Here is a 69856-nt window from a genome sequence, read left to right as displayed (position 1 = left end):
AATCCTCGCCAGATCCCATGAGAGCAATGGTTCTCAACTTGGGTTGATTTCGCCCCCCAGGGAACTTTTGGCAGGGTCTGAAGACAATTTTGTTTGTCACAACTTAGGAAGGGGATTTGCTACTTCATCTCTCAGGTAGAGGCCAGGGATGCCGCTAAAACTCACAATGCACAGGGCAGCCCTCACAGCAAGTGTCCATAGTCCCAGGGCTGGGAAGTGCCCTGGGGAGGACACTCACATCTCTATCTCCGTGTAATGGCTGAGACAGCCTGAGGCTCATGTGGTCTTGGGCAAATTCCTTAACCTCCCTCTGCCTCATTTTCCACATTTATAGCATGGAGACAGCAGCACTAATGTCAAGGATTACGGTGATTAAACGAATTAATGTTTGTAAATCACTTAGAACAGTGCCTAGTACATATCAAGTATTATATGAGTTTTTGCTAAAAAAGAAAAAAAGAAAAAGAAAAAGAAAAGAAAAGAAAAGAAATAAATTGGCCCAGCACACGCAGAAAATAAGTGGAAGAATTGTAATGAAAGCCTAGGGAACACTTAAGGGCATGGGGGCTGGAAGATGGGAGACCTTCCGGGGGTGCGGGGTTTTGTGAGCAGGTGAGGCACGTGCATGGCTGCCCAGGTGACATCTTATATCCTCGTGACCGTGAGGTTTTCCTTCTCAAAACTGCCACCTTAAATGCAACTTCACCTTTTCATGTTAAAATGACATGCACTGTTAAACAGGAATATCTGAGGCAAGTCTGGCATAGTGAGCCACTGCGAGCCATCAGCAGCTGCCCATGATAAACTGGCTGATGGGTTCCTTCTCGGCAAGCTGGGCTGCAGCTCCCCCCAGCAGGCCTGAACCACCAGTCATGCCCCAAACCCACCGGCACCACCTGAATCAGGCCTGCCTTCTGGACCAACCCCGCTCCCTACCCCGGCTTACACCCCACGCGAGGACCTGTGCCTGATCCTCCCACCTTCGGCTCTGATGGCCCTTTTACCCGACCTGGGGCCCAGTCCCCGCTTTTCCACTTTGACCCTCTAATCCTGTCCTCAATCAAGGGACAGATTCCTCCACTGGCTCCTGATACCCGCCAGCTCTCTGCGAGGTGACCATGTCCGGGCCCCAAGGACTACCCGCTCAGCCCAACTCTCTCAGTGAGGGCTGGACTCTGGGACAGCCACTAGGCATCCATGTCTCCCCCCTGTCCGGGATCCACCCTACGGGCCCATTCCTTACATCAACCGTTTACCGAGCATTTTGAGATAAGTGCCTTATGTCCGTGCAATAGTCCTCTCCAGCTGTGCCCCACTCTCCCATCTGCAAATCTCACCAGCCCAAAATCAAAGTGTTGGCAGGTGAGCGTTTCCTTCTGGAGGCTCTAGAAAAGGATATATTTATTTCCTCGCCTTTTCCACTTTCTAGAAACTGCTGACATTCCTTGGTTCATGGTCCCTTCCTCCATTTTCAGAGCCAGCAACGTGACACTTCTCTGGCCCTATTTCCATTGTCATCTCTTTCTCTGCCTCCCTCTTCCACTTTTAAGGACGCTTGTGATTACACTGGACCCAACAAAATAATCCAGGATACCCTTCCTATTTTAAGATCAGCTGATTAGAGGGGGCGCCTGGGTGGCTCAGTCGTTTAAGCATCCGACTTCGGCTCAGGTCATGATCTCGCGGTTTGTGGGCGCGAGCCCCGCGTCTGGCTCTGTGCTGACAGCTCAGAGCCTGGAGCCTGTTTCAGATTCTGTGTCTCCCTCTCCCTCTGCCCCTCCCCCACTCATGCTGTCTCTCTCTCTCTCTCTCTCTCTCTCAAAAATAAACATTAAAAAAAAGATCAGCTGATTGGCGACCTTCTGTAACCTTGACTCCCACGTGTCATGTAATATAATATATGCTCAGATTCCAGGACACAGACATCTTTGGAGAGGCCATTAGTCTGCCAGCCACATTAACCAGCAGGCAGTGGTAGGTAGCACGACAATCCACACCGCAGATACTCCTTACGCAGACAGCTGCCGCTCAGCCCTGGCTGATCTCATCACGCGTGAATACGGGTTCAGTATGGCTACATCTACCAATATTTCAAATGAAGCTGGAAAACTAGAGTCTCAGGTGAAATTTTCCAATCTTGAAATCATTTGGCAAGGCCAAAAAAAAAAAACCATTTTTTTTTCTTTTATGGGCCAGATTTGGCCTGAGGCCACCCAGGTGTGACCTCTGGATCCACCTTCACCCTATCAGCCGTGGGGAGACGATGAGCTGTTCTCTGGCATTTACAGGCTCTGCAGGCTCTGGGGTATGAGGAACAAGCTGAGCCTGGAAGTGGGAGGGAATGTGGTCAGGAGCCTAGCGGGTACTGGTGGGGATTCCTCAGGGGAAAGTTTGGAGGGAGAAGGGACAAACCATTTCCCTAAGGGACCAACCATCACCTGCAGGAAGCAGCCGTGCATCAAAGGGCACAGGAAATCAGGCAGAGACTGACCTGAAGAAATCAGCCAGAGTGAGGTAGGCTTTATGCCTCATGACTTCAGAACAAATTAAGCACACACTTTCTAATTTCAAAAGGTATCAGTTCTTCCCTTCCCCTTGAAAAAAAAAAAAAAGAAAAAAAAAGAAAAAGAAAAAAAAAGAAAAAAAAGAAAAAAGAAAGAAAGAAAAAAAGAGAAAAAAAAGAAAAAAACTAGCAATACTGGCTGGCTGGGAGGAGACTGGCAGGCTGGGGGGATGGCAGGAAGCGGGGTGAGAAGGAGGCTTTCACCTTATGCCTTTTCATGCTTTTTGAATTTTGAGGCAGGTGTGTTACCTATTTAAAACATTAAATTGAAATCCTTTTATAAATTTTAAAATGGTTTGACATATGGTAGTTTATGTTAAAGGTAAAAACATAAATGCAGTTGTCATGGCGACTCGACTGTACTTCCATGAAGATGGTATATGTGACCTCAGGGCAGAAAGATTTAGAAATGGTGAAATGTTAATAAATTTGGCCAGTTACTGTGGACCTGTCATTGTAACTGACTGATGCTTCTCCTGGTCCTCACATACCAGGACTTCGATAAACCAGACTGGAATCAGTCTTTCTGTCTTGAAGGTGTCTTTTTAAGTAATTTCTACACCCAACGTGGGGCTCGAACTCACAACCCTGAGATCAAGAGTTGCATGCTCCACCAACTGAGCCAGCCAGCCAGGTGCCCCCAGACTGGGGTCTTCTTTAGGTCTATTCTATTCCATTCTAAATGGCAAAAGGCAGGGCACCTGGGTGGCTTAGTCAGTAAAGCATGCAACTTTTGATCGCGGGTTGTGAGTTCACAGCCCATGTTGAGCCTAGAGCTCACTTAAAAAAAAAAAAAAAAAAAAAAAAGCCAAGAAGCTAAGGCTTTGAAGTCAGTTGGCTTGCCCTTTCCACATTGGGTGACCTTGAGCAACATGCCAAACTTATCTGAGCCTCGGTTTCTGCATCTGCAAAGTGGGGTAATAATAATACCAGCTTCAAGGGTTGTGATGAACATTAGTGAGTTAATGTATGCAGAGCACCTGAAACAGAACAAAATCAGCATCCATAAATGCTGACTCAAATTATTTAACTACTTTTACTCCCCTCTTTTAACCTTGTTTCTTTTGAGTGGGGAATTGTTAAAACCATAACAACTCAGGCAATAACAATGTAGGCAGTCTAAAATGAAGTGAATTTAACCCCTGGTTCCCCAAATCCTTACAACCACCCAAGGGAGTATCATTGTCTCTATTTCACAGGTGAGAGAACTGAGGGTTGGAGGAGGGGAGCAAGTTGCCCAAGGACACTGAATGTGGAGATGGAGAAGATAGAGGCCTGAACCAGGTTTTCAAGATTCCAGATCCCATGACTTTCCATTCAAGTCTGTTCTATGGTGTGATTATAAAATAACAGGGTTTGTTAGTTTGGTTTGGGGACAGTCCCTCCCCCCCCCATGGCCCCAGATCCAGTAAACTCCAAGGTGGGGGTCAGGTCAGGCCTCTGGCTCACATTCTGGCCTCAGCTTTGGAGCCAAGTTCCTTTCTCCCCTGGGAGGGAGACTGGGCTGGGGAGGGGGTGTCAGAGCATGGGGGCTACCACACATGACCTTGGGCCAGCTGCTGCCGGAGCTTTCTCACGGAGGAGGTTCTCCCAGCATCCCGAATCTGCAGCCTCCCCCTGACCCTTGCCATCTAAGAAGTCGTTGTTGCAGCTCGAAAACATGTCTGGCACCAAACTGGTGAGTTAAATGTCCCCAGAAAGATGGAGGGCACAGCCCAAGCAGCCTTTATCAAGTGTGAGAGCCCAGAGGTCAGCGGCTAAGCTCGCACGTTTCAAGCCTGGCTCCTTCACTTCCTAGCTGAGGCCTCTGCTTCACCTTTCTGAGATTTCCCCAGCTGTAAAATGAGGTAACGGTAGGATCTATCATAAACATTGTTGGGATATTTTTCTTTTTTAAAGGAGCTTTATTGAGGTATAATGCACATACCATAAAACTCACCCACTTTAAGTATAAGTCAATGGTATTTCGCACATTTACAGAGTTGCAAAACCATCACCACATCCATTTTAGAATATTTTCAATCAACTCCCTTCCCCCCCCGCCCCCAAAAAAACCCTGTCCCATTAGAAGTCACTCTCCTTTTGGGGCACCTGGGTGGCTCAGTCGGTTAAGTGTCCGACTTCAGCTCAGGTCAAGATCTCACGGTTTGTGAGTTTGAGCCCCGCGTCGGGCTCTGTGCTGACATCTCAGGGCCTGGAGCCCGTTTCGGATTCTGTGTCTCCCTCTCTCTGCCCCTCCCCTGCTCGAGCTCTTTCTCCCTCGCTCAACAATAAATAAACATTTAAAAAAAAAAGAAAGAAAGAAGTCACTCCCCTTCTTCCTCCCAGCCTTATGCAAACACTAGTCTACTTTCTATCTCTATAAATTTACCTTTTCTGGAAACTGCACATAAGTAAAATCACACTGTGCTCCTCTGTGTCTTGTTCCTTTCATTTAGCATAATATTTTTGAAGTCTACCTATGTGTTGCATATATCATTACTATATTCCTTTATTTATTGCTGAATAAAATTCCATTCTATGGAGGTATATCTGTTTATCCATTCATCAGTTGATGGACATTTGGGTTGTTTCCACTTCTTGGCTACAAGGAACAACGTGGCTATGAATATCTCTATATAAGCCTTTGGGTAGACATATGTTTTCATTTCTCGCCTACAAGAATTGCTGGGTTGGGGCACCTGGGTGGCTCAGTCGTCTAAGCATCTGACTTGGTTTCAGCTCAGGTCATGATCTCATGGTTTCGTGAGTTCAAGCCCTATGTCGGGCTCTGTGCTGGCAGCATGGAGCTTGCTTGGGGTTCTCTCTGCCCCTCCCCCACTCACGCTATCTCTCTCTCTCTCTCTCTCAAAATAAATAAACTTAAAAAAAAAGTCACTGGGTCATATGGTCAATTTATGTTTAACTTTTTAAGAAACTGCCAGTTTCCTAAAGTTTTCCCTTCAGCAATGTCTGAGCGTTTGTTGAGAGAATTAAATGAGGTAATTAACATAACACACTTAGCATAGTGCCTGGTCATAGTGAATCTTCAATAAATGGTAGCTGGTGCTAATCGAGGTCTTCATATGGTCAGCTAAATTACACTACCCACAGTACTGCTGCCTTCTTCCCTGAAAAGAAGGTAGATCTCAAAGAGACAGTCATTCTAAAGTAATAATGCCCACATTCTTGATGCTCTAAGCCTGGCACTCAAGCCTCTGCACACACCCTGCCTCCATCTACTTATCCAATCTTGGCCAGCATCCATCCACCGGTGAGCACTTTTGCTCACACCATTCTCTGCTCGCTCCTTCCTGTCTTCCTTCTGTCTGCCCTTCATGTATTAAAATCCCTCCTGGGGGCGCCTGGGTGGCTCAGTCGGTTGAGCGTCTGACTTCAGTTCAGGTCACGATCTCGCGGTCCGTGAGTTCAAGCCCCGTATCAGGCTCTGGGCTGACGGCTCAGAGCCTGGAGCCTGCTTCCAATTCTGTGTCTCCCTCTCTCTCTGCCCCTCTCCGTTCATGCTCTGTCTCTCTCTGTCTCAAAAATAAATAAAAACGTTAAAAAAAAAAAATTTAAATCCCTCCTGGCCTTCGAGACTCAGCTCCAGTATTCTTTCCCCTCTGAGGTCTATCTCAACTTTCTAACTAATTAGATCAGTACTGTCCAATCAGTAACCACTAGCCGTATGTGGCTACTGAGCACTTGAAATGCAGCTAGTCTGGACTGAGATGTGCTGAATTATAAAACGCACACCAGATTTTGATGTGCATGAAATCACATGTGTATAATTTTGATGGATGTGGATTTTCACCAGTGTGAAAAATAATGCAAAATGAATAGTTCTTTGTATTCATTGTATGTTCAAATGATAATATTCAGGGTTAGGTAAAACACATTATTGAAATTAATTTCACCTGTTCTTGCTTTAAAATGTGACTGCTAGAAACTTAAAAAAAAATTTTAATGTCGATTTTTGAGAAAGCAAGACAGAGTGTGAGTGGGGGAGGGACAAAGAGAGAGATGGAGACACAGAATCTGAAACAGGATCCAGGCTCTGAGCTGTCAGCACAGAGCCCGACATGGGGCTTGAACTCAGGAATGGGGAGATCATGACCTAGGCCGAGGTCAGATGCCCAATGGACTGAGCCACCCAGGTGCCCCAAGAAAATTTTATTTTTTTATTTTTATGTTTTTAAATTTTTAAATGTTCATTTACATTTGAAAGAGAGAGAAAAAGACAGAGCACCAGCGGGGGAGGGGCAGAGAGAGAGAGGGAGACACAGAATCCGAAACGGGCTCCAGGCCCTGAGATGTCAGCACAGAGCCCGACACGGGGCTCGAACCCACAGACCGTGAGATCATGACCTGAGCCGAAGTCGGACGCTTAACTGACTGAGCCACCCAGGCACTCCCCAAGAAAATTTAAAATACATACATGTCTCACTTCTGTGGCTGTGTCATAGTTTTTTTGGACAGCATTGGTGTAGAGCACAACCTCCTAACGGTTGCTATTTATTGAGCACCTATTTCTTAATTTTTCTATGTGTTATCTGATGTAATGCTCAGCACGATCCTGTGGGGTAGATATTATGAATATCTCCTTTTTACAGATAAGGAAGCAGAGGGAGGGTGTGACCTCCCCAAGGTCACACAGCTGGACACTAGCAGATTCAGTATTCAAACCCAAGCTGTCTGACTCCAAAGCGGATAGTCTTCCGCGGGATTTTGCTGCACAGACTACTAAAGCACCAAGGGCTTTGGGGTCTCCCTGGGGTGTCTTCGGCTGGAATTAGAACAGCTCTGCATGGTAATGAATCATGCTAATCAGAAACTCTGAATGCTTGTCTTTCATAAATACAAATTGAGACAGCAGATTAATTAATATAAGCAATGCATTTGGAATAAATTGGATCTGGGGATCTGTGGGCAGAATGAAAGGCTGAGGGCCACTGATCTAAACAAATATCTCCTTTTGCAGGTGGGTAGACTGATGCCCAAGGACGAGAAAGGATCTGCTCAGGGTTGTCAATTAGTGGCAGAGCCAAGTGCAAAAGCTGGGTTTCCAAGATTCTAGGCTGAGCTTCCCTGGATCTACGTCCCCATCTTCGCAAGGACGGTCTCTGCCCCCAGCTACTTGGAAGCCCTTTGTCTTGAATCAGTCTCCTCCTCCTTCCCCTAGGCCCATCCCAAGGACTATAGTGGAGGGGGCCAGGAGACCCAACCCATTTCCCACCAGGGTCCCAAGGCCACCATCCGGTCCTGGGCCAGGAATTCCTTTCAGGGACTGAACTAAACGGGCTAAACGGGGCGGAAAATAATGCTGAACCCCTGGAGGCCTCCAAGAGCCCCTGTTTCTACTGAACCCTGGCCTAGCAGGCCAGGCCTCCCCAAGTCTCCTCTCTGCCGGCTCTCCGGGCTCCCCCAGGCTTCCCCTTGTCAGCTCCCGTCTGCACACTCATATGTGTGCAGGGAGAGGAATGTTTAAACAAACTGCCCACATCCCGGGTTCCCTCTTCCCAGCCCTCTCCAAACAGGCAGGAGACTGTGCTAAACCCAGCACCGTCGTCCCTCTGAGCCAACCCAGGAGAGCTATGGTCAGAGGCACAGACAAGAAGCCACCAAGAAATAGAGACACGGACACAAAGAGACACAGAAAGTGTGTCGGGCGACAAAGAGAGGAGATACAGGATGAATGTTTAAATCAAGATAAAGAAAGACATGGAGTAAGAGGCGAAGAGAATAGAAATGAGAAGAAAGACGTGGAGGAGAAAAGGGGATTCGGGAAAAGAAAAATTAGAAGAAAGGAAAACAGGGAAAAGACCGAGAAATTAGAACTTGAGGAAAGTGACTGAGGGATCCATCTAATGGGCAGAAACGCGAAGGGAGAGAAAAGCTGAGACAGAGAGCGAGGGCTCGTCGCGCTGGGGCGCGGGGGATGCGAGGGTCCCTGGGGGCGCTGGCGGTGCGGGGTGTGGGGGACGCGAGGGTCGCGGAGGTCCGGGGTGGGGGGACAGCCCCTTCTCCGGGAGCCTCGCCCCGCTGCGCCGGTCCCAGCAGCCACATTCCTCCGGGTTTCCCACACGCTCGCCATCAAAGAGTCCCCAAAGCCCAGCTTTTCCCGCGCCCCTCCCCCGCCAGGGCTGGAGAAGCTATTTTTCACCCCCTCCTGGTCTTTAATCTGTTGTGGGGAAAGAAAGCGGCTTTTGTTGGGCGAGGGGCTGCGCGGGGGGTGGGGAGGGGGCGCCGGCGATTGTGTGTCCCGCAGCTGCGCGCCTGGGGCCGCCGGGGGTGGGGGCGCGGGGCGCGGGCGGGAGGGCCGGGGTGGGAGCCGCAGGGCCCCGGGGAGCAGGCGGGGAGGGCCAGGGTGGGGGCCACAGGGGCGCGGGCAGGGAGGGCCCGGAGGGTCAGGCGGGGCCGAGGTGGGGCACCCGGGCGCTGGCGAGGAGGGCCAAGGTCGGGACAGGGCCAGAATGGGGGCAGCCAGGGCTCGGGGTGAAGGCGGAGGGGGGGTCACAGTGGGTGAGGGAGTGGAGGAAAAGGCCACCCGGGCGTGCAGGCTCATTGTCCCCTTGGCCCTGTTTGCACCTGGCCCCAAGATTGAGGGAAGATGGACACATCCTGAGCAGGCACATTAGGGAGAAGGCCGCACGCCCAGAGAAGCTCATATACTAGGCAGGGGACCACGGGCACTCGGGAGACACCCCCACCCTCACTCGCAACCCTCAAGGAGGGTCCCAAAACCCTGAGAAGGGCCAAAGACACACACTTAAGGGAGGAACACATACGTTCAGAGAAGCACCCACTTACTCAGAGACGTACACACATGTAAGCTGCCTGACATCATGAGGGTCTGTTGAGCAAAATGGATTTCAAATGTGAATTTCCTTCCCTTTCCATCTTCAATTCCTCCTTAAGGTAGTCCCCGTTCTCCAGCATTTGCTTCCTTTCTCCCTCCAGTTGATAAGCCTGGCGCATGCTTCAGAGCACAAGCTCTGGACTCCGGCTGCCCTGCTCTGCCTCCCAACAGCTGTGTGACCTTGGGCAAGTCACATCACCTCTCTGAGCTTCAAACGATAGGATTGAGAGAGAGAAAATACATGTAAGATGCCCGGCTCATTGTTGGCACTCATCAAAACCTGTCCTTTAAAAGGCTGCTGGTTGGGGCGCCTGGGTGGCTCAGTTGGTTGGGCAACCAAGTTCAGCTCAGGTCATGATCTCATGGTTTGTGGGTTCAAGCCCCATGTCGGGCTCTGTGCTGACAGCTCAGAGCCTGGAGCCTGCTTCCGATTCTGTGTCTCCCCCTCTCTCTGCCCCTCCCCTGCTCACACTTTGCGTCTCTCTGTCTCTCAATAATAAATAAACGTTAAAAAATTAAAAAAAATAATAAAAAATAAAAATAAAAGGCTGCTGGTGCTTGGGCCCCTGTGATGATTACATTCATGAGTAGCTCCTAACTGTGCTTTCGGACACCCCTGCATTTCCAGCTCACTGCAGAGCTCTGGCCTGGTTGGGGGTAGGGGACCCCCTTCCTCTCTGGCAGAGTCACCTTTATTCCCCTGCCCTCGACCTCAGTACCTGTCCTCGAAACCTTTGAACTGTGGCTGGGACCTAGGCCAACCCAAGACAATATCTGGGCCGGGTGGACATTGCTTTTCAAGGCCTTTCTTTTTTTCTTTTTTCTTTTTGCCATATTTTTTTCTTCCTTTGGACTTCATCTTTCTAAAGCCTTTTCTGACCCCTTGTTAGTGGGAGCCCAAATACAACAGTCAGCATCTGTCTGCAGCAAAGACCTGAGAGTCACAGAATCAGAGTCATCCAGCATAACTTGCATCTAAGTTTTAAATCCCCCCCCCCACCCCCAGATGGTCTCCCCAAAGTGATGACTGAGGTGGAACTTAATTCAGTACATGTTTACTAAGTGCCCACTCTGTGCCAGGCACTCTGAGGTCTACTGAAAACAGAGAGACAGATTCCACTGGCTACAAAGCAGGTGAGCTATATGCCTCCTATGGTGGTTGGGAGTGTTCAATGAAATCCTGAATGAAAGTGCTTTGGAACTAGTAAAACCTCTGCAATATGTTCATTTCCTTTTGTTGTTATTTAAGTCACAGTTGAACTTCCACATAACCTACTGATGCTTTCCAAATTCTAAAAGTTCCAAACTGTCCCTGCTTGATAGGTGATTGCTGGCCATACTCATTAGTCTAGAAATGCTAGGGCAAGGGAGCCAGTCCTTTGTGTCTGCACACTGTGTGAAGTTTGAATGTGTGTCTCCATCCTTGTGTGTATCAATTTTTGAACCACAGGACCGGATTCAAATCTCGATTGGTGGAGTTCTATTTCCTACCAGCTGTGTGACAAATCTCTTTGAACTTCAGTATCTTTGTCATAATAGTACTTATCCCCCAAAGCCTCTAGAAGAGATTGTGTAAGATAGAGTTTATAAAGCACCCAACAAAGGATAGGTGCTCAGAAAATAAACTCCGTACCTGCTTCGCTGTGGGTGTCCACTCTCCACCCCAGATGCCAAGCCAGATCCTGGACATCTCATGGTCACTGCCTACCTGTTGAAACAAGGGGTTAGTTAACTTCTGGGTGGCATGGCTGTACCAAGCCAGGCTGGATTTGGGTTGGAAGAAGGAGAAAGGGAGGAAATTTAATTCCAAATCTGACTCTTTAATTTTTTTTAATGTTTATTTTTATTTTTGAGAGAGAGAGAGACAGAGGCAGAGACAGAGTGCTATTGGGGGAGGAGCAGAGAGAGAGGGAGACACAGAATCTGAAGCAGGCTCCAGGCTCTGGGCTGTCAGCACAGAGTCCGACACAGGGCTCGAATCCACGAACCTCGAGATCATGACCTGAGCGGAAGTCGGATGCTTAACCGACTAAGCCACCCAGGCGCCCCCAAAGCTGATTCTTAAAAACAAGAGTAGTGGGGTGCCTGTGTGCCTGTGCTGACAGCCCAGAGCCTGGAGCCTGCTTCGGATTCTATGTCTTCCTCTCTCTCTGCCCTTCCCCCACTCTCTCTCTCTCTCTCAAAAATAAAAATAAACATTAAAAAAAAAACAGGAGTAGTCATTCTGCACTTTAAGAATAGATGTCTGTTGGGGTGCCTGGGTGACTCAGTCAGCCAAGTGTCTGGTTCTTGATTTCGGTTCAGGTCATGATCTTATGATTTGTGAAACTGAGCCCCACATTAGGCTCTGCGCTGGCAGTATGGAGCCTGCTTGGGATTCTCTCCCTCTCTGCCCCTCCCCCAGCTTAAAATTAGTAAACATGAAAAAAGATTTTTAAAAAAGTATAAACATCCCTTAAAGTATGGACAGGAAAGGGTTTTTTTGGGGGGGAAAGAAAGCTCCAAATTTCCAAGAAATTTCCAGTGCTGAGTCTTTCTGTTAGAAAACAAAGGTTTTCTCTTGGGGCGCCTGGGTGGCTCAGTCAGTCAAGCATCTGACTTCAGCTCAGGTCATAATCTAATGGTTCATGAGTTTGAGCCCTGCATTGGGTTGGCTGCTGTCGGTGCCGAGCCTGCTTTGGATACCCCTCTCTCTGCCCCTCTCCCATGCTTGCTCTCCCTCTCAAAAAATAAACATGAAAACAAAAGTATTTTTTTAAAAAAGAAAACAAAGGCTTTCCCTTAATGTTCCCAATACCTTAGTGTCTGTCTTCCTATCAAATGCACCACTCCCTCTTGCTTTTCTCTATCCTGTAGAATAAAACACTGTCAGGTCCAGCTATGTTCCGAAAAGGTCCCTTGAAGGGACAGAAGGAAAAGCATAGGCACAGAAGGACAGAAGCTTTGACACAGGCAGACATGGGTGCAAATCTTGGATCTGCCACTTACTGGCTATGTGACCTTGGGCAAGTATGTTAACCTCTCTGAGCCTCAGTTTCCTTGGCCATAAAATGTGTCTATGAGATAAGGTATGAGTAGGCACACAGTTAAGATTCAGTGAAGGATGATGATGATGATAGCACCAGTTACTTCTGAACTATCGAGTAGCCTATCTTGGAGGCCCCTGGAATCCTCACCCCTATAAGGACTCATGCCTTAGATCCCCAGGCTTCCCACATTCCCCTTCTCAGTATTACCCACATTCCTGAGAACAGTCTCAGCAGGAGCCATTAAACTCACCTGGCACCACCCATTCCACACACCAGGGGCTATCGTGGCACAGAAAAATAACTAATTGGTTCCCACAGCACTTTCCATCCCTCCTCCCCTTTCATCCTCCCAGCTGTGAGGTAGGTGGATATTATTTTCCTTCCCATTGTACGGAGGTGACAACTGAGGCGGAGTGAGGGGAGGCAGTCCATACAGGAATTTGAGCCTGGTCTTGATTCTGAATTCCCTGTGCTTTCCTTGTATCATAGGAGTTTCAAGCAGCACTTTGAGGTCTAGCCTTGCTAATGGGAGAAGGAGCATGTTTTTGTTTTTGTTTTTGTTTTTTTGGAACATGTTCTATGTGTATGGCTGGAAAGTCCTGAGCACACAGTTACAGGCACTTTAGGAGCAAACAAGTACCTATTAGGAAATGCAACATCTGGGGAGGTTCTGAGACCCCAGCAGGCCACCCTAATGCTAATGAGAAGGGAGAGAGTGGACAGGGAGTCTAGTGAGGGGGAGGCCAGGGTCCTGGCCCCAGGTTCACGGCTGACATCCCCAGTAACCTTGGGCAAGCTTCTGAGGTTCCCTTGATTCCCACTTTAGAACACAACTGGAAAAAATAGATAGGTAGATAAATAGATAGAAACTCAGTTTAGGCAAAAAGACATCTGCGGTTCTCATCATCATTACTTTGGCTTTGAAAGCAACAGCTCAGAGACCCCCCACCATTTTTAAAAATTTTAAAGACAAAACAGTATAACTTAATAGTTCTGCCAACTCTTCAAAAAACAGAGAACACAACACTGAATTTTTTTTTCTTTTCTCCTTCTCCTTCTTCTTCTTCTTCTTCTTTTTTTTCTTTCTTTCAATTTTGGCAAAGGAAGATTCAGTTCCTGGAAATGCTTACAAAATGATTCCTGACACTGGGAGGAGATAGTTTAAAAAGGAAGAAGGAGACGACAAAGAAAAACTATATACTTATATAGATCAAGGAAGAATGTGGAAAGAAAGGATAAACAAAAGGAAGAAAAGAAAGGACTAAAGGAGGGAGGGAAAAAAAGACTTTAAAGGGCCCCAATTCAAGGAACGTTATCAAGTTCCCAGCATCTGCAATTGACAAGCCGCTCGCCTGTCCGGGCGGCGCAGACCCCGCCCCTTTCTCGGGTGTCGGGCGCTCATTGGTGGGGGCGGCAGTCGCCGACCGGTGACTGCCCGAGGAAAGGTTGCCTGGGACACGCATCCCTGTGTGAACGCATGACGTCCCACCCTGGCGCCAGGCTGTCTGGGGCTGAGTCTTAGATCAACACAGCTGTGGGACCGGGACCCACAGCTGGGCAAAGGAGCGGATTCCTCAACAAAAAATAGGATTGTGAGAAAAGTTCTGAAACAAAAACAGCGCAGACAAAAGCCTTAATGACATCCTTTCATAAAAATAAAAAATGCAAGAGGGGGGAAAAAGCTGGTAAAAGGAGCAGAACTGGGAACAGAAAGTTCAGAGGCATTTGGAATAAGAGGCTGAGGCCCCGCCACCACTAAACTAGTTGCAGAAGGCCTGAGCTAGCCCTCCAGTTCGCTGTTGGAAAAAGAAGTCTCTAGGGTTCAAACTTTATTCAGGATTCCCAACGGTACCCTGCTTCTTTCAGAATTAGAATCTTAGATTGGAGAAGACCCTCAGAGGTCGTTTGCTCTCCACCCCGCCCCCCTGGCCGCCCCCCCCCCCCCCCCCGGCATTTTGCAGAAAATTCGGCTCAGAAAGGAAGGAAATTCATCCAAGGCCACATTGCAAGGTGTTGGCATGGCCAAGCCACAATTCTGCTTGCTAATCCCACTGCATCCTTCTCCTGCCTTGTGTCACACAGCCCATGGGTATTTCAGCCTGAAAGCATCTGGGGAAATAATAAACGTGAAGGTGCTTTGCAAACAGCTACACAAGCCTGAGGCATCAGTGGTAGTAACAGAGGAGGGGAAAGGAGTGAAGAGAACCTGTGTGGACCTGTGGACCGAGCACCTACCACACACCTGGCCCCATGCCGTGTCCCCAGGCACCAAGGAGAGTAACAGATCTGGTGGAGGGAGCATGTCAGGTGCCTTGCAGAGCAGAGGCATGCAATAAGTATTTGTTGAATAAATGAGGTAGGTCTAATTAGCCTCATTTTATAAATTGGGGGATCGAGACACAGAGTTGACTTAGTACAACATCATTAGTAAAAGAGAAGAGATTTGAACATAAATCTGCCTGGCCCCAAAGGCCATAATTTTTCCAGAACCCCACCCCCCCCACATACACACCCCGGGTTTGACCATTTTGCACAAACCACGGAAGTCTGCATGATAGAAAAGGAAAAGGTTTTCTATTTGGTCGTTCAGGAGTCGGCATAGCCACCATTTTCCCTTCCCATGACCAAACAGCTGGAATTCTCTTCTTTTGATGTCTGTAGTTATAGACTGACTTGTGTACTCCCAAGTTGTTTTCTTCCTCCTTCTTGTGCTAGAGTATGAGAAACTTAAAACCATTAATATTCTAGAAGAAATCTTTAGAAGACCCCTTTCTCGGAACAGAGCCCTGTGGTATGATGGCAAACAATGGTACTTCAGGGTTAGCTCTGCCATTAGCTATGGCGTGACATTGGACATGTTTTATAGCCCCTCTCTGGGCCTTTTACCATCCCACACCTGCTTGTCCAAATTTCATAAAGCCTTAGATTCCTGGTATTTGGAAGGATTTAAAATAATCATTGACACCACCTCCCCATATTATTCCCAAGGCAACCAAGGCCAGGGTACCTAGGCTTGTTCAGGAGTGTGTGGCAAATTATTGGCAAGGCTGGGATGTTGATTCCAGTGTCCTTTATACTATGACTATTTTGAGACTCTCTTAGCTCTGGGCTCCCATTGTCCTGTTAATCAGTGCCACATACTATAGAACTCTTAATTGTTTCCTGTGTTAATCTTGTCTCCCCAAATTGTGAGATTCTTGAGAGCAGGAGTCACTGTTTTATGTGAGGTGACTCCATAAATATTTACCAACTGATTGATTTAGGAAACAACCATTGGGGGATCCCACCTGGTCAGTTCCAAGATGAAAACCAGCACTTTGAGGCTGCAAATTCCCTAAAGTTCTGGGAAGTTACAAGAAAACAAGCAGAGAATACTTGAGTGCAATGTCCTGTTGCAATACAGAGCTTAGCTCTTTCCTGGGCTCTCAGATAGAGCTGGAGCTATTTCAGCAAGGCTAAGAATAATCAAGTCCAGGTGGCCTACCCATCCATTGCAGAAAGGGACAGACAATAGAGTGATGAAATTATCAAACTATTGTTTTCTGCATAGAGGTGTGTGGAAAGGGCAAAGCAAGAATTAAGAGATTCGCTGACCCAATGTGGGACTCCCAAAAAGACTAATGAAGAAACTATCCTGTCTGTAGGCCCATATTTAAAATCCAGTCCAAAAGTCTAATCAAACTCACTTCCAAAACACAATTGGGCATATATTTGGCTCCTTATGGAGTGCATAGGGCCAGAGGGTGGGACCTCCTTTCTTTCTCCATGCAAAAATCAGGGATTCAGCCTGCTTTCTCTTTTTTTTTTTTCTTTTCCCCTGTTGCCCAAATAAATAGTGTTCTTTGCTCAAACCCCCTTCCCCTCCTCCTTCTGCAATCTCAGCGCCTAGCCCAAATCTGTTTTCTTCATTGTAACCTCAGCTTCACCGCAATTAATTTTTTTCCCCTCTGGTCACAAGATAATTCCTGACGCCAGTGAGTCTGGAGGTCAGACGAACAGCAAATTGGGGAACAAGGCGGCACTAATTCCTTACAAGTTTCCCTTGAAAAATCCTTTGCTTTAAAAAAAAAAAAAAAAAAAAAAAAAGCTTCTTTGCTGTTCAGGGATTTATGACCTCAGAGGAGCTGTGGGTTCGAACCAGTGTTGGGCTGTGGGTGGACTGGCAGGGGGCAGGGAACTCAAAGATCTGGGGCGCTGCCAGGAAAAGGCAAATTCTTAAAGTTAATAGTTTTAAGTGATTTTTAAAATCCTTGCTGGCAAAGAGGCCTGCCTCTCCCCAGTATCAGCGCTTCCTCATTCTTTGAATCCGCGGCTCCGCGGTATTCGGCGTCAGACCAGCCTGAGGAAGCCTGTTTGCAATTTAACCGGGTTGTGAACGCCCAGGGCTGGCGGAGGCGGGGCCGAGGGTCACGTTTTGCATAAGGGGGCGTGCCTTCGAGGCGGGCTCTATAAGTACGGGCCGCTGAGAGCGTGCGCGCGTTGCCAGCTGCCTTAGGGGTCCGTTGGCTCTCTGGGTCCTTTCGGCACCTCCGGTCTCATTCCTCAATATGAAGGCGCTGAGCCCGGTGCGCGGCTGCTACGAAGCGGTGTGCTGCCTGTCTGAACGCAGCCTGGCCATCGCGCGGGGCCGCGGCAAGGGTCCGGCAGCCGAGGAGCCGCTGAGCCTGTTGGACGACATGAATCACTGCTACTCGCGCCTGCGAGAACTAGTACCCGGAGTACCGCGAGGCACTCAGCTTAGCCAGGTGGAAATCCTGCAGCGCGTCATCGACTACATTCTGGACCTGCAGGTGGTTCTGGCCGAGCCCGCCCCGGGACCCCCAGACGGCCCGCATCTTCCCATCCAGGTGTGTGGGGGCGTGCGCGGGAGCCGGGGCGGGGCTGAGCTCCAGAGCCCGGATGCTGCTGAGAACCACCCCCCCCCCCCCGCCCCCGAGCGTTCCCAAATACCATGCATAACTTTCCCCTCTTTTCTTTCTCCCAGACAGCCGAGCTCGCTCCGGAACTTGTGATTTCCAACGACAAGAGGAGCTTCTGCCACTGACCTGGCAGTCCTGGCGCCTCCAGGTGAGTATCCGCCGCCTTCTCCAGGGGCTGGAGGTGGGGCGGTGCTTAAACGACAAATCATGGAATTGGTAGGCCTGCCAAGGGATTGGGGCCTCCTCAGCGTAGGGAAAACGAGGCCAGAGAGGGGCTAGTGACTTACCCGTGGTCACATCAAATGAATGACGGAACCAATTCCCATCCAGTGTGCGTTTCAACCTTCAACGCACTTTGCCCCTGCCCTCCCCCCCGTGGCCAAAGACACGAGAAAGTAGGCGCAGGTAAATAAAATAGCCGTTCTGTTTGGAGTTTGGTAAAGGAAGCTGTGTCTTTCAGCCCTTGTCCAACTAGTGTCAATTCCAAGAGGGCGGGGTGGTTGCGAGCTCCGCCTGTGGTCCTTTGGCGCCAACTGGGTGGGGGCAGCGTGGGGCGCGGAGTTATCAGCTGGAGGTAGAGACCAAGTTTCCTCCCTGGCGCCGGGCAGTCTGCGGACGGCCCCCGCCTCGGCGCGCTCGGCGGAAACTGATGGCTCCCTGGTCTTCTTTCCTCCCCCGCCCAGAACGCAGGTGCTGGCGCCCGTTCCGCCTGGGACCCCAGGAACCTCTACGGCCGGAAGCCCGAAGGCATGGATGGGCCCCAACCTCGCCCTGCCCACTTGACTTCCCCGAACCCCTGCCTCGAGGCTGGACCTGGCGCCCAGGAGCGAAGGACTGTGAACTTGGGTGGCCTAAAGGGCCAGAGCTAGCTCTGGGCACCAGCTGGGCAACGTCACCCAGCCCCCACCCCACCCCCAGGTTTTAAAGACTATCTTTCAGAGGGTGGAGGTGGGGGGTGGGGGGGAGTGGCTGCTCTCCAAAGTCTGCCAAGGCAGCAGTAGAGCTGGTCTTCTGGTCTCCTTGGAGAAAGGCTCTGTTGCCCTGATTATGAACTCTATAATAGAGTATATAGCTTTTGTACCTTTTTTGCAGGAAGGTGACTTTCTGTAACCATGCAATGTATATTATTAAACTTTTTATAAAAGTTAACATTTTGCATAATAAACGGTTTTTAAACACTTGAGTATATAGTTTGGTTCCTTAAGTTGCTAACACTCTGCGAAGACTGAATTTAGGGGAAATACATGTCCTTGGACCTTGGGGAAAAAGCAAACTTGCTTATTTAAGGGGGATGGGAAAATGCCAGCTAAGACTGGAGTGTGTGTGGGGGGGGGGGGTGGGGAGTGGAAAAGGCTCATGATGGGAGCTCCACATCCATTGAGGTTTGGGTGCAGAGAAGATCCTGGCCCTTGTCCCCTCATTTTACAGATGAGGGAAGATGTGAGGGGAAGTGACTAGCACAAGCTCACCCAGCAGGTTGGGAGCTCAGGATAGAAGTTAGGTTTCCTGAGCCCCAGTTCTTAGGTCCCTTGAGCTCTTTGCTGCATTACCAGATGGTCGTCTTCTTCAATGTCATTAATGATTCATGAGGTCTTTCTAGCAGGGGATGTGGAAGAGTAGTCTCACCTGGTGCCCAGACGGGTGGTGGTTGATAGACCCATTTCAGAGATGAATAAGCACATGGGGGCCTGGTTTCATTTCCCTCCTCATGCTCTCTGGTTTGGCTTCCCCTTGGGCTTTCAAATTTGGAAAAAGTAGGAGAGGGGTTTTTTTCGTCCCTCAAATCCCTAGCCACTCTGATCAGAATGATTTGGGTGCTCGTTGGAAATACTAGTTCCAACTAGTTGGTAGTTGAGGGCTCTGAGACTAGACTGGGAATTTGAAGAAGCTGCCCTACAGCCTCCAATGCTTCCGGTATTTCCTTCCTATAACACCTCCATCGGGAGTCTACTCTGTAAAGCATCTTTATCCCTTTTTTAGAAATGGAGAAACCGAGGCTCAGTAGATAATGGGTCTCAGTCAGGTTCTCAGAGCCCCTTGAGAGAAAGCGATGGGATTTTAACCTAACTACAGTGACTATAGCTGTAGGGGACAGGGACAGAGCCTGAGACTGGCCATCCCATAGGTCCAGGTCTGAGAGTAGGGCAGAAGACAAGACCCCCCCCCCAAACCCACACCATCCCCTTTTGCCCCCCACCTGGCAGCTCCCCAGGTGGGCTCCACCAGGCTCCTGGCCTCACTAGATTCCTGTTTATGATATGATCTCATCTGTGTTGGCCCCTGGCATGAGTTACTTCAATATTTCATAACAAACAGGTCACGTCATCACCCTTCATGCCTTAACCTTGGTGAGCTTTCAGGGGTGAACAGGGGCATGTGCAGGGGGGCAAGGGGGGGGGAACTTCTGTCTTTGCTAACCGGCTGACCAGCCGTTCCTGTTTCCTGGTTTCTTCTGACGATCCGATGGCAGGTATGAACACTCTTCAGAAAATACATGCACACACCTTTGGACAGTAATAGCAGACCTCCAGTCCCCTGGGAAGTCCTCAGTCCCCATGCGTGGAACTCTTGCTCAAACCAGGTAGACCCAGGTTGGGTCCACCTCGGTTTGGATTGTTGGGCGTGCTTTGCTGGCTCTGGAGACAGCCACACGGGTGCAGATCCTGACTCTGTCCCATGCTAGCTATACAACTGCAAGCTAGACTGCCTCTCTTTGACCTTCAGGTTCCACATCTAACTAATTGCTGATCCTGAGCATACTATTCGGAGGGCCCCGGCTCTACATTAGACCATGAACTGCAGTAAAGCCAGGCACTGAGCTTCTACCTTTCTGCCATAGCATGCTGCTTCCTGCTCACTCAGAAGCGGTGGGAGACTGGAGAAGGGTGGAAGGAGCCGAATGGCTCATCTGCCAGGTGACCTTGAGCAAGCCGCTTCACCTCTCCAAGCCTCTCTCCTCCTTTGCCCAGCAGCTGGCAGCTCTCGAACTCTCCCTCCCTGGACAGAAGATAAGGGTGGGAAAGTTCTTTGAAATGCATCACACACCTACAAGGTATTATTAAGCTAATTCCAAGGAAATTGCCTGTCAGGTCTGCTGAGACTGAGCTGTTCAGGTGGCCGGGACAAAAGCTGAAACCAGGCTGCCAATTCATTAGTCATTAGAGAGTGAAAGCAATTTGGCCTCAGGTCGGAAAAGTCTGAGAGAGAGGATAGTGTCTTCTGTCATAATCACCTATTGAGTGCCTGCCAGATGCCAGGCTCTATTTTATCTTCTTTTCTTCTAAGCCTCACCACAACCCAGCAAAGTGGGTGTCATTATCCCCATTTTACAGAAGAAACCGATTCAGAGGGGCTGAGGAACTGGATGCCGGTCACACCACAAAGAAGTGGCACAGCAAGGATTAGGAAGCCCAAGTCCGCGGAGCTTCAAAACCCACGTCCTCACGTCGACTCCAGGCCAGTTCTTCTCCCTCTCCATTCCCTGTGCCGGGTACTAGTTCAGTCCCCAGTGGGTGCTTGCTGAAGGAACGACCCAGGGCCACCTCGGGTCTCTCCCTCCTTTGTGAAAGGGGGTGACGGTCCTTCCCTTACAGGTTTGGAATTCAGATGAAAGGGAACATACATGAAGCATATGTCAGGCTCTCTGAAACACAAGGGTCAGTAAGACTCAGCGTCTTACGTCCATTATCGCATCAGCTCTGAAATAGGGCCATTTGGGAGAGATTTGTACTTTGTAAATAAAAAACAAAACGAAACTAACAAAACAGGCTCAGAACACGCGAAGTAACTTGCCCGAGGCCACCCAGCGCCTAAGTAACCAAGCAGGGATTCAAATTCATGCCCGTGACACCGGAGATGATGCCCTTTGGAGGAGGCCAGTGATAGCTCTCCCCGGCTGCGGATGCACCCGACAACCTTCAATTATCTGTTTTCCCGGCCTCATCACCTCTCACGGCCACCACTCTTCATTCCCCAGGCTACACTCTAAAGCCTCCTGTCGCTCTCTTTCCCGCAGAACAGCTTCTCGGCTCCCCTCTGCCCGCGCTCCCCACCCTGCAGCTGGGCAGCCGCTTTCCACCCGCCGCGGCTCGGAGCCCGGGCAGGGGTGGAGCCTCGGCCCACGTGGCCCGGAGCCCAGCAGGGCGGAGGAGAGCCGGCCCCGCCCCTCGCCCCGCCCCCGGCCCGGCGACCCGCGCTCCACCCCCCCCCCCCCCCCCGCGGGCCCTGGGGGCCGCTCGCAGGTGTTCACTGGCGCCCGGATGTCTGAGCTCTGGCTCCGCTCTGGCTCCGGCTCCCTCCGCAGCCTGCGGGCGGGGCTCCCAGCCCATCCGGAGCCTCGCGGCGCCCCCGCCGCTCTGCCAGCAGCGCGGCCTCCCAGTTCCCAGCCTCCCGGCCTGGGGGGGGCCCCCCACCCAGCGGAGTCGCTGACCCGACTGCTCTCCCGCTGCCCCCAGCTGCGCTCGGGCCGCTGCAGCCTCAGCGTGCCCCCACCCCGCTTCCTGCCTAGGCAGTTTTGCCCTGGCCGGGCGGCCGCCCTGGATCGCACCCCGTTCCTTCCTTCCTTCATTCTTTCAGGCTACTCGCATTCCTCGAGCGCCTGCGACGTGCCCCGCACAAGGCCAGTCCGACCTTCCGAGTGTGGCCCCAGGCCCACCGGGGTTCTCCGGGAAGCCTCTGTCCTCCGCCCCAGTCTCCCTCCCCATCCCGCCCCACTCTCCTCTCTGATGTCCTGTTTCACCCACAATTTAGCATTGAATTGTTCTCTGGTTATTTCTCCTGTGAAGGGTCAGTCAGTGACAAGGTCAAGGGGTCTCCTTGTGACCCAAATCAGGGGTGAGTCTGAAAGTAGGGTAAGGAGTCAGAGTGTGGCCAGAGCTGGAATTCTGCCAGACTGCGGCAGGGTTTGCGGATAAACCTGCTGGCGGATAAACCCAGAGCCTGGGTTAACAGACACGGTGGGAAGGTCAGTCTGAGTAGCCATCAGTGGTCGAGGTTAGTGAGTCAGTCTATGGGTCGGGTAGGTGGACAGTCCAGATCAGGGCTGTAGGTTACTTAGGAAAGGATTTGAGGATTGCCTTTGACAAGTCAGATAAAGGGGGTGGGGGGGGGTGGTGCTGTAACGTTTGAACTCAGATTCATATTCCTCCAGAGCTGGGGGCTGACTGTAGGTAGTCTCCCCCCTAAACCACCCAAGCTGTAGAACTGACTTTCCATCTGGGGACCCTCCTTCTCCTCAACACCACCACCCCACTCCACTTGGTGCCAGATGTAGGAGGCAGAGCCCTCACGGGGCCAGACCATGGTCAAAGGGAGCCCAGGGGGGTAGTAACACTGGCCAAGGTAAGGAGGCCATACGCTTCCTGCGAACCCCACCCTGGAGCCACCTTGGTCTGGGGGTAAGTTGATGTTCTTCCCTGCACCTTTTGTCATTTGCTCGTAAATCTAAAGCTTGTCATGGATAGAAGGGCTCTTATGGGTCACAAATGTGGCCCAGAGAGGAGAAGGAACCTGCTCGGCGACACACAGAAAGTTGCTAGTCAAGACAGGACTCAAACCCAAGCCTCCTACCTGCCTATCTAAGGGCTCTTTTTGTGATATCTGCTTACCCTGAGCAGAGACCGTCATTCCCACTTTAGAGATGGGGCAGCTGAGACCCTGAGAGGCTTAGGGCCTCACACGCTTTCTACAGAGAGACTGTCAGGGGCTGGTCCACACCCCTGTCCCTCCGTGCACCCTGAGGATCTGGAAATGTGAAGTCAAGGACGGTGGTTCACTGGAGCATTGCCTCGTTGTCATTGCCACCCAGCCACCTCCCTCCTGCTCTCATTAGGAGCAAATGAAACAAGGGTGGCCAAGCATGAGTTGGAAGCTGGGGAGGGGAGAGAAACACTTTAAGAACTGCTGGGGAAAAGCTTAGCTGGGTTCTTGTGGAAACATATGGAACTCATTACCCTAAGTCGAGGTGGTCCCTGGCCAGCTGGCAGTTGGTTTGGGGCTAAAAGTGTGAGCTGTGTGGCAATAAGGGTACCAAGGCATGGCGGACCCCTTGGAAATACCCCACCTGCTCACTGATCCAGGTTCTTCTTGAACCTGGTTTTGTTTCTAGTCCATGCCATTTTTTAGCATTAAACCAAAAAAAAAAAAAAAAAGTTTAAAAATAAGGGTTTCAAGACATTCCAGGCCACTAGGCCACTGTAGGTCACGCGAGGAGGAGGTGAGGACTCGAGGACCATCAAGACAGATGCTACGGCACCACACACACACCCTGGCTCACACACATCCCTTCCCCAGCAGGGCCCCTGACAGGTCTTACTGTGGGGTCCAGATACACGAAGGATTGATCCCAGCTTCCATTCAGATGGGTCCCAAGGAGCCTAAATGTTGGTCACGCATCTCGTTAATGGCATTTTCCACCGTAGATTTGTCTCCTTCTACAAAGAGAGCAGCAAGAAGGTGTTCAAAAGAGGCCACTCACTCGTGCACAGCATTTTCATCTACATGGTAATAGGAGACTTGAGGGGCTGCCTCTATTTCACTCCTGCGAGGCCCACAGATATTAGGGGACCCACAAAAGGTCACCCTGGAGTAAGTGTCAGAGCCCAGGTCTCCAATACAGCCTCCACATCCAGTGCCGTTGATGTCTGTAGCTCTTTTAGAACTCTGTACAAACCAATGAATCATACAGAATTGGCCTCAGCCAGCCACTCGAGCCCTCCTGCACTTTCTGAGTCTGGGAATCAGACAGATGCTGGTTGAGATCCTGACTTTGCTGCGTATCAGCTGCGCCCTTACAGGTAAGTTACTTATCCTCTCCGAGCCTCACATGACTGCTTTGATGATTCAATCAGATGACATATGTAAAGTGCCTGGCACTGGGTAGGCCCTGGGTGACCCCAACCACAGAGCTAGCTGGGCATGGCTGTCACATTCCTCATATAATTCTTTGCTCATCTTTCCAGGGAGGCAGTGTTGTTGGCATAATCCAATCACGGCATCTCAGCACTGCCTGCCCAGCACAGATGCCCTTCAGAGCCCTTTCACACGCACCCAGGAGCATCTGATCAGCAAGACAGCCAGGTGTCTTGAGGAGTAGAGCTGGGACTAAAAGCAGGACTCCAGCCCCCTAGTACCTCCATTCCCAGGCTGTGCCACATTGGACAAGCTCCTTCACCTCCCTGAGCCTCAGTTCCCCCCCCCCTTTTTTTTTTTAAAGTTTATTTCTTTTGAGAGAGAGCAAGAGAGGGGCATCTGGGTGGCTCAGTCGGTTGAGTGTCCGACTTCAGCTCAGGTCATGATCTCATGGTTCGTGAGTTCAAGCCCCACATCAGGCTCCGTGCTGACAGCTCAGAGCCTGGATCCCGCTTTGGATTCTGTGTCTCCCTCTCTCTGCCCTTTCCCCACTCACACTCCGTCTCTCTCTCAAGAATAAATAAACATTAAAAAAATTAAAAAAAAAAGAGAGCAAGAGAGAGGGAGAGTCAGAGAGAAAGGGAGAGAGAGAATCCCGAACTGACTCCATGCTGTCAACACGGAGCCCAGCGTGGGGCTCGATCCCACAAACCATGGGATCAGGACCTGAGCAGAGATCAAGAGTCGGATGCTTAACCGACCGAGGCAGCCAGGCGCCCTGAGCCTTAGTTTTTCATCTGTAAAACCCCCAACGGCCCCTCTTTCAAAGGGTGGTCGTAGGAATGAAATAAGACAACAGAGGTAGAGTACCTGGTACAGGTGAGGGGCTTGGGGCTGGCAGCCTTCCTGATTTTATCAGGAGAAAGTCAAGCAGCAGCCAACTGTTTCTTCATCATCCTCACCTGCAAGTCCTTTTGCCAGTGTTCAATTGAACTGACAACAGATAATGCGGATGTTCTAATTCTTGGTGTTGAAATGCTTCTGTGTGCCCACATTGCTCCACTTGGCGGCTGCGTGAACTTGATCAGGGGACTTAACTTCTTTCATCCTTAGTTTCCGCATCTTTCTGCACCTATAAAACGGGGGTGATGGTTCCTGCAACCGTAGTGAGGATTAAACTAGTTAACACACAGAACTCTCAGACTGGTGCTTGGTACGTAAAAAGAGCCCCCCGATACTAGTTGTCTTTCGTTATCTTAAAAGACCACGGGAAGTTTACGTTCTCATGCATCCTATAGCCATCTGTGCTTTATGAAGTCATAATGTCTCAATTTTTTAAGTAACGTTGACATTTCAGAGAGATGCGCAGGTTTTCATCACATGCCTTTCTGAGACCCAGCCAACTTCACACGTAGTCACACATGTGCACACGCCCCTGCGCGTGTAGACACACACACTTTGAGAAAGCCATGCTACACTATGCTGCTTCCCAAATGGGCTGAAAGCACCCCTCTTACCTTGGACAACTGCCTGCACTCTCCCTCCCCCTCATCATGCTTTGCGGAGTGAGACGAGAGAGGGTGGTCACCTCTCTGACTTGGGAGCAAGTCCAGGCTCCAGCTCTTAAGCTGAGAGTTAGAGCCCGTGTCCCGGTCCTGGCTCTATCCCTCTCTTGCTGTGCAACCCTGAGCAGGTACCTTCACTTCTCTGAGCCTTGGCATCTCCTCTGTGAAAAGGGGCTGACCGTTCCTACCTTGCAGGATTGTTGTAAGGATTAGGGAAATCCTAGAAAGCCTGGCACACAGTGGCTGCCCCATAAATGAGAGCTGTTAAGAGCTTGGCTGTTTTTTAAATTTAGTAAAAGCTATCTTTTATATATTCCTCAATAAAATGGGGCCATTGTTTCTATGCCTTACATAAGATGTTTTATTGGTTTTATTTATTTTTTTTTAATTTTTTTAACTTTATTTATTTTTGAGACAGAGAGAGAGCATGAACGGGGGAGGGTCAGAGAGAGAGGGAGACACAGAATCTGAGCGGTCAGCACAGAGCCCGACGCGGGGCTCGAACTCACGACCGCGTGATTGTGACCTGAGCCGACGTCGGACGCTTAACCGACTGAGCCACCCAGGCGCCCCTGTTTTATTGGTTTTAAACACATCTGTTAATCCAACAAAGGTTCCCCCCCCCAAACATTACTTTATTTCCCATTTTATTCATATTTTACAATGTCTGGGCAAATCGTTGAAGCCTCCTGAGGCTCAGTTTCCTTATCTCTAAAATGGGGAAAATGCCTTCCTCACCAGGTTGTTTTGAGAATTTAATGAGGTGGTGTATGTAAAAGTGCTTTGTAAAGTCAAACAAGTGGAAGAGATTATTTTCTGCCCTCGTTGCCCTTCCCCTCTCACTAGGCTGAATTCCTCAAAGACAGGAGGGAGTTTTGTTAACCTTTGTATCCCCAGCACTGAATGTGTAGTAATAAACCTAGTAATAATAGTGACAGCGATAAGAACTTTCATTTCTTGAACACCCACTGTGTGCCGTGTCCCAGACTAAGTGCATCATCGTAGGGGAAGGAGGAAGGATAGACATTTAGAAGTTTTTGGTTCCCTCTGCTGATTATTTAAAGGTGAAGGAATTGTTTCACTTTTCCCATGGGCAAGTTCTGTCTTCTATACTGCAGATAAATTAATCTCATTCTCGGGTCTTATACATTGTTTGGCCAACCCAGTCGGGTAACAAGAATAGTAGTTTTTAGTTTCCTTATCCACAAAATGGGCTTGTGAGCAACTTGCCTCATAGAAAAGTGTCCCACAAATGACAGCTTGCCTTCCCTCTTCTTTCCTCCCCACCTCCTCACACCTTTCCTTTGGAGAAGATGGTGATAGGTCAAGATGACTGGGCAGAGGGCTGAGTCCCTTCACCCCTCTGGACTTTTGTTTCTTTTTGGCACAGGAAGATCTTTCTGGAATAATTCCCTGATTCTGAAACCCTCCGAGTCTTGCCTCTTTCAGAAATTCTCCCTTATCGGCTACACTGCCAAATACTCGACTCACCCAAATACCACATGCCCCCCACGAGCATGTTGTGTGTTCCAAGTAGATTTAAATTCTAGGGGCGCCTGGGTGGTTCAGCAGGTTAAGCCTCCGGCTTCAGCTCGGGTCATGATCTCACTGTTAGTGAGTTTGAGCCCTGCATCAGGCTCTGAGCTGTCCTGGAGCCTGCTTCAGATTCTGTGTCTCCCTCTCTCTCTGCTGCCCTCCCCCCAAGTGAAATAAACATTAAAAAAATTTTTTTAAGTCCTAGAAGGCAGAGTTGTGTGTTAGGGGTTTGATTTCTATTTCCCTAAGCATTTCTTCATCATCTCACTTCATCCTTTATAAACCTTTCGAAGTCCCCAGGTCACAGATGAGGCAGCTAAGTCTAAGAGACAAAAAGAGCCTCGGTTAAGACCAGAGAGCCAGTCCTATGACCCAAGACATGCCAGGAGCCTATGTGAGCTCAGGTACTCTCTAGTACCTTCTTTTCTTTTTTCTTTAAAGATTTTATTTGGGGCGCCTGGGTGGCTCAGTCGGTTAAGCATCTGACTTCAGCTTAGGTCATGATCTCACGGTTTGTGGGTTCGAGCCCTGCAGCGGGCTTTGTGCTGACAGCTCGGAGCCTGCTTCAGAGCCTATGTCTCCCTCTCTCTCTGCTCCTCCCCCACTCTCACTCTGTATCTCTGTCAAAATCGACATTAAAAAAAAAGATTTTATTTATTTTTATCAGGTAAACTCAGCACCCAACATGGGGCTTGAACTCATGACCCTGAAATCAAGAGTCACATGCTCTACTGACTAAGCCAGCCAGGCACCCCCTTTGAGTGCCTTCTCGATACCAGGCTCTGTGCTTGGTTCATCCTCCCAGTAATTTAAAAAAGCACAAGTTGTCCCCACTTTCCAGACAAGTAAGCTGGGATTTGGACAGGTAAAGTAACGCGCCCAAGCCAGACAGCAGTAAGAGACAGAATCCTGATTTGATCAGGGCTGCCTCCTGAATGTGTGATTTTTGTTTAATATTTTGAGGCACTTTTGCCATTTGGGGGCCTCGGAAGATGGCCTCTCCAAGTCTCTGCAGTGGTAGTCTTTTACCCCAAAGTAAGGAGTGACTTCCAAGGCTGACCCCATGCCCAGTTTTCTCAGCCTCAGCAGCAGGGTCAGGGGATTCCTAGAGCACAGCACACAGAGCTCCTGCAGCAGCATCTGCATCAAGTGCCCCCATCCCCAAAGCCCATTGTCTCCCCAGGAGACAATACAGATAAAGGACCCAGCCTAGTGGGCTGCCTGCATCAATCTGTAACCATGGAAACCCCTAGGGAGACAATTCCAAAGCTCCCCCAGCCACCCTCCGCCCTGCAGCTGTGGCTCCAGGAACCCAGCCTCCAGCAGAAGGGGCATCGCTGATAATTGCCACCCCCCACCACTACACTACCAAATGGGACACAGCTGGGCTCTCCTCCCCACACATCGTCCCAGCCTCTCAGTCCTAGAACTGGTGTTAGCAAAGGGGCCTTGGATACATTTAAGGCCTAAAGTTTATTTCTGTTGCAGGAAGGTCAGTTCCGTGAGATTCGGGCGCAGGCTGAGATAGATCATTGATCCCAGGGTTGCCCACAGGGGGAAAGGGGACTCTGAATCCTTAACCCTTGAACTGTCAACCGGGCCTCCCAGGAAGGGCTTAGGTCCTCAGCACATGACTCCCCTCTGGTGGCCAGTTGCTGTAATTGTCAGTGGAGGCTCCAGGGAGGAACAAAAATGACTTCTTCCTGGGTAGCTGCTGTGATCCAGACACCTACACATATTAGATCTAATCCTCATAACTACCCTGTGAGGTGGGTATTCTTACCCTACTTACATGTACTGAAGCCAAGGCTTTCTGAGGAAATCCTGAAGAAAGGCTAGATGGCAGAGTGGATGAACCCTGGCTCAAAACCTGCCCCATCATCACCAGCCCTGTGACCCTGGGCAAATTACCTAAACTTTCTGAGCCTCAGTTTCTTCATCTGCAAAGCTGGGGTGATAACAATACATAGTTCATAGGGATGTTATGAGGATTACATGAGTTAAGATTTCTAAGCTGTCAGAATGGTGACTGGCACATAGTAAATAAATACAATTCTGGGCCCTCATACTCAAGCTCTGTGCCTTCAAGGCATATCATTGAACTACTCCTGGCCTCAGTTCTTTCATCCGTAAAGTGGGGCTAATCGTGGCTTCCCCACAGGGCTGTTGTGATCACGTGGATTTGTGGATTTGGGGTATGAATGTGCTTGCTTTGCTACTGTTACCATTGCTGCTTTTAATCTGCCTGTAGGGGGAGGAACAATCATGAGGGTGGGGGGCAAGTGGGATTAGAAAGTAAGGGGACGCCTGCGCGGCTCAGTCAGTTAACTGTCTGACTTGATCTCGGCTCAGGTCATGATCTCACGCGTTGGGCTCTGGGCTGACAGAGTGCAGCCTGCTTGGGATTCTCCCTCTCTCCTCTGTGCCCCTCCTCCCGCTCTCTCTTTTTCAAAATAAATAAATAAACTTAAAAAAAAAAAAAAAAACAAGGAGAGTAAGGCCAGGAGAAGGTGGTGCCTGAGAATACTGGCCCCTGTGACCTCTTTGGCCCCACAAGGTCCCCAGTTCCCCTAATGTAGAGTCACAAAGAGATTCTGACAGTGGCCAGAAGCTTTCCTGGGAAGAGATTGGGAGTGATCCTTCAGCCATTCTAAAAAACTTCCATTGAGTTCAGTTCAGTAAGCAATTCTCGCACTTCTGCTCTGTGATGGACGCTGGGCTGGATACTGGAGTGTAATGATAGACAAGACAAGGAACAGCTTAAATCTGGAGAAGAGGATAGAACAGAAGAACCACTGTAATTACACTGTGAAATGATGACAGCTTGAGATTCTTAATAGGAGGTGGGGAGCAGGCATCAGAGTTCTGATGGGGGGTGGGTGGTAGGAGCTATCACCACCCAGACCCATATGAACGTCACCTGGACTCCAAAGGCTGGTGTCTTACTTATTTCAAGAGGATTCTGAGTCTTCTTTTCTTAGTTTTTTAAAGTTTATTTCTTTATTTTGAGAGAGAGAGAGAGAAAATTCCAAGCAGGCTCCGCACTGCCAGTGCAGAGCCCCACGCGGGGCTCAAACCCACAAACCCATGAGATCATGACCTGAGCTGAAGTCCAGAGTCGGATGCTTAACTGCCTGAGCCACCCAGGCACCCCGAGTCTTATTTTTCAATGTTGGTAATTGATCTGGATCCTTGATTTTGCTGTCCCAGGTTCCAGTTCTGTTAATCTGAAGAGTTCTAGAATACCCACTGTTATTGAATGTTGTTTGAGATCACATATGTATACAAGGTACACAGCATTCTCAATGATTTGTGTATCTGAGAAACTTGTGTCTGAGAGCAGACCTTTTTTTTCCTGGTGGAAGAGACAAGACACATGGGTGGCTCAGTCGGTTAAGCGTCCAACTCTTGGTTTCAGCTCATGTTGTGATCTCGTGAGTTGGAGCCCGCATGGGTGGCTCATGAGTGGAGTGGGTGAGTTGGAGCCCCATATGGGGCTCTGTGCTGACAGCACGGAGCCTGCTTGGGGTTTTTTCTGTCTCTCTGACCCTCCCCCCTCTCTAAATAAATAAACATTAAAAAAAAAAAAAGAGGAGAGAGGACATAGGTAAACAGGGAAAGCAGGGATGTTAGAGGGGAGTCAGAAGTGCATTCGATCAGAGCCTAAGGTCCTTGTGTGAAGGGGGCTGAAAACCAGAGGGGCTGGGGGCAAAGGGGTGGCCAGGCCATGGTGGGGAACTTCTTGCCAGAACTTACTAAGCTAGAGAGTGACAAGGTCAGGTGTGCATTTTAAAGAGTTCCTGCAGGAAGAGGAGAGAATTAATTGGTAATTGCAGGAATTGTGGGTGGCGCTTGCCTACCCTACTAGTCTGGGCATCTCTATTGGGACTTGAATCCGACTGCCCTCCTACAACATGGGACCACCTTCACAGGACCCAACATCTGTGAAAATCATCTCCAGGGTCTGGAGACATCTGGGAAGAATCCGGCCAATTTGGTAGCCCTGGCCTTCCAGCAGGGCTGCGTTTTTCACATCTTTTTTCTCCTCCCCAAGCCCACAGTGTGTGGGGGGGGGGCGGGGGGAGGGCGGTGGGAGCTGACTTGTTGACCAGAATAGGTAGCCTTGCAGATTTAGGGCAGTTGCCTGAGTTTACCTCTAGATGGCAGCCTTAACCCTTAAACCTCACCAGCTTCCACCCAAAGGCCAGAGAGGAGAGAAAAGGAGTAACTACCAAGCTTGCCCAGCCACCTTAAGTGCACATCATTATCTCTGGTTTACAGTTGAGAAAACTAAGGCTCCAAGAGAGGCGAAGTCATGGGTCCAAAGTCACACAGATAGGCAGGTGGAGTGGAACTCAACTTCTTTTCAGCTTCTCTTGAGCCGTAATTTGCTCACCTGTGAAACGAAACTGATCCACCTCTGGCAACACAACCCTATTTTCTGTCACTATAGATTTACCTATTCTGGACATTTCACATTAATGGAATCATACAATAGATGGCCTTCCATGTCTGGTTTCTTCCACTTAGCGTAATGTTTTCAAGGGTTTCCGTGTTGTAGCCTGTATCAGTCCATCATCCCATTTTATGACCGAATAATTTTCCATTGTACGGCTAACACATGAAATGTATCCATTCATCCACTGATGGACATTTGGGTTGTTTCTACTTTTTGGTTATTATGAATAAGTCTGCTGTGAACACTCATTCTCAATTCTTTTGGGTATACATCTAGGAGTGATATTCCTGCGTCTTATGGTAACTCTCTGTACAACTTTTTGAGGAACCGGCAAACTTTTTTTCCAAACCGTCAAACTTTTTTTCCAGTTTACATTCCTCCTGAAGTGTATGAGAGTTCCAATTTCTCCACATCCTGGACACTTGTTTTTGTCAGTCTCATCAATTACAGCCATCCCAGTGGGTGTGAATCTCATTGTGGTTTTGATTTCCTTTCCCTAATGGGCAGAGATTTTTCTCCCTTCCTTCCCACAGTGCCCATTTGGCTTCTCTCTTGATTTTAGGTTCATCTGAACAGGTAACACACTGGGGAGCCCCCAAACAGGAGGTCTGTACCTTCAGGAAGCTTCTATCAAGAATTTTGTATTTTGGGGGCGCGTGGGGGGCTCGGTCGGTTAAGCCTCCGACTTCGTCTCAGGTCATGATCTCACAGTTCGTGGGTTTGAGCTCCACGTCGGGCTCTGTGCTGACAGTTCAGAGCCTGGAACCTGCTTCGGATTCTGTGTCTCCCTCTCTCTGCCCCTCCCCTGCTCATGCTCTGTCTCTCAAAAATAAATAAAATGTTTTTTTAAAAAAAAAAAAGAGTTTTGTATTTTGATAAGCAAGACTTTGAACAGAGGGAATCTGAGCATTTTTCAGGAGACGATACACCAGAGATGAGGTACACCAGTTGGAATGGAAGTTTGCTTGGGTTTGGGAACTTTTCCAGAGTTTTGGGGTGTGTCTGGAATAGGGTCTTTCTCCCTTACCAGCTGTGTAGCCTTAAGCAAGTTCTTTAATGTCCCCCATGCCTTGGCTTCCTCGTCTGGGAAATGGCACTAAGCATCCCTAACTTATTTAGTTGGGTGGGGCACACTCTTTCCACCCTCACCAATGTCTGCAGCAGTAGAACCCTGGATTCAGTAGCGGAATGTACCCTCCTTCACCTGGGACACTGGGGATAAGCTCTTTATTCAGAATGACTCAGTGCCTTGGGAGCCAGAGGTCTGAGTTCAGTTCCTGGTCTCATCTCTAACCAGCCCTTGGTCAAATCTCCCTGCATGTTTAAGCCTCAGTTTTCTCATCTGTCCAAATTGCACCTGTGTTATAGGGAAATATCAAGGTGATAGTGCATATAAAGTGCCTAGCTGGGTGCTTTATGCTGGGAGGTGCTCAGGAAATGTGAATTATCATCACCATATCACGGAGCACAGGCCTACTATGGCCTGGCACCCTCAAGAGAGGACGGCAGAAAGATGAAAACAAAGCATGGGTCCTGTTCCCAAGGAGCCTAGAGTTTCCTTAAATGTCTGACTTCAGGCTTTTTGCTCCTGCCGCTCTGCCATTTGAGTTGGGCCTTAAAGCTGTGCCAGAGTTGAGCATGAGGGGATGGAAGGGAGAAGGGGCCTTGGGGATATGGAGCCACGGTAGCAAAACCTGGGAGATGGGAGCGTGTAACCCAGGAATGGAAAACTGCAAATGTTGTAGTTTGGTTCCACTGGGGCTTCTTCTGGTCCATCTCGCACAAATCTTAGATAAAATATATTAAGTGCCGGGGCACCTGGCTGGCTCAGTTGGTGGAGCATGTACCTGTTGATCTGGGCGTTGTGAGTTCAGTCCCACGTTGGGTGTAGAGATTACTTAAATATATGTTAAAAAGAAACAAATAAAATAAAATATATTAAGGGCACAGTAGTGCCCCTCTGAGGACTTTGAGGACAACTTGCTGAATCGCACAGTAAATAGACAGGTCACTTTTGCCATCCCCATTTCAAAGATGAGGAAATTGAGGCTCAGAGAGGCCCAGTAACCTGATCAAGAGCACACGCTAGGAATGGATGGGGCAGGGATTCGTGTTTGGGGAGATAGACTACAGATGTGCTCCCACAGGAATTAGTCAGTTCCCAGGCAGTGAAACTAAAGCCAGCCCCAGCTGCCCGAAACTCAACCACAGAGAGCTGGCTCTTGGCCCCCTTGCTGGCTCCCTTCTTTAGTCTCAGCCCCACCCTACCACCCCCATTTCCCTTCCTGGCCCTAGGGCTCTGCTCCTCCCCCAAACCTGCTCTGCCACAATTCCTTCCAGGATCCTTCATCTGTAAAATGGGGATAATGATAGTGCCTGTCTCAGGGGGGTGTTGTGAGAATCATCACCACCACCATTTCAATAGTGCCTCAGAGTCCTGTGAAATCAGCCGAGTAGAAGCATTGTCTGCGCTTGATAGTTGAGGAAACTGAGGTTGAGGGGTGGAGCAGCAGCCTGTCCAGGGGTGCTCAGCTAGGAAGCAGAGAACGCGACTTGACTTGACTTGGAGCCTCCTTACCACTAAACAGAGCTTTGTTTGTGGAGTCGAAACACACTACGCATGGGAAGAGGTCAAGAAGCACTCTGGGAGGGGGAGGCAGGCAGGGAAGGCTTCCTGGAGGAGGTGAGGTTTAAGCTGGGCCTTGAAGGATCAGTGAAATGTGTAGACTGGAGTAAAAGGGTCTGTGTACTGGAGATAAGGCCAGAAATGTAACCACAGCTGCTATTTCTTTATGAACTAGGCTCCGTGCTGACAGCTTTACATGCATTATCTCATGAGATTTCCCCACAATCCAATGAGGTGGGTGTTAATAGGGATGAGAAAAGTGCGGCTCAGAGAGTTTATAAAACTTGCCTGGGATCACACAGTTAGTAAAGTAACTACCTGGGTTTGGGTTTGAATCCAGTGCTGTCTGCTACAAAGTCTGGGCTCTTAATCACCGTGCATTAGTGCCATTTCATCCATGACATCTGAGTTTGAGGACCTGGTATTAAGCTGGGGACTGACTCTGGAAGGTTTTGAAAGCCAGGCTCAGACCTGCATAGAAATCACATAGCACCAGGCAGGAACCGGCGGACCTGAATTTAGCTTCTGACAGCTGCACCACTCACTAGCCAAGGTCACATCTTGGAGCCTCGGCATCTCTAAACTCGAGAGCCGGGGGATGTAAATGGATTACCAGCAAAGAAAGTTTTGAAAGAGAGAGGGAGGCTCTTGTGACCAAAGGATTGTTTAGGAGAAACACGGCGATGTTCAAATATTTACTGAGTATTGGGCTCTGGGAATGTAACCGAGAACAAGAACGAGCTCCGCACTCCAGACCCAGCCCCCACCCAGGCCGGCATGGGGCAGGACACAGCTTGGGAGAGTGGAGGAGAAACCTCATATTGAAACAAACAAGGGCTCAGAAACAAACAAGGGTACACCTCTCTGTACCCGCAGACTGTGCCTCCCACTTGGGCCGGCACCTTGTCCAGATTGGACTGCCAGTTCTCAAATCAGTGAATCTCTGTGTGAGCTTGGGCAAGTTACGGAGTCTCTCTGTGTCTCCATCTTTACCACGAAGACCATCATGCCTCTTCCCAGGATTGTTGGATTCAATTAAATAAAACAACTCGTGTAATGATCTAACTAACGGGGAGCCTGACATATTGTAGGCACTCAGCAGATGTTAGTATCCTCCTATGAAGAGGTATAAATGTTAGGCTCCACCCATCGCCCCCTGCCAAGAAAGAAAACAGGTTGCTGGCTTTCATTTTAGCGGGGGAGAAAAAGGATATAAAAGCGTATATGCTAAGTAAGCAACCGTGCAAACTAACAAAAGGCCTTTGGCCTGGGCAACGTGCTGCTGGGTCTGGGCTCAGGACAGGACTCCGTGCCCAAATCTGCCCCCGCCCCGGAATCCGGGCCGATTACTCAGCGGGCCACCGTGCAGCTCCGGCTGCCTCTGCACGATACGGGACCCACCCTCCCAACCTGTTTCGCGGGCTGCGAGGGCCAGCGGGCGCCAGGCGACAGCAGGTGTGGCGGCCCCTTTAAGCAGCAAAGCTCGTGTTGCAATCGCAGCCTTGGGGACCGGTCCTTTCCGGGGGGTGGAGCCTGTGCGTGGTGCGGCGACCAACCAAAGCGCGGCATTTTCCGCGGGAGATCCGAATTTCGCGGCACGCAGTTTGGCGCTAAAAAAAAAAAGGAGAAAAAAAAAGAGGCACAGAAAGGCTCGGGGACTAGAGAGCCAGGCGCGAAGGAGTCGGTGCAACCGCGCCCCCCCCCTTCGCCGGTCCGAGCGCATCGCCTCTCCGCCTAGCCCCCGGCGACCCCGGAGACCCCTCCCGCGAGCTAGCCGGACCCCAAGCGCCGAGGCCTTTCTGGGGCGCGGGGCCGTCCGGGTCGCCGCCGCCCTCGGGGCGGCACAGCCCCTGGCCGTGTCGCCGCCGCCGCCGCCGCGGGGCGATCTCTAAGCGGGGATCTCCAAGCGCTGCTCGGCTCGGCCGCGGGCCAGGAGGGGAGGGTCCGGCCTTGTCCCACAGGCGTCCATTGGCGGCTTCCCCCGGCCTCCGCGCCATGCCTCCGGCCGAGTGAGCCTCCCCGGGCTCCGGAGCCCGCAGGTGCCTGAGGGCGCGCCAGGCCCGGTTGGGGAGGGGGCGCTGTGCTCGCCATGCTGCGAGGGCCCCGGGCCCTGGCTCCAGCCGCCGGGCCGCCCTCGAAGGGACTGCCCGCGATGAGCCCTACAGAGCTGTGGCCGCCCGGTCTCAGCAGCCCCCAGCTCTGCCCGGCCACCACCACCTACTACACCTCGCTGTACCCGCAGACTGTGCCTCCCACTGCGGCGCCCGGCACCTGCCTCGACGCCACCCCCCACGGACCGGAGGGCCAAGCTGTGCGATGCGTGCCGGCTGGCCGGCTGCCGGTAATGCTGGGGACCTCCCCACCGCCACCCACCGCTTCTCCCTGTGCTTTTGCGGGTGTGGGAAAGGAGGGAGGGGCGCCTGGGACCCAGTCTGAGCGAAGCAGGTCGAGTTGGGGAGGGAAATGAGAGCTTTCGGCTTCCAGAACAACCCACTGCCCTGCATACCTGAGCAGAAGAGCCCTTCATTTTCGGATTTGGGATGAAATAACCTCATCTATTGGAGTGGAGTGGAATGAGCACTGGAGTGGGATTGTGGAGACCCAACCCACCACCCCCAGTGCACCGTGTGACCTTGGGGAAGTCCACGGGGGCAACACTGCCACCATTCATTCATTGCTGGATCCAGAAACTGGTACTGGGCATCTGGTATTGTCCAGGTTCAGGGCTTGACCTAAGGACAGTGGGGACTTTAAAAAAAACAGGGCAAGGGTGGGGGGGGTGTGTTTCAGGTCCAGTCTGCCTTGGACAGACTCCAAATTTCCCATACAGCCAACTCTTTCCCAGTTATCTGCCCTAGGTCTCCCCCCAGGCCCAGCCTTCCCTCCCAGCCAGCCAGTAGCAGGTGCAAATTGAGGGCAGCCCCTTGGGTTTCCTATTCAGATTGTTCCTTTCTCAAGCCCCAGGCCACTGCCAGGGAGGGCCCAAAGTGTGGCACCCGGTACAGGGTGTGTTTTGTGGGAGTGGAATTCCTGGAGCCCTTGAGAAGGGAAACAATCATAGGGTGGGGGTAGGTGGGGTGGGAAAAGCCCTGGGGGTACTGGGGGGGGGAACCTGGTTTCTGGTCCTGACTGCCACTAATTCAGTGGGGCCTTGCATCAGTCTTGGCACCAGCCTGGGCTTACATTTACTTTGCTTGAAAACGCATGTGTATATGGGGTAGCTGGGCTAACTTATCTGAGGTCACTGCCAGCTCCAGGTCCTGGGTTTTGGAAATAGGCTCCAGGGAGGGGAAATAGGGGTGCTGTAGGCTTACTTAGCGGTGAGTGGTGAATAAATTCAGGCACAGAGCTAAGACCACCCCACCCACACTGCCATAGAGACATCTGCTCAGACCCGTGTCAGTGAGCAGGCACGGACCCCCAGCCCTCCCTGTCAGTGGCTACCACTCCCTGCTACTGAAATCGTGCTTTGCCCATCCTCAAGGCTTTGAACCTTTCAGAGCCCCTTCCTGCACGTGATTGCTAACTAGGAGGAAGGAGGCAGGGGTGTTACTCCCATTTTGTAGGTCAAGCAGCCAAAGATAACTTGAGACCAGCTAGCTATCTTATGTTCAGCATTACCCTGTGAAGTAGAAGGTATTAGTAGCCCCGGGGAGAAACTGAGGCACAGAGTGGGGATGTGATCTGTCCAAGGTCATTCAGGGGGATGTATGACCAAGGCTGGCGATCATTGGGTCTCTTCTCTGCAGCCTTAACTTTCCCCGGTGCAGCCTGACCTAGGAGCTGGGTGCCCCCGGGGGAGGGGGCTCTGTGGCGGGCGCAGTCTCTTCTGGCCAGCTGCTTTCAGGCGCTCGGGCGGAGTTTCAGTGGCTGAGTTTCAGTAACAGCTGTGGTTTTGAACTGCTTCCCTCCCAGAGGAGCCCGAGTGCATCTGTCTGTAGCTCCCTCCCAGAGGGGCTCAGTGATCACAGCAAGAATGGCCCTCTTTTACTGAATGCCTCTCGTGTGCCAGGCACTGCTTGGCACTCTCCGCACTGTTATCTTGGCCAAGATGCCTGGGATGAGGCATCTCACAGATGAGGAAACTGAGCAGAGACGTGAAGTCACTTGTCCAAGTCACAAGCCAAGAAGTGGTGGGAGAGTCTCCTTGCATCAGACTGCCCTAAAGGCCTGCCGGGCCCAGAGCCCCCTCTCCTGTCGGATGCCCCATGGCCCCCTGCCTGTGGGCAGGCTTGGCCCCCTGCTTACTCATTTTACCAGGGTGTGACCTGGAAGAGCTCCAAACCCAACCCTGGGTGTGGCCGCTTGTTTTGTGGCCGGGTTGCAAAGTGCAGGGTGAGCAGGATTTGTTGAGGAGCTGCTGTTTAAAAGGACCTCAGGGGTGGCAACCAAGTTCAATGGCAGAACGAAGCCCTGGGCCCTGGTCTCCTCACTTCCTGTCCAGGGCTCTTTCCAGCACCCTCTGGGGAAGGCTTGAGGTGCTCCTCCGTGGCGTCCCTCCTCCGGCCGGGCGCATCACGCTGTTCTGTCTCATTCCCGCGGGAATCCGTGAAGAGGGTGGGGTGCACAGTTCTCCTTCCTCTTAATTTGTCTACGTTTTCCAAATTCCCTCTGAGAGCCATGAAAGCAAATGGACATTTTAAGGAACAACCATACAAGCCAGGTCAGAGGAGGAGATGTAGGCTACCGAGTGGCAGAGCTGGGATCTGGAACGCTTGTTCCTACCCCCCGCAGTCTAAATGAGGACTTGGGGCTCGGGAGAACCCTGGCTCCGGCCCGTGTGTGCCCTCGGGCAAGTCAGCTCCCCTCCTTCGAGCCCCGGCTTCCTCACCTCGCTGCCCATGGTGGGGTTGTGCCAGGTTGTCTCGGACCCTCTCACTTCTGGAGCCGCCTGAGGAAGGAGCTTCGCTTTTGTCCTTTGGGGTTGGCAGGGGAGCTCGGATCCTGATCAGGCCTTTAGGAAACAACCGAAGGGGCTGCCTACGAGGGTCCAGGTTCGAGCCAGGCTGGCCTTTGCCCTTGGCACATCTCCGTCTCTTTCCAGCTTACCTCTGAACTGTCTTTCTCCTTGCTGGTGCCCCTCGTGCTTTAGTGATAGCTGCTTCCTTGTGCGAGCGAAGCGCTTTGATGCACTGTTGCTGAATCCCCAGCGGCGGGGGAGCAGATTATCCCCATTTTACAGGTGGGGCTCAAGAGGTCGACTGTCTTGATGAGCTCACCCAGCTGAGAAGGGGGGAGGCCTAGATGGGAATCCAGATGGGTCTGACTCCAGGGTTTGTGCTCAGGGCCCCCTTGGCCCTCATCTTCCCGGGCTTGTCCTCTGCTGCCTCTGTTCTGCAGGCTCAGGCCCATCTATGGGCTGACTTTTCTCTGGGCAGTGCCCCAAGGTGTCAGGGAGATGTCCTTGGATGAGGGACATTTTGCTGCTTAGGAACACTTGGAGTATAGCATAAGGGTGAGGGAGAGTAAGAGAAGGGAGGGAACTGGTGTGGGTGTATAAAATAATGGGGGCAGGTGGGCACAGCCGGGCCTTGGCTCAAATTCCAGCAAATTCTGGGGGGATGTGTGTGGGACAGAGCTGAGGCAGCCTGGTATGTGGCTTTGGCATCAGACAATCCCAGGTTCAAACTCTGGCTCTGTCCTTTGTCTGTGTGACCTTGGGCGTGTGTCTCACCCTCTCTGAGCCTCCATTTCTCGTCTGCCAAGAGGGATTGCCAATACTGATGTTGCAGAACCGATGAGCACGTGATAGGCCCAGTGCAGGTACTCTGTTCAAGGTCCTTCCTTCCTTCTCCCCGCCTTGTAGGTGGTGAGATTCTTCCTCAAGTGTTCTGTGAACTCAGCAGGGCCTGGCTCCTGTTGGGTGGGGGAGGTGGATGGGGTTGGGGAGACTCTGGGCTGCCCCACCTTTGCCTCAGGTAGAACCCAGCTTGGCTTCCCTTCCCCTCCTTGCTCTTGGCATTCCTTCTTGAGGGTGCTGGGATGGACAACCTCAATCAGGATTGATAAAGGCCTTGGAGCTCACCAGGTCCTGCTTACTTCAGCTGTTAAATGGGGGTTGGTGGTGCTGGGGAGACTCAGTGAGGTGATGAAGGTTGGGGCCCAGCCCAGGGCATGTGGAAGTTCTCAGTGAGTGACTGGGCCTTTTTCTAGAGACAAGATGGGTTACATTCCCTAGGATCTAGGATCTCACCAGCTGAAAGGTTAGAAAAAGAATATCCCAGAGAGACTTCAAGAGGAATGAGCAGGGAAGTGTTTGGATCGCGTCCAGGTCTGGGTAGGGGTGGAAGAGAGTGGCATCGTATCCAGGCTCCTCAAACCCAGGAGCAGGTCTCCTGAAATCAGTCCGGGAAGGCTTCCTGGAGGAGGCAGGAGCGGGGAGGGAAACTGATAGCAGGAAGAGCTGTCACCACCTCCGACACCTGTCAGCCCAGCTGTGCTCAGCAGCAGTTAGTCTCAGCCCTGCCGAGCATGACCTCACTGTCAAAGGTTAAAATAGGCTTCTCTGTCCTGACCAGCTTAGGGGTGTCTGGGCGGTTGGGGGGAGAGGGAGAGGAAGGAAATGGGTTCAGTGGCCCCCAGAAGGGTGTGTCAAGGAAGAGGCCAAGCCTGGATTTCAGAGAGGGGACTCTGCATTTTCTGAACACCTACTGTGTCTGAGTCACAGGGTGAGCACTTTGCAGGAGTTAGCTCCTCGATTCCTTATAATCATCCCACAAGGTAGGTGATTTCTGCCTCATTTTACCAAGGAGGAAACTGAGGCTCCTAGATGCAGAGTACATCCCCAAGTCACACACAGACACAGTGCGTCTCTGAAGGAGCCGGGAGATTCAAGTCCAGGCTGGCTTATGCCCCCGTGCCCTAGTGCCCTAGCCCTGCCCCTGCCCAGCCCTAACCAGGAGAGAGGCCCCTTCCGGGCCAGCGCAGCTTCTGGGCCTAATTGGGGCCTGGTGGCAGTGGGGTGGAGAAGAGCAGACGGGTCTGTGGTTTGATTTCCCCAGCAGGTGTTTCCCAAGCTTGGCGGGAACAGGCAGGGGGAGCAGGGGGACCTCAGCTGTTCGTCCTTGAGAAGCAGGGGAAGGATTCATTGTCTGCCCCTCTCAGCAAAGAATGGCAAATGGAGTCTATTCAGGAGGCCCTGGGGCCCTTGAGCCAGAGCCCAAACATGGGGGGTGGGGAATGTTTGCTCTGCTTCCCGATGTGGGCACCTCCCTGGGGTGTGGCACTGAGCCAGGAAGTCCCCTGGGCCTGGGCGGATGCCCAGCCCCACCCTGATAAGGGCCAGCTGTGGGGCTGTGATGGGCACCAAGGCAGGCTGGGCCAGCTGCTTTTGCACTTGGTGAAGCGGGAGGCTCTCCCCAGCCTGGTGTGGTTTAGGTCCTACCCACTCCTTCCTCCCCGCATCATCCTCTGGGCATGGTGCCGATAGAAGTGACCTTGGGGCCTGTTATTAAGGAGCCCCGGGCTCTCGGCTGGACTGGCTTCCATAGTCTTCAGGAGCATGGACCTCAGAATGGGAGTGTTGTGTGCTCTTCAGAAAATAGGACTCCCTGCGGCACCTGGCTGGCTCGGTCTGCGGAGCATGTGACGTGACTTGATCTCAGCGTTGTGGGTTCGAGCCCCATGTTGGGTGTAGAGATTACTTAAATAATAAAGTCTAAAAAAAAAAAAAAAAGGTAAAGAAAAAAATAGGATTTCCTTCCCATGAAAACTCACTTTTTGAGTCCCTCCTATTTCCTCACCAAGTGCAATGATGTTTTCACCAGGACTGGTGGTAAACTGAGGCACAGAAAGTAGCTGCTGGTGGCCTCCATTCTTTGGCCCCAACTTGGGGAAAGGCTGAAGGAAGAATGATTCTCAAACCCTGTCTCTCTCTCCTCTCTTCAAGGCCAAAAGGAAGCTGGACCTGGAGGGGATCGGGAAGCCAGCAGTCCCTGAATTCCGGACCCCTAAGGGGAAGTGCATTAGACTGGACGGCCTCCCCAGCCCCAAAAGTAAGCCTTGCCGATTGGGCATCTAAGGGCGGGCCCCGGATGGGGGATGGGTAAGGGCAGAGGGCAGCAGCCCTGCCCGAATCATCTGGAGTGATATTTGTAGCACACTTCCCAGTTTACAAAGTAGTTTCCTCTGGGTTGTGTCACGGGACCCTGCCAGTAGGTAGCTCTGTCCCCCTCTCAATGATGAGGCAACTTGAGACGCAGAGCTTGAGCGACTTACCCAAGGTCACACTGCTGGTGAGTGGGGTCAGGACTCAAAGCCAAGCTAGCACTGCTTCTCCCACACCGCACACCGCTCTCGTGACCTGAACGTGATGACCAGCGTTTTACGTGGGAGCTTACTATTAAAAAAAAATTTTACATTTCCTGCAGTCTGATCTTTTCTAAAAGAGAGAATCCAGGGTCTTTCTCCCACATGCAGAGGGCTAAATGAATGACTCAAAGGGAAGTGAAACTTGGGTTGGTCTAACCCGCGTGGCCTCAGAGATTTTTAAGATCCAGGGGCTGCCCGGGTGGTGCCTTCCTAAAGTTAAGCTGCAGGGAATTTCTGCCTCTGCCTGCTGGTATTTTCAGTCAATATCCTGGTTCCAGCTGGAGTTTTAGAAACTATGTTAGAGAGGAACAGTAATTTGGGGGGGTGGGGTCAGAGACCTAATGAAGAAGTTATGTGACCGGGTGGGAAACAAGAGGGGCAGGAATTTGGGGATCTTGGGGCACCTGGGTAGTTCAGTCGGTTAAGCGTCAGGTGTCCAACTTCGGCTCAGATCATGATCTCATGGTTCATGGGTTCGAGCCCTGCATCGGGCTCTGTGCTGACAGCTCAGAGCCCATAGGCTGCTGCGGATTCTGTGTCTCCCTCTCTCTCTCTCTGCCCCTCTCCTGTTCACACACTCTCTCCCTCTCTCTCTCTCTCCCTTTCTCTCTCAGAAAAATGAATAAATAAACATTAAAAAATTTTTTAATGAAAAAAAAAGGAATTTGGGGGTCTGGACAAGGTTCTGCCCTGATCTGACTAATCACTCCTCTTGTGAGCGTTAGTTGTCTCATCTATAAAATGAAACAAATCGAGATCAGGAATAGCAATAAAGTTTGCTCTCCCTTTGATTGGTAGAGGCTGCCGGGATCATTTTATTGAAAGGTACTAAGTGCACTGATCAGTCAGCAATGTCTGTCAAGGGTGCAAAACCTGACAAAAACAGCCCGTGTGCCAAATGCTTGCCATCTGTGTGTTAGGGGATTCTAAAGTCCCCTTCCAGAGGAATCTGAGACTCTCTAAAACTCAGTTTCCAAAACTAGTTTGGCCACTGGCTTGCTATATGACTTGCAAGTCACTAAATTTGCAGAAGTCTTCTTGTGGTTTAAGATGCTGCAGCTGAGATGTGGTCTTGGGACATCCACCTCATTAAGAAAGCATCTTTTTTCATGCGCCTGCCCCGTGTGATAGTATAGGGCTGATTCCTTTCAGATAATCATTGGGCTGCACATGGAAAGAAAAAGCAAATCTATACACATGTTCTCGAATCCCAGCCCGTTATTCTCTCCCTACCATAATCCTCGATTCCTGACCTAGCTGTTGGGATAGGGTGATGGTTAAGGAGGAAGACTGCAGCCGGACTGCCCGGATTTAAATCAGCTTTGTCCCTTTCTAGCCGACTGAGCTGAGCAAGTTACTTCACCTGTCTGTTCTGAAGTGTACTCACCTGTAAGATGGGATGCCTCTCAGGCAACAGCCTGAGAGGGTGTTGCAAGGATTCAATTTGTGGTTTATGGAAAGTTGCTTAGAACGGTGACCAACACACGATAACTATTTGTTGGTGTTGATGGAGGTGGTGTTTCTAGGGCTGCCCTAAGCTCTAATGGAAAGGGGCTGTGAACTAGGAGGATGCTTGGTTTCCAGTCGCGCCCCTGCCCCCGACTGCGAGACCTCAGACAAGTCACGTGTCCTCTCTAGGCATCAGGGTCCCTGCCTGGATGGTGGTGGCGAACGACCTCCTGCCTCACAGTGCTCTGTAAACTGGAGAGTGGTTGCTCCGGCCCTCATGCGAAGGGTGGTACTTAACGGGTCCAGATCAAAGGATGAGGTTGTGACTGGGCCCCTTTCCTCTTAGCCCCCAAGTCCCCTGGAGAGAAGACTCGGTATGACACGTCACTGGGGCTCCTCACCAAGAAGTTCATTTACCTCTTGAGCGAGTCCAAGGATGGCGTGCTGGACCTGAACTGGGCGGCTGAGGTGCTGGACGTGCAGAAGCGGCGCATCTATGACATCACCAACGTGCTGGAGGGCATCCAGCTCATCCGTAAGAAGGCCAAGAACAACATCCAGTGGGTGTGAGTGCCTGGGCTGGGGCCGATGGCACCAGTGGGTGCATGTGCTGCGGGTGAAGGTGTGGGGCGCCCCGTATGCAGTGGGTGTGTCGGGGCTGGAGCTCAGGGCGGCGTCCGATAGTCTCACGTACCTGCCGGGAGCAGAGCCAGTGTATTTAAGAGGGAGGTGGAAGGACAGATGTATATGCTGGGAATATATTGGGAAAGCAGGTTGGGGCAGCGTGGAGAATGGTTTCTAGGACACGCAAAGGCCCAAGAGAGGACCCAGATCCTCTTGAGTTGGGATCCCAAAGATTCCCCTCTTCCAGCTTAGGAAAGTCCCCTGGGAGCTGGGCTGTAGCCACCCACACTCCTTGCAGCTCTGAGGTAGGAGTCCACCAGGCTCCTTTCCTCCTACAGAGAGCAGAGCAGACCTGCAGCCCCTGGCGCGACCCTGAGGGAACCCAGGCAAGGCATTTGGGGAGGCGGGGGGGGGGTATAGGCATTGACAGCCCCCCAAAGTGGGGTGAGGCTTGATTTGTTTCTTTTCCCTAGCCCAACCCTCAGACCTCAAGTTCCAGTTCCCAGCAGCTCCCCGGGAGCTAGGCAGGGCCCCTGATCTGCACAACCCAGGGGGCGCCGTTGTAGACCGTGTGAGTGGCCCCATCCTGGGGTTTTGCACCGCCTGTTTAGGTCTGCACAGCCGCCCTGGGGTTGGGGCTCCTGGATGTGCGCTGAGACTGACACTGGGGGACTGCTCTGTTCCCAGAGGCAGGGGAATGTTTGAAGACCCGACCCGACCTGGGAAGCGGCAGCAGCTGGGGCAGGAGCTGAAGGAGCTGATGAGCACGGAGCAGGCCTTGGACCAGCTCATCCAGACCTGCTCTCTGAACTTCAAGCACCTGACCGAGGACAAGGCCAACAAGAGATATCCTGTTTGGTAGGGGGAAGAGGTCAGGGAGCAGGGCCTTATCGGAGTTGAGGCAGCACCTCCCTGCAAGGCCTAACTCAGCCTCGGGGGCTGGCATATCTGTTTCTTCCTTCTTTGGTGGCCTGTCCTCACGAGCCTATCGAAGTTACTCCTTATAAAAGTAAGTCCAGTTCCTTAAATCTGGAAAATGGAGAAAAGAACTAGGTGCCCCCTTCATGTAGCCATTGTTTCTTAACTATACATACACAAGGGCACAGGCTATTAAATGTATTGTGTGCCTGATATACATAATTTTAAAAATATTTTTTTAACATTTATTTATTTTCAAGAGACAGACAGAGTGCGAGTGGGGGAGGGGCAGAGAGAGAGGGAGACACAGAATCCCAGGCAAGCTCCGGGCTCTGAGCCATCAGCACAGAGCCCGATGTGGGGCTCGAACCCACCAACAGCGAGATCATGACCTGAGCTGAAGTTGGGCACCTAACTGACCTAGCCACCCAGGCGCCCCTACATAACTTTTTTTTTAAAGTATTTATTTTTGAGAGGGGCAGAGAGAGAGGGAAAGAGAGAGAGAGAAACCTAAGCAGGCTCCATACAGCCAGCAAGGAGCCCGATGTGGGGCTCAAACTCACGAATCGCAAGATCATGACCTGAGCTGAAGTCTGACACTTAACTGACTGAACCACCCAGGTGCCCCATATGTAACATTTTATATCCTGCTTTCTATCACCATAGACTGTTTTTATGTTGTTACAAATCCTTCCTTACTATTTGCTTGATCCATGAACTTGTTGCTATTGGACCATTTTTTGCAAAACAGCAGTCTCATAGGATTTAACCTCATGTTCAGGATGATTTGAGAATGTCCTACTCAGACCACATTCTGGTTTGTTAAGGCCTGGAGTCAACACTTAGATTGATTTGAGATTTCTGCTTTTATAAAGCAGCATTGTGATGAATATTTTTGTGTAGAGAACATTTTCCTATATTTTTTACTTCTTTCCTTAGGTTGGATTCCTGGGACTGACACTATAAGCATGGGCTTTGCTAAGGCTTTTCATACACTTTTCCCAATCAGATGGTTCTACCATCTAATTGGTCTTTGGATCTGACTTTGTGTTTTTGGAAGGATTCTAGGCATTGTGAGAAACGTAAAGAAATAAGACGGAGCCCTCCTGTCTCAGAGCTAATGATACAGTCTGAGATGAAGTCTTTACATAAAAAGCCGTTATGAGGCAGCATTAAGAAATGATTTATACTCCTGTTTGTTTTCAAAACGGATGGGGGGTAGCCTATGATAGTAGAAGAACAGGTTATGGTGTTTGGTTATTTCTAAGCTGTAGACGGACTGAGAAAGAGATGTCCAGAGGCTTAGGCTGGCAGGCCGGGGGTTTGAATTGTGACCAGCTACTTCCCTTGACTCTCCTGCCCCTACACTGGCCTATGTGACTTACCAGGACATCCGTGCTGTTGGAAGCTTCAAGGAGCAGACAGTGATCGTTGTCAAGGCCCCTCCTCAGACAAGACTGGAAGTGCCCGACAGGAGCGAGGTGAGAGGGAAGTATTTGGTGGAGAGCAGGGTTAGGAGGGTCCCAGGCTGCTCTGTACGCTCTGTCCCTGGTGCTGCCTGACCCCAAGCTTCCCAGGTCCGTTCTGGTACCCATTACAAGATCAGTGGTCCCCGAGCTGGGGGCAGAAATGGCAGAAGCTGGAAAGGGCAACAGGCATCCGATGCTGGCCCGAGAAAATCTCCGCTCCTGGTCTCTTTCTGCATCCCACGGCCCCCAACATTTCTGGGCACACGCACACATGCGCCCATACACCGTGGTGTTAGCGCTCACAGTAATCCTTTCCTGCTAACTGTGTCTGGTGAGGTTAAAGACCAGAAATTCTTAATACTTCCTTATGAGGTCCTCTGTGCTTTGACCTCACCAGCCTCTTCTCATATGCTGCCCCATGATGTCTTTGCTTCAGCCACACTGACTTACCTACAGCTTCCCCGCCACACTAAGCCCGTCCCCAGTGTAAGACCTTCACCCAGGCTGTTCCCTCCAGCTGAAAAGCTCTCCTCTTTCTCTGCCTGGTTTACTGCTGTTCATCCTACTGGTCTCAACTCAAACATCACTTCTTCAAGGAAGCCTTCCCTGATTCCCCCCCCCCCCCCCGATTTCATTACTACCTGTGCTTTTCTACCACACTTGACCTCCGTTTGCTGGGTGATTGGTGATTCTGTGATTGTGTTCTGCTTCACCTGTTAGAGTGTAAGCTCCACAGAAGCATGCCACACTCCTGTGGTACCCCCCCAGCCCAGAGCTGGGCACATAATAAACGCTCAAGAAATAATTTAATGGAAGGACATTAAGATAAAGGAGGCCCCACCTCCTTTGTCCTCTTGGAGGAGCTCAGGACCTAGTGGGAGAAAGACCCAAGCAAGCAGTCATCCTGCCATTTATAGACTCCAGGTGCCCAGAGAAAGGACAGTTGGAGGAAGAGTCCATAGATGGCTACAGGTTAATTGGGTCCTAAAGCATGAACAGGAGTTGTCAGGGGAAACGGGTGGGCAGAGGGCAGTGCAGGTGCACCGGGTGGAGACCTAAATGCCTGTCGGAATAGCATGTGTGCAGTTAATCATGGAGGGAAGAAGCAGGGGCGGGAAGGCCAAGTTATCAAGACGCTTTGTTACAAGTAACAGAAGGCCAAGTCCAAATGGCTTAAGTTGGGGGTGGAGGGGACTAAGGGAAAGCAAGTGACAGGTCCAGAGGAAAGACTTGGGGATTGCAGGCAAGGCTAGATGCAGGAGCTCAAACTATGACTTTCAGTTCGCCCCATGCTCTCCATCTTTCTCTGCCATTCTTTGTGCTTCCATTAAGGCAGGCTCCCCTTTTCTGGTGGCAAAGCTAGTTTTCATGATAACCAGCTCAATGACCCCAGTGGGAAGGGAGCTTCCGTTTCCCACGAGTCCCGCACGAGTCCTGGGTCCGATGCTCCTGGACTGACCTGAGTCGTGCGCTACCCTGAAACAGTCACCATCACGGTGACTTTCCCAGCCTGTACCCCAAGCTCACCCATTGGAGTGGGGAGGAGTGCTGTCCCCCCAAAGTACATGAGTTGGAGAGGAGTGGCTTCCCAAAGGAAAATCAAGATATTCTCCCTAAAAGAAGGGGACCTGGGGACCGGACAGGCAGCAAGAGCGGATGCCCACCACAGGTCAGACAGGGCAGGCGTCAGCACCAAGCTCAGGAGTTGCGCTGGCTCATGTGGATGGCGGGAGCCGTGGGTGTCCATCCATACACTCCACCCCGACCCATGAGTCAGTGCCCAGCTGCCCAGAGCCATGACCTGGCTTCTCTTCTTCCTCCAGGAGAACCTGCAGATATATCTGAAGAGCACGCAGGGACCCATCGAAGTCTACCTGTGCCCAGAGGAGGTGCAGGAGCCGGACAGTCCGACCAAGGAGCGCTTCCCCTCCCCCTCCCCCCTCGGCCCCATCCCTGACTCCACCCAGCCCAGCAGCAGCACTGACCCTGGGATGACAGAACCCATGGCATCTCCAGGTAGGACCCTCTGTCCAGAGGGACAGGAGGTGGGGAGAGCAAGCAGCCTTAGCGTTTCCTCTTCCATGTCAACATTTGTTGGGCGGCGAAGAGGGGTACAGTCCTTCTCCCCCGCTTGTGTGTTTGCACGTCACACTTTATTTAAAAAAAAAAATTTTTTTTTCAACGTTTTTTATTTATTTTTGGGACAGAGAGAGACAGAGCATGAATGGGGGAGGGGCAGAGAGAGAGGGAGACACAGAATCGGAAACAGGCTCCAGGCTCCGAGCCATCAGCCCAGACCCTGACGCGGGGCTCGAACCCACGGACCGCGAGATCGTGACCTGGCTGAAGTCGGACGCTTAACCGACTGCGCCACCCAGGCGCCCCTGCACATCACACTTTATAGAGCACATGCGTGTTCTTGTCCCAATGGGGAGGCTAATGCTGCTCTGGGCCAGAGGGGTCCTGGGTCTGAATACCAGCACTTCCAGTTACCAGCGATGTGACCTTGGACAAGTCATTTAACCTCTCTTTGCTTCAATTTCCTCATCTGTCAGTTGGGCATAGTAACTAACAAGATCTACTTAATAGGGTGTGAGAATCAGAGGAAATAATACAGGCAAAGCACCTAGAACAGCACCAGGCAGTAACGCCTAACTATTTTTGTCATTATTACTGCCACTAGGGCTGGTACCACACTTCCGTGGTGACTACTAACGACAAAGCCCCTGGCACTCAGTAAGCCCTCAGTGAATGGGAACTACAGATGTTTGAAGGAAGGCTCAACGAAGATTTTTTAAAATTAATTAATTAATTAATTATCTATTTATTTATTTTGAGAGAGAGAGAGAAAGCATGAGCAGGGGAGGGGCAGAGAGAGAGAGGGAGAGAGAGAATCCCAAGCAGGCTCCGTGCTGTCAGCACAGAGCCTGACATGGGACTCGATCTTACAACTGGGAGACTCACGACCTGAGCCGAAATCAAGAGTCAGATGCTTAACCAACTGGGCCACCCAGGTGCCCCTGGGAGTTTGGAAAATTAATTAATTATTTTTATCTTTTATTTATTTTATTATTTTTTTGTTGTAATTAAGATTTTTAATTTTTCTATTAAAAATTTTTAATGTTTATTTTTGAGAGAGAGACACACACACACACAGAATCCAAAGCAGGCTCCAGGCTCAGAGCTGTCAGCACAGAGCCTGACCTGGGGCTCCAACTCACAAACTGTGAGATCATGACCTGAGCCAAAGTCGGAGACTTAATGGACTGAGCCGCCCAGGCGCCCCATGACTAAGATTTTTTTAAACCATGACTATATCAGGTACATCTATTATCACGTTACTTTTCACAGCCATTGTTGAGGTAGGTGTTCTTGTCCCCAGTTTGGAGATAAATAAACTGAGGCATAGAGGTGATGTGACTCTCCCCATGTCCTCTCCCAGGCCTCTCCCCACGAGGCTCAGAACAAATTGAGGAAGGGGTTCCTGACTAGAGAGGCTCACCCCTGGCTGGGAGGTCGCTGTACGGCTAAAAAAAGCTGGCTATACCTGACAGGAAGTAGCATGAGTTGAGTCATGAGCAAAGAGGCAGGAAAAATCCCAGGGAAGGAGTCTGGAAGGAGTAGAAATGGGAGCCCGGGAAGGCCTTTCCTTCAGGACGGTTTATGCCCTTTACTGGGATCACACATCAGGTCAGACTGACAGATCCTTTCAGGTTGTGGAGGCCAGTGTTCAACTTTCTGTTTTCTTAGCAGCAGAATTCCCTTAAGTAGAACCCTGGTGTTTAAAGAAGCCAGAGCTCAAGCCGGTCTGACGGAGGAGGCTTGGTGGGGTGTCCACAGAACACAGACATGGATTCCATTTCTTTTTTTTTTTTAATTTTTTTTTTTAACGTTTATTTTTGAGACAGAGAGAGACAGAGCATGAACAGGGGAGGGGCAGAGAGAGAGGGAGACACAGAATCTGAAACAGGCTCCAGGCTATGAGCTGTCAGCACGGAGCCCAACGCGGGGCTCGAACTCACGGAGCGTGAGATCATTACCTGAGCCGAAGTCAGACACTTAACCTACCAAGCCACCCAGGCGCCCCTTCCATTTCTTTAACTCAAGGGTTCACAAACTATTGCCTGCAGGCCAAATCTGGCCTGTTTTTAAGCAGCCCATGAGCTAAGAATGGTTTTCACATTTTTGAAGAGTTGGGGGAGAGGAAGAAAGTGACTGTGTGACAGAGATTGTAAGTGTTCTGCAAATCCTAGAATACCATCCGGTCCTTTACAGAAGTTTGCTGGGCGATGATATAACTCAGCCCTTCATTTTACACATGAATAAAGTGAAGCGCAGAGAGGGCAAGTGACTTCCCTAAGGTGACACAGAGGTTGGCGGCAGAGCTTGGACAAGAGCCCAGACCCCCAGCTGATCTCTCCTGTGTCCTGGTCTGGTCTGGGGATCCGGGCTTCTCCCGGCACCAGCCATCTGTCCCTCTGGGCACCTCCCAGTGTCTATCTCCCACTCCAGACCTGTGCCCCACCCTGTTCTCTCTCCTCCCTCGCTCTGCTTTCGCACTTCACTGTCAACATGTGCGCACCTCTCCTGAGTTAGAACTACTTTTGCTTCGGATGTCCTCTGAGACTTGGGGCAGAGGCGGGGGACCCTCCAACATAAGCGAGGGCGAGGTTTTTGCCTCAGTTTTACAGATCAGCTGTGCTCCCAGAAGGAGTAGAAGCTGACAGGGCAGTCGGTGGTGGAGCCAGCCCAGAAACCACCCTGGCCACGTGGTCTCTTGGCGACATCCTTGCCGAAGGGAGCGGGGGGGGGGGGGCGGGGGGCGGTATACGTGCCTGCACGCACGCGCATACACACACTCCGTGTCCCGGCCTGAAGCAGAGTCATTTTGAGGTCTGAGCACCAGGGTCCGCATCCAAAGAGGAGGCCACTGCGGTCTTGGCACCCAGGTTCTGGCGTCGTGCAGGGGAATCACTAACCCTTTGGGGCCTCGGTTTCCCTCGTCTGTAACGGAAGGGCTTTGGACGAGAGTGGTCTCTGACATTTCCCCACCTCTGACATTCTGAGGTCAACCTAGATGTAGCTGTAGCACAGGAGATGACTCCGAGAGACTCGCGCTTGAGTCTGCACCTCACCTGCTGTGACTTGGTGACTGTAGGCGAGTCACTGTGGCCCCTTGGAGCCCCCGTTCTCACGTCTCTAAAAACTGGGACACTTAAAACTCCCTTACGATTCCTGGACGGTTTACAGAAAGTGACACAGCGTGAATGCGATTTTTGAAAAAGCTTATACGAACCGGGTGCCTACTCTGTGCGGTTTGGAGATAGAGGAGTGAGTCTGAGCCATCGGAGTGCGCGGAGGCCCACATGTAAAGAACGGCTCCCTCGGGGGGGTGATAACCGTGCAGGAGAGCAAGGCCCAGCGGAGGCTTTCACGCACGTTGTCTCGTTCCTGCTCAGCACAGCAGTGAGCTGGAGCCTTATTCTTCCTCTCGAAGAAAACGGGGGCTTCACCCGGTGGGGTGGGCGGGGCTGGGGTCCGAGCCCAGGTCCTCCCCCTCCTCCCGAACCAGGCCTTTTGCTAGAACACCTCCCTGCAGGCCTCTGCAACACGCTAAAAAATATTCCATTTTTTTTCCCATTCAGATATGTTTAATTGACTTCTTTGAGCCTCAGTTTCCTCATCTGTAAATAGGGGTCACAATATTGCCTCCTTTGGGGCCACCTGAGTGTCCGAGGAGGTCAAACACACCTCTTCCTGGGAACCCAGCCAGCCAGGGTAAGCCCTTGGTAAAGCACAGTTCTTCTTACCATTGGCCAGGGCAGCACTCAGACAAGCTGCCCTCTACTTCACTTATCATCGAATCCTCTCAACAACCCTGGGAGGTGGGTATAATCATCCCCATTTTAGAGGTGAGGAAACAGAGGCTCATGCACATTAAGTCGCTGGCCCATAGACACACAGGATCAGGCAGGCTGACAAACCACAGCTGTATTTTCCAAGGAATGCGTGGTTGGGGGTTAAGTCATGGCTCAAACGGAGATTCTGGGTATCAGGATATATTTGGGGGGGCGGGTTCTGGTGCCCTATTCCTCATCCCTGTATAAGAGGTCACCTTTTTGCCTCTGGGTGGAAATGCACCTGGTGTGCTGGAAAATAACTGGGGCCAGTGTGGCTGGAGAGGCTGAGTGTGAGTGGAGCGAGGCTGGGACAGAGGGAGTAGAAAGGCAGGCAGGGGCCAGATCACGCAGGGCCTTCTTGGCACTGCCTGAACTTGGATTTTATTCCCAGCCATTTAAAAAAAAAATTTTTTTTAATGCTTACTTATTTATTTTGAGAGAGAGAAAGGAGAGGGGGAGGGGCAGAGAGCGAGAGCGAGAGAGAGAGAGAGAGAGAGAGAGAGAGAGAGAGAATCCTAAGCAGGCTCTGTGCTACCAGTGTGGAGTCCGATGTGGGACTTGAATTCAGAAACCATGAGACCGTGATCTGAGCTGAAATCAAGAGTTGGACGCTTAAGCAACTGAGCCATCCAGGCGCTCCAATTCCCATTAAAAAAAAAATTTTTTTTTTAAATTTTTATTCATTTTTGAGAGAGAGAGAGAGAGAGAGCACGAGCTGGCGAGGGGCAAAGAGAGAAGAGGGAGACACAGAATCCCAAGCAGGCTCCAGGCTCCGAGCTGTCAGCACAGAGACCGACGTGGGGCTCGAACCCACAAACCGTGAGATAATGACCTGAGCCAAAGTTGGACACTTAACCGACTGAGCCCGCCAGGCGCCACCCCCCACCCCCTCCGCCAGCCCTTTTTAAGCTAGAACACAGACTTCAAGGGTCGAGGCAAGCTGACTGGTAAGGAGGCCCCATGGAACTGGCAGAATTCATTCAGTTGTGGAAATGACCCATCTCGCTGCCGGGCTGGGTGCTAGGGAAATGGCGGGACTGTGTGCAACTCTTGGGCCTTTTGGCTTAGGCAGCTGAGTGGGTGGTGGTCCATTCACTGAGGGGGGAAGACCAGGAGTGTTTGGTTTTGACGTGCTAAGTTCTGGGGTACCTCGGTTCTCTAAGCAGAGGCGTTGCAGGAGCCGAGAGCTCGGGGGCGAAGTCTGTGCCAGACGCGTCCACTGGGAGTGGGATTGAAAGCCAAGGGGCAGCTGAGGTCACCCGAGGAGAGGTGCAGCCAGAGAGGGGAGTCTGAGGCTGGAGCCCTGGGGCACTGAGGGCTTAGAAGTTAGGAAGAGGAGGATACAGAGCAAAGGGGACAGGAGAAGTAGCCAAGGAGGTAAGAAGAAAACCAGGAGACTCTAGTCTATTAGAGCCAAGTGAAGAGGTGTTTCCAGAAGGGTGTGAATAACGGCACCAGATTCTGCTGGAAGGTCAAATAAGACCATTGGTTCGGCAACGTGAGGTCACTGGTTCAGTGGCGTGGTGGGGACAGACCTCAGTGGAAGAGTGAAGAGTGGCGGGCAGGTAGAGAATACATTTGGAGGGGGTAGAGGGTAAGCACAGGCAATTGCTGAGAAATTTTGCTATGAAAAGGAGCGATAAGCTGGGCTGGGAATTGGAGAGAGTCATGAGGCCGGGGAGGCTGCTTTTTAAAGATAGGAGTCATTAGCGTGTCTGTGTGATGATGGGAATGATCTGGGAGAGAGGGAGAGAGATTGGTGATGCAAGAAACAGAGAATGTGGTTTCAGGGGCCAGGAACTTGATGGGGAGAGGGGGTAGGGGTTTTGGGGTTTTGTTTTTGGTTCTGTAAGATTTTTATTTTTAAGTAATCTCTACACCCAACGCGGGGCTCGAACTTGTAACACCAAGATCGAGAGTCAAGGGTCGCGTGCTCTACCGACTGAGCCAGCCAGGAGCCCTGAGAGGGTGGGGTTTCGAGAGCTGGAGATCCCATCTCCTCGGAGAGGAGGGGAGGGAGGGTAGGAAAATGAGGGCGGTGGCTAGAGCGGTACCAGGAAGGTACACAGGGAGAAGGGCGCACGGTCGTCCGGAGGACGGGAGGGCTATTCTTGTGCTCCGAGGTCTGACCAGACTCTTTGGGGCAACAGGCCCGGGTATGACCTTTGTCTGTTCGTCTCCAGGACCAGCGCTGACTCCCCAGCAGGCCCTGCAGCTGCCAGCGCCTCCACCACCACCACTGCCACTTGTGCCCCTGGAGGCCACTGACAGCATGCTGGAGCTGCCACACCCACTTCTGCAGCAGACCGAGGACCAGTTCCTGTCCCCCACCCTGCCGTGCAGCTCCCCCCTGATCAGCTTCTCCCCACCTTTGGACCAGGACGACTACCTGTGGGGCCTGGACGGGGGCGAGGGCATCAGCGACCTCTTCGACTCCTATGACCTCGGGGACCTGCTGATTAACTGAGTGGCCCTGACTGCCCCCGGCAGCCCGCCCCTGTCTCTACCTCCTCACAGACGGGCAGGCCCTCTGCCCGCACAGGGACGTGGGACACAAGGTGCCGTCCTCAGGGTGCGGGGGTCTCCTTTTCTCCTTTCTTACCCCCAGCCGGCCGAAGCTGTCTCGGGGGGCCATGTAGGGGATTCGGGTGAGGAGCGTATCAGAGGTTGGGTCCCCTCCTTCCTAATGGAAGCTGAGCCCGGAAGGCCCATCCAGCTTCTGACCTCTGACCTCTCATGCGAAGAGCCACAGGTGAGGCAACCAGGTCCAGGGAAAGGGCCCCGGCCCCCCCCCCCACTTTTGAGGGGGAATTAGGACCCTGAATTTATCAAGAAGCACTTAATGCCTTTGTATTTATTTCAGGTTGAGTTTTGTTTGTTTGTCTTCCCTGAGTTTTTAGCAGGGAGATCATTCCAGTTTCTAGTAAGACTTCTCAAGACAGGCCCAGAGCTGTCCACTGTCCAAGGGCAAGCCAGGGCGTCCAGAGCCCCAGGCCAACTCCCCAGTTTCCCCACATCAGTGGGCTGGGTCTCTGGGGGGCCGTCCCGTCTGCTAGAATGCTACTTGCACTTAGGCCTCGTGATTCTAGTACGTGGTGGCCTGGCATCTCCAGCTGAGGCGCCAGCCTTGGATTCCTGGTCTCCTCTGTCCCAGAGATGGTGGCAGGGAGCCACCCCAGGGTAGGCGGCATCGAGGCTCCAGTTCTGGAAACCTACTTCCTATGGAATCCCCTACCTCTCCCTCAGGACATGAAAATCAGCCTTGCAGGGAGTCGGCACAGAAGAGTTCCTGGGGAAACACGGACAGGGACGTGGAAGGCGCCGAGGGCACCCTTCCTCTATTTCTGCCTCTCGCTTGGGACAGGTGCTGTCTTGCAGTGAGGACCTGGGAGGGACTGGCAGCCCCCCCAAAGAGACAGGTGGGATGAGAACAAGAAAATGCCAGAAAGCACCCCCTCTGGTCGCTGCTGGTATAGTCTCCCCCTTCCCTGGAAGGATTTTTTTGTTTGTTGGAGGCAGTCATTCTCTAAGGACCTCCTCTCCCCACCAGCTCTCACACAGAAAGACCTCCCTCTCCCCGCCACGCCCCCCTCCCCCCCAGCCAAGGACAGAGGTGACCAGGACTTGGTGGCCTTTTGCCTCCTTTTGTCACAGGAATGCCGAAGGGCTGACAGGAAGCAGTCTTAAGTGCACACCAGACCTTGGCAGCTAGTGGGGCGATGGGTGTACGTTAACTCTTCAGGCGTAGGGTCCTGAGAAGGTCTCTTGCCCTCCTCTCTCAAGCCCCCACAATGGCTTGACCATCCCAAGGTCTCTCTGGAGCCCGCTTGGGTGTGGGGGGATCAGCTCTCCTCCCCACTCAACCTGGGGTGGGGCTGCTCTGGGCTGAACCAAGGCTGTGCCCTCTGGAGAGACACAGCCAGGGACGGTGGTCTGAAAGGCCCACCACCCACCCTCAGGGAGCTAGGTTTCCTCAGGGGCTCAGCTGGGCAGCACTTTTGTTTTTCTTTTTTTGAGTTTGTAGCATTAAGTTGGTTTTAAATATGAAGTTGGCCTCACGGGATTGCTCTTGAGCCGACCAGAAGCTGGCATCTGAAGTTTGGGAGGTAGACTTGTTTGGACATGGGGGTCTGATGGGAGCTAATGCCCACGTGGGGACAGTCTTGCCTTGTCATTTTCTCAACTTCCCGGGCCCCTAACTGCCCTCTCAGGAGTGGTCAACAGGTCACAGATGGCTCGTGCTGTGAACAGGGCTAATTTTGTATGCTTTGCAGAAGCTCCCCTGATACTCACAGGGGGCTTGTCAGAAGCCTGTCTCGAAGCCCAGTATGTCCAGGGTCAAGGGACTACCTTGGCCCTTGGGCAGGAGGAGGGAGTGTTGCATGGAATCTGGTTGGGGGCATGTGGGGCCAGAGATGACCTTGCTGATTTGAGATCTCTGGGCTGCCATTTAGCCGTGCCCCATCTCTGAAGACAGAGACGTTTGACTTCCATGCCTTTGGCTCTGTCTAGAGTGTTCTCCTGGAATTAAAGCAGACAAAGGGGAGAAGAGGCTTGCAGGACCCACCGGGAATGAGTTTAATGGCAAAGTCTGGCCAGAATTCAAGCTCATTCCCCAAATTCCCAGCCATAGTGCTGGACAGACGGGCTGCCCCTTGGGCCCATGGCCTGTAGCCTGAGCAGCTGCCCCTGTCCTGTGCTATCCCCTCCACACCCTGCCTGGCCCCCGGGGCTGGACCGCCTAGGCCAAGCCTCCGGCTAGGGGCAGGGGGTTTGGGAGGGACACAAGCTCATGCCTGTTTCTTGCCAGTGACACTTGAAACCTCTCGAGTTCCGTCAGGTGCTTTAAGAATGCATTTTGGCTGGAATTTCCTTTAGGGGCCACATGTAAACTTGAGACCTAGCCTTTTTCTGAGATATGTTATTGCTGTCAGGATGTTTCCCCAGCTCCATCGGCAGCCCACAAGTCACCTGTGTCCCCAGGGGCACCAAAGGTTCGGGGGCTCCAGGGAACTCGGTAGCATTAAGTTGTGCGGTAGAGTTGGAGATTCAAAGAGATTTCTTAAAACCAGGGACATGCTCCCATGTCCCTTCCCATGAAAAGTGTTCATTAGATCAGTGTGGTGTCCCTTCTCCACAGCAGTGCTGTGGTTGGACTGGTGTAGCTGTGGGGGGTGGTGAAGCTCAGAAAGCTGGTTCTGGGATGGTTTTGACTTTCCTTTCCCTCCCCAAGTTTTCTCAGCCTCAGTTCTGCACAGCATGTAGTTTTCAGTAAAATCGTTTGGGTGTTCGCACATCTGAGCATCGTGTGGCTTTAGTGCATTTGAAGTGAAAGCCTTTTGGGGTTGTTTGCAAACAGCCTCCTGGTTCTCATCGTGTCCCAGGGTCCCCACCTCATCCTGGGACACCATTCTCCCACGAGGACCCTTGGTGACCAGAAGCCCAGCCAGCCTGCTGGCTCCTGGGTGAGTGAAGAAGCCTTGAATATGGCACGTGTGTCTCGAGGGTAATTAGGCCCAAGAGAACTCGGTCCCCGTGCTGGGACTCTGTACAGGTCACTTCCCTCTGGTCTGGTTTTTCCCTGGGTCCTGCCTTGATGAGCACCATGTAAACCTCCTTGTGTTGTGATGATTGGGCATTAAATGGCAACTCTGGACACCTTGATTCTTGTGTTTTCTGAAGGTCATTACCAAGTGTGAGTCTGGGGACTATCCTGACCACCTGGCTGATTTCTCCCCAGAAGCAGCCTCCCTTTCCCACATTGGCTTCTTGTCATGTCACCACTAAGACACTGAAAAGTTAGCACCCAGATCTAAAATGTGAACATCTCCCCTGCTCTGGGTCCGTCACCTCTCATTGGACTATTTGGACAGCTCCCTTCATCTTCTCACTGCTACCCGTTCTTCTCCGTCCCATCCTATCAGTGGTTCTCAAAGTGTGGTCCTCTGATCCGGCATTACCTGAGAACTTGTGTGAAATGCATATTCTCAGGTTCTGCCCCAGACCTTCTGAAACTCAGGGCGGGACCCAGAATCTGTAACATAGTGAACCCTTCAGGTGATTCTAATGCAGCTGAAGTTTGAGTACTCATGCCCTCTACCACCCCCAGAGAGTTCCTTCTAAAATGCAGGGTTTTGGGGCGCCTGGGTGGCTCAGTCGATTGGGCGTCCGACTTTGGCCCAAGTCATGATCTCACGGTTCGTGGTTTCGAGCCCCGCGTCGGGCTCTGTGCTGACAGATCAGAGCCTGGAGCCTGCTTTGAATTCTGGGTCTCCCTCTCTCTCTGCCCCTTCCCTACTCATGCTCTGTCTCTGTCTCTCAAAAATAAATAAACATTGAGAAAAAAAATTTTTAATGCAGGTTTTTTTTTTTAATGTTTATTTATTGTTGGGAAAGAGAGACGAGAGCAGGGGAAGGGCAGAGAGAGAGGGAGACAGAGGATCCAAAGCCGGCTCTGTGCTGACAGCAGTGAGCCCGGTGCCAGACTTGAACTCATGAACCGTGAGATCATGCCCTGAGCCGAAGTCAGATGTTTAACCAGCTGAGCCACCCAGGCGCCCCTAACATGCAGTTTTGATAGTGTCACTCCTGCTTAATGGATGGCTCCTCCCTGCCCTCAGGGCCCTCCTCCATGCCCTTCACTTGGCATGAACGTCCATTTACAACATTACTAGTGGCTTACCCTCTCTTTTCACCTCACTGGCCACTCCATTCCACTACCCATAGCCACACTGGACTTCTTAGATCCTGAAAACATGTTTTTCCTCTGCTGGGTCTTATACATACTGTTCACTTCACCCAGCATGCCCTTCCCTCCATTTCAGCTGAGCAGGTGCCTGCTTCTTCCTTAAGGCCCAGTTCAAGAGCCTTTTTTATAGAGCTTTCTTAGACACTAACATGTAAGCATTAATGTTTTGTACATAGATATGGTTATCTATGGGTTATTGAATACCTGCTATGTGCTAGGCACAGAGGAGACAGAAGTAAATAAGAATGGTCCCCATCCCTAGGATGTTCATGAGACACAAATGCATAAAAATATAGTCACAAATAATGTGATGGTTGCAGTGATACGCATTTTAGGAGTTAGGAGGGTGGTCATTAGGGAGGGCTTCCTGGAGGAGGTGAAAGCCTGGGACATTAGCAAAGACAAGGGAACATAAAAAAAGATGTCGTGTATTGAGCTTTGTGTGTGTCTGGGCTCAGCGCCATGCGAAATCCTTCACACAACATAATCTCTGACTTCATAAAGTCAGTGTTCTCGTTGCCACCACTTTACAGATGAAGAAACAGCTTAAATGAATGCTCAGGTAACCCTCATACTTTGCTCATGGGAATGTAAAATGGTACAGCCACTTTCGAAAGCATTTTTGGCACAAAGATAAGCTTAAAACTATCGTAGGACTTGGTGATGCCACCCTTAGGTGTCTACTCAAGAGAAATGAAAACATATGTCCATGCAAAGACAAGACTTGCACATGAGTGTTCATTGCAGCATTATTCAGAATAGCCCCAAGCTGGAAACATCTAAATATCCATCAATTGGCTCCTCTGAATAGAGTTGCAAAAATTCTCAACAAAATACTAGCAAGCCAAATCTAGCAACGTATAAGTAAAAAGGACTGTACGCCATGGGATTTATCCCAGAAACGCAAGGCTGGTTTAAAATCTGAAAATCAACTAATGTAATGTATCATATCAGTAGAATGAAGGATAAAAACCACATGATCATCTCAGTAGATGCAGAAAAAACATTTAACAAAATTCCATACCCCTTCATGATTGAAAACACACACACACACACACACACACACACACACACACACTCACACACACTCCTACACTGAAACTAATATAATAACTATACTAGAATTAAAATAAAAAACTTAAAAAGAAACCTCAACAAACCAAGGATAGAAGGGAACTTTCTCAACCTGATAAACGGCATCTATGAAAAATCCACAGCTAGCATCATACTCAATTGTGAAATACTGAATGCTTTCTCTCCTAGATCAGAAACAAGATAAGGAGATCTACTCCCTCTGTTTCTATCCAGCATTATACTGGAGGTTCTAACCAGGGCAATTAGGCAAGAAAATTAAATAAAAATCATGCAGATGGGAAGTAAGAAAAACTAGCTCTATTTGCAGATAACATGATCTTGTATATAGAAAATCCTAAGGAATCCATTAAAAAATATAAAACTAATAAATGAGTTCGGTAAGGTTGTAGGATATAAAATCAACATACAACAACCAGTTGTAATTTTATGTACTAGCAATGAAAAACCCAAAAAATAAATTAAGTAAACAATTTAAATTATAATAGCATCAAAAATAATAAAATAGTTAAGAATAAGGTTAACAAGGGGCGCCTGGGTGGCTCGGTTGGTTAAGCTTTTGACTCTTGGTTTCGGCTCAGGCCATGATCTTGTGGCTTTGTGAGTTCGAGCTCTGCATCAGGCCATGTGCTGGCAGCATGCAGCCAGCTTAGAATTCTCTCTCCATCTCTCTCTGCCTCTTCCCCACTCACGTAAAATGAAATAAAGAATAAGGTTAATAATAAAGAAGGGCAAAACTTATATTCTGGAAACTACGACGCATTGTTGGAAGAAATTAAAGAATACCCAAATAAATGAAAAGACAGCTCAATAGTAAAAATATAAATAACCCAATTAAAAACAGGTCAAAGGCTATGAATAAGCATTTCTCCAAAGAAGATATACAAATGGCCAAAAAGCATATGAAAAGATCTCAGCAACATTAGCCACCCATCAGGGAAATGCAAATCAAAACTGTGAGATATTGATATCAGGGCACCTGGCTGGTTCAGTCAGTAGAGTGTAAGACTCTTGATCTCAGGGTTGTAAGTTCAGGCCCCACATTGGGTGTAGAAATCACTTAAAATAAATATCTTAAAATGACAAGATAATCGCCTTTTATCTACTAGGATGGCGATAATCAGCAAGACAATAAAAAGTGCTGTGGAGGGGCGCCTGGGTGGCTCAGTCGGTTAAGCTGCTGAGTTTGGCTCAGGTCATGATCTCATGGCTCGTGAGTTCAAGCCCCACGTTGGGCTTTGTGCTAACAACTCAGAGCCTGGAGCCCGCTTTGGACTCTGTGTCTCCCTCTTTCTCTGCCCCTCCTTTGTCGTGCTCTGTCTCCCTCTCCTTCAAAAATAAATAAACTCTGGGGCACCTGGGTGGCTCAGTCGGCTGGGCTTCCGACTTGGGCTCAGGTCATGATCTCATGCTTGGTGAGTTCGAGCCCCGTGTCTGGTTCTGGGCTGACAGCTCAGAGCCTGGAACCTGCTTCGGATTCTGTCTCCCTCTCTCTCTGCCCCTCCCTCACTCATGCTTTGTCTCTCTCTCAAAAATAAATAAACATCAAATAAATAAATAGATAAATGAATAAACATTAAAAATTGTTTTTTAAAAGTGCTGTGGAGAACTTGGAGCCCTTGTATACTGCTAGTGGGAATGTGAAATACAACAGCCACTTTGAAAACAGTTTGGCAGTTTCTCAGAAAACTAAACATAGAACTACCATGCAGCCCAAGTAATTTCACTTCTAGGTATACACCCAAGAGAAATGAACACATATGTATGGCCACACAAAAACCACACAAATGTTTGTAGCAGCATTATTTACAATAGCCCAAGAGTGAAACAACCCAAATGTCTCTCCACTGATGAATGGACAAATAAACGATAGTATATCCATATAATGGAATGTATGCAATGAATGAATACATGCAATGAAAAGACATGACATACTGACATGTGCTACAACATGGATGAACCTTGAAAACATGATAAGTGAACGAAACCACACACAAATGGCCACATCTTATATGATTTCATTTATATGAAATGCCCAGAATAGGTAAATCTATAGAGACCGAGGGTAACTTAGTGGTTGCTTAAGACTTTAGAAGAAGGGGAAGGGGGGGTGGTGACTGCTAGTGAGTACAGGGTTTTATTGGGAGGGAGTAATGAAAACACTCTGAAATTTACGTGGTGATGGACATACAACTATGAATATCCTAAAAACCACGGAATTGTATACTTTCAGTAGGTGAATTGTATGGTATATGAGTTATAACTCAATAAAGCTATTATTTTACAAAAGGACATAGGGATCTTATTGGGGGCATGAAAATGTTCTAAAGCTGATTTATGGTAATGGTCATAATTACTTGATAAAATTTCTAGAAATCATTTCATTGTACACCTGAAATAGGTTAAAAAATTTTTTTTTGAGAGAGAGACAGAGAGAGAGCGAGCGAACCCGAGCAGGGAAGAGACAGAGGTTGACAGAATCTTAAACAGTCTTCATGCCCAGCATGGAGCCTGATACAGGGCTCAGTCTCTTAACCACGAGATCATGAACCGAGCCAAAATCAAGAATTGGACATTTAACCAACTGAGTGACCCAGGCACCTCAGGTGAATTTTATATTATGTAAACTATACCTCAATAAAGTTGTTTAAAAAAAATAGTTTCCAGGTAATGCAACCAATGAGAGGCAAGGCTGAAAATGTATGTGAAAGGGAGAAGTCTCTAGAAAATAATAAATTTACCCAAACTGACTCAAAAAGAAATAGAAATCATTAACTAACTTGGATTGATGTTCAAGAGCTTCTGACTCCAAACTGATGCCAGAGCCAGATGGATTTATAGGTAGGTTTTTTTTTTCATTTTTAAAGTTTTTAAATTCATTCATTCATTAATTATTCTGAGAGAGATAGAGTGAGCGGGGGAGGGGCAGAGAGAGAGGGAGAGAGAGAATCCCAAGCAGGTTCCGCACTGTCAGCATGGAGCCCGATGTGGGACTCAAACTCACGAACCATGACCTGAGCCAAAACCAAGAGTCACATGCTTAACCGACTGAGCCACCTAGGCGCACATATGGGCAAGTTTTATTGAACCCTGATCTTGAACCTGTACATATTTCAGAGAACGAGACAAAGGGAAGTCATCCAATTTTTTTTTTTTATAGGCAGGATAACCTAGATCTCCAAACCAGAAAAGGACGATACAAGAAAAGAAAATTGCAGGGGGAATTCTTTTAAACATAGAGACACAAATCCTAAACAAAAATTAGCCAATTAAATAGAGCCTTTAAAAAAAAATAATAGCCGAGTTAGACTGATCCCAGGAGTGCAAACACATTATCTGCACATTTGCTGCAAACCTCCAAGCCGTTCTCATGTGCAGAATGCAAGGTAGAAATGCTACTGGGGTGCCTGGGTGGCTCAGTTGGTTAGGTGTCCAACTTTGGCTCAGGTCATGACTCAGGGTTCCTGAGTTCTCGAGCCCCTGTCAGGCTCTGTGCTGACAGCTCAGAGCCTGGAGCCTGCTACAGATTCTGTGGCTCCCTCTCTCTCTGCCCCTTCCCCCTGACCCTCTCTCAAAAATAAACACACATTAAAAAAAAAAAGAAATGCTACTTTTGGGGGCATCTGGGTGGCTCAGTTGGTTGTCTGATTCTTGATTTCGGCTTAGGGCATGATCCCAGGGTCATGCTATCAAGCCCCACATCAGTCTCTATGTTAAATGTGGAGCCTGCTTGGGATTCTCTCTCTCTCTCCCTCTCTCTCTCTCTCTCTCTCTCTCTCTCTCTCAAATAATAAAAAATTAAGAAATGCTACATTAGGGAAGTTTCCTCAAGAATCTGTTGTTCCTCGTTTATTCACTCAGAAAATATTTGGGTGCCTATTAAGTACTGGTTACTGTTTTGATACGAGTGCGTAACGTAAATGCCTGCCCGCAAAAAAGGAAAGAGAGCAATGTATATGCTCCTCTACATTACTACATTAACCAATTAAAGGAAAAAAACCATGTAACCATCTCCACAGATATGAGAAAAGCACTTGAAAAATTCAACACTCATTTATGATTATTAAAAACCTGATACATGACAAGACCCAGGAGTTACTATATTATAGCAAATATCATATTTAATGGTAAAACCTTAGAAACAAGATACCTACTGTCACTGTTACAAATCAACATCTTCCTGGTGAACCGGGACAAAGCAATAAGACAAGAGGGAGAAAAAAGCCAGGATCTGACTGCCCCCAACCCAATGCAGTCGACTCCTGTGCTGTCCTTAGACGAGGGTCATTTATCAGACATTTACTGAGCATCTACCCTGTGCCAGGGTGGGATCCTAACTACTGTTTCTTGTCAGGAATTGGCTTCTGCTTTCCATGGATGCACACGGCCTGGCAGGTGTGTCTGCAGCACAGCTCTTGAGGCACCTAAAGCATTCTAGATTACAGCAAAGAGAGAAGACCAGACCTCCCTGGGGATTCTAAAGGAGAATTTCTAACAAGGCTCAGCAGTGTGACAATACTATTTTGTTATGTATATTCATACATTTTGTTTGCCTCTTGATGCTTCCATTAATCCTAGGGGAGTAGGATGCAGTGTCCTAGTAAATCTTAATTCACTGGTGTCAGTCTTATGTCAATCTTCAAGTGACCACAGCTACGGGTGACCAGCAGGATGCCCAGTGTATCTGCTGGCCAGTGGGGCTGTGTTGACCCAATCAAAGCACACATCTCTCCTGGTGCATGCATTCGCACGCATGCGCGCGAACACGTGTGCGTGTGCGTGTGTGTGTGCGTGTGCGTTCCTTCAAAGGGATCACTAATCACCAGGCAGGTTATTTTATTTCCAACATGGGGACCACTGCCCTCTGGTGGCCATTCTGCCAAATGCCAAATTTAGGAAAAGTATTACCCTTTTTTGAGACCATTAGGAACCAAGTTTTATTTAATCTTCATAAAACCTTATAGAATAGGTATTATCCCCAGTGAGGCTCAGAGAGGTGAAGTTACTTGCCTGAGGTCACACAGCCAGAAGTGGTGGACAGGCTGTGATGGGTGAGGCAGTTTAGGGGGAGGAAGAGGGGCCCCTCATCTGCTTCACCCTAATCCCAGCCCCGGTGATGGCATGGGGCTGGAATAGGGTCAGCCAAGCTCCTAGGCTCATGATCTTAACCACCTGGTGACCCAGCCTCCTAACGGTCACTATGGGGGTTCCATTCTAACCTTGGATGTTTCCTTTCTGTGTACAATGCTAGATGCTTGTAAAGCAAAGACACAGCCTTTTGCCCATGAAGAACGTGACTTGTGTCCTGCAAATGTAAGTTGTGAAAAGACACCTTGCTCCATGGAGTGCCTGGCTGGCTCAGTTGGTAGAGCATGAGACTCTTGATCTCAGGGTCGTGAGTTCAAACCCCATGTTGGGCATGGAGCCTACTTAAAAAAACAAAACAAAAACCACCTTGCTCCAGGAGCAGCAAAGGAAGCATGGTGTGTGTGTGTGTGTGTGTGTGTGTGTGTGTGTGTTTGGTGTTCTAAGGGAACAGGTCCTGAGGGGAAGCTGGAAGGCAGTGTCCTGGCCACAAGCAGTCTTCTTCCCCGGGCAGTGCATCCCCTGAGACAAGCCAGTCACCCCCAGGCAGGCTCCTTAGAGGTGCTGGGGAAACACTTGCTGGATAAATGACCATAAACTTGCAACAGCTGATCTGCTGTCCGTTGCGACGACACACATGATCGTTATTGCACCGTGTGGTCCTGAGGCGCAGAGGGAAAATGCTCGCGGTGTGAAGGTAATTAGCATTCCGCTGACCAGACATACCCAGCTTGGCTGTTTTAGCTCTTCTCAGTTTGCCAGCATTTTGCATCAGAATTCAAGTCAGCAGTCTTCCCTGAAACTAATACCCAAGTTTCTATTGAGCAGCCACTAGGAAGTCAAAACACAGGGAGAGGGCAATTGGCAGAGGTAGAGCTCTAGGCCATTAAGTCAGCACCAGCAGGGCGCCTGGTGCTGTCCTAAGCCTGGTCCTCTTTACTTCAACCCAGTGGGGCAGGAGGTGGGAAGAATGAATCCTTTCAGAGATGAGAAAGCAGCTCAGAGAGGGCAGGGGATGTATCTAAAGTCACACAGTGAGAGGCAGAGCTGAGATCTGAGTCCAAGTCTAGCCTCACGCCAGCACCTCGACTTCTGTGCCTGTGGTCCTCAAAGAGTGTTCCCCAGACCAGCTGCAGCAGGATCACCTGGGCACTTGTTAGAAATGCAGATTACCAGGCTCCATGCAGAACTACTGAATCCAAAACCGTGATGTTGGACCCAGCAGCCTGTGTCTTAGCAAGCCCTCCAGGTGATTCTGTGTGAATCTCCAGTGTGAGACCCACAGACCATTGCTATAGTGGTCCCTGAGCCTCACCTGCCCGCAGTCAGATGGGGACCAACCGGAGTGGGACAAGCCAAATAACTCCGGTCAAAACATTTTAGGATAGAGCCAGGGGGAGGGAGAGAGTTCTGGGGCTTCTGAAAAGGTTTCATGAAAGAGATGACATTCGAGCCTGGCCACGACGAATGGAAGGACTTTAAGGATTATAAATGGAAGAAACGGGGCACCTGGGCGGCTCAATCAGTTAAGCGTCCGACTTCGGCTCAGGTCATGATCTCACGGTTCGTGGGTCTAAGCCCTGCCTGTGTCGGGCTTTGCGGTGACAGCTCAGAGCCTGGAGCCTGCTTCGGATTCTGTGTCTCCTTCTCTCTCTCTCTGCCCCTCCCCCACTCGTGCTTTTTCTCTCAAAAATGAAGAAACATTAAAAAATTTTTTTAAATAAATAAATAAATGGAAGAAAAAGCCTTTCAGGCAGAGCAGAGGCACGGAGGCCAGAGAGTGCCTGTTCGTAAGTGGGATAGAGGTCAGTTCATGAAAAGCTTTGCAGGCAAGGCTGAAGGGCCTGGCCCTTATCCTGCGGGCAGTGGGGGGCCGTGGTAGGTTTTTGAACAGAGGTACGCTCAGTGCAAAGTTCCAGTGTTTCGCAGCATTTTCCTGCTCACCCACTGTAGCAGGCAAAATAATGGTCCCCGAAGGTGTCCATGTTCTAGTCCCCAGAGCCTGTGATTGTGTTATGTTACACGGCGAGGGGAAATGAAGATTGCAGGCGGAATTGAGGCTGATAATCAGCTGACCTTGAGATGGGGAGCTTGTTCTGGATTATCCAGGTGGGCCCAGTATAATCACAGGGTCCTAATAAGTGACAGAAGGAGGAAAGTCAGAGCCAGAGTGAGTGAGAGATTTCAAGATGTTGCACCGCTGCCTCTGGGGACGGAGGAAGGGGCCACGAGCCAGGAATGCAGGCGGCCTCTAGAAGCTGGAAAGGCAGGGCATCCAATGACCAGAGCCTCCAGAAGGAACCCAGTCTTGCCAACACCTTGATTTTAGCCCAGTGAGACCCATTTGAGGCTCCTGACCTCCAGAGCGATGGGATAAACCTTCAGAAGACTGCAGAAAACTGTCTTCTTTTTTTCAACCAAAGACAATAACATCCGCCACCATTTTCTGAGTGCTTACAGTGCATACTTCACGAACATGTTCCCTTCAATCCTCACAACAGCCCCATGACATAGGCGTTATTATCTCCATTTTCCATGTGGAGAAACTGAGGCTTGCCAGAATGAATAAGGAGTACAGCCAGCACTGAAGCCCAGGCCTGTCTCCAAAGCTTGTACCCACCAGGCTTGAGAGGACTTTAGACCCCGGTGACAGCTTTCACTTGGGGGTGCCTGGAAGGGCTTCAGCCAAAGGTGCTGAGGGCCTTTCCTGGCTGGAGCAGGGGCACACTGTTGGAGGGCCCTGGACCCCGGGACGTCCTCCCCTTCTAATGAGGAACTCGGCAAAGTCAAACTCGAACTTCTCGGCACAAACCCCCTCCCCACTGCCTTGGATCTGCTTTCAACTAGGCCATGGAAGACTGACGCCCAGGTTCACAGCCAGATTGCTTGTGTTTGTCTCCTCGTCCCAGGTAAGTCCCTCACTTCTCTCGGTTTTATTTCCTACTCTGTAAAATGGGGATAATAACAGTACCTACCTTTGAGAGTGTTCTATGTGTTATGGCACGTATGTAACAGACTTAACTCATTACCTATACGAAGCAAGTCTAAACCTCGTTATCACTATTTTCTTTAAAAAAAATTTTTTTTAACGTTTATTTATTTTTTTGGGGACAGAGAGAGACAGAGCATGAACTGGGGAGGGGCAGAGAGAAAGGGAGACACAGAACCAGAAGCAGGCTCCAGGCTCTGAGCCATCAGCCCAGAGCCTGACGCGGGGCTCGAACTCACGGACCGTGAGATCGTGACCTGAGCTGACGTCGGACGCTTAACCAACTGAGCCACCCAGGCGCCCCACGTTATCACTATTTTCATTATCAGTTCATGTCCTGGGAGACCCGCCCCATCCCAAGCCTCCTCAGGCACAGTGGCGGTGATCGACTGTGCAAATGAATTCCCACACATATGCTTCTAATAGGAATATTTTTACATGCTCACAAAATATTTCTTTAGGAGCTTTCAACCTTTTGTGGGTTTGGGGACCCTTTGGGACTCTAATGACAACTACAGACTTTTGTATGTGTATTTAGTCCATACCCTTCTCTGAAAATTGCCCCTGGGTGCACAGGGATAGGTTCCTGCAGCTATGCTTGGACTCTGTGGGTGTTGGTGGGTCCCCACAGCTCGCAGGCAGCCTGGCTCACCCTAACGGGCATCCGGGGCTACTTTATCCAGCTTTCCAGCTGTGCAGGCTGTATACTGCCCCACTCTAAGGGGCGCCATGATGTAGACTACAATTCACAACCCTGGGGTTGTACAACATGGAGTCTTGTGAGCTTCTGATCCAGACTGGGGCTCCCCAACTCTCTCTCTCCCAAGGGAGTTTACGTGTTGAGAGTCTAAGATTAGTCTCTACTGTCAGCTCAAACTGAGGATACGT

The 69856-nt window shown here is 50.5% G+C and overlaps 2 protein-coding genes and 1 non-coding gene across 3 annotated transcripts; all 3 read left to right on the top strand.

Moving 5' to 3' along the window:
- Positions 1–16891: 16891 nt before the first annotated feature.
- Positions 16892–18532, top strand: ID3 (inhibitor of DNA binding 3). The gene is made up of 3 exons (XM_027060107.2): positions 16892–17277; positions 17415–17497; positions 18033–18532. The coding sequence occupies exons 1-2, from the start codon at positions 16978–16980 to the stop codon at positions 17472–17474; spliced, it is 360 nt and encodes a 119-aa protein (XP_026915908.1). The 5' UTR covers positions 16892–16977; the 3' UTR covers positions 17475–17497; positions 18033–18532.
- A 17456-nt stretch (positions 18533–35988) lies between these two features.
- Positions 35989–58709, top strand: E2F2 (E2F transcription factor 2). Its single transcript, XM_053208812.1, has 7 exons — positions 35989–36725; positions 42273–42378; positions 44490–44709; positions 45455–45614; positions 47053–47166; positions 48978–49170; positions 55238–58709. Exons 1-7 carry the CDS (start codon positions 36474–36476, stop codon positions 55519–55521), a joined length of 1329 nt encoding a protein of 442 aa, XP_053064787.1. The 5' UTR covers positions 35989–36473; the 3' UTR covers positions 55522–58709.
- Positions 58710–66241: 7532 nt separating this feature from the next.
- Positions 66242–66314, top strand: TRNAK-CUU (transfer RNA lysine (anticodon CUU)). The gene has a single exon. It is a non-coding gene; the product is annotated as a tRNA-Lys (tRNA).
- The last annotated feature ends 3542 nt before the right edge of the window (positions 66315–69856 follow it).

The sequence above is a fragment of the Acinonyx jubatus genome, chromosome C1, assembly GCF_027475565.1.
Source record: "Acinonyx jubatus isolate Ajub_Pintada_27869175 chromosome C1, VMU_Ajub_asm_v1.0, whole genome shotgun sequence".
NCBI classification, from domain to species: Eukaryota; Metazoa; Chordata; class Mammalia; order Carnivora; family Felidae; genus Acinonyx; species Acinonyx jubatus.
The sequence above is the reverse complement of the archived record's forward strand: the minus strand, read 5'-3'. Positions and strand labels throughout refer to the sequence as shown.

Excerpts from the sequence above, each read along its gene's own strand:
- E2F2 (XM_053208812.1), top strand. The coding sequence starts at position 36,474 with ATGCTGCGAGGGCCCCGGGCCCTGGCTCCAGCCGCCGGGCCGCCCTCG. Across the intron at positions 42,379-44,489 it reads CGGCCTCCCCAGCCCCAAAA|CCCCCAAGTCCCCTGGAGAG; the intron begins GTAAGCCTTGCC and ends CTTTCCTCTTAG. Across the intron at positions 45,615-47,052 it reads AGGACAAGGCCAACAAGAGA|CTGGCCTATGTGACTTACCA; the intron begins TATCCTGTTTGG and ends CCTGCCCCTACA.
- ID3 (XM_027060107.2), top strand. The coding sequence starts at position 16,978 with ATGAAGGCGCTGAGCCCGGTGCGCGGCTGCTACGAAGCGGTGTGCTGC. Across the intron at positions 17,278-17,414 it reads GCCCGCATCTTCCCATCCAG|ACAGCCGAGCTCGCTCCGGA; the intron begins GTGTGTGGGGGC and ends TCTTTCTCCCAG.